This window comes from Tachysurus vachellii, chromosome 5 (genome assembly GCF_030014155.1).
Source record: "Tachysurus vachellii isolate PV-2020 chromosome 5, HZAU_Pvac_v1, whole genome shotgun sequence".
Lineage (NCBI taxonomy): Eukaryota > Metazoa > Chordata > Actinopteri > Siluriformes > Bagridae > Tachysurus > Tachysurus vachellii.
This window is the reverse complement of record NC_083464.1, coordinates 4,946,621-5,005,000: the sequence shown is the minus strand read 5'-3', so window position 1 is coordinate 5,005,000 and position 58,380 is coordinate 4,946,621. Positions and strand designations below refer to the sequence as shown.

The 58,380-nt window shown below is 40.3% G+C and overlaps 1 protein-coding gene across 1 annotated transcript; it reads left to right on the top strand.

Moving 5' to 3' along the window:
• The first annotated feature begins 25,481 nt into the window (after positions 1–25,481).
• si:ch73-206p6.1 (phospholipid scramblase 2) lies at positions 25,482–46,609 on the top strand. The gene is made up of 7 exons (XM_060869160.1): positions 25,482–25,718; positions 30,845–30,925; positions 31,080–31,122; positions 35,858–36,078; positions 38,051–38,212; positions 42,093–42,251; positions 44,278–46,609. Exons 2-7 carry the CDS (start codon positions 30,854–30,856, stop codon positions 44,305–44,307), a joined length of 687 nt encoding a protein of 228 aa, XP_060725143.1. The 5' UTR covers positions 25,482–25,718; positions 30,845–30,853; the 3' UTR covers positions 44,308–46,609.
• The last annotated feature ends 11,771 nt before the right edge of the window (positions 46,610–58,380 follow it).

Here is a 58,380-nt window from a genome sequence, read left to right as displayed (position 1 = left end):
CAAACATTTATTTATGTTTGACTACGTTATTAATTTCAAAGCATCTAAGCTTTTTTGGGGTGGGAGGGGGAATTATAAATTATTTATAATTCTAAAATATTTATTTCTTTATTTCTTTATTTATTTGTTTGTTTGTTTGTTTACTTTTTCATTGCAAATGCCAAAGGACTCATCTGGAATCCACTGTTTATTATTTTTTCACATACATTTTTACACCACAAATTGTTGACTGTTGTGATTTAAGAGAATAAATTTAATCATTCTATAGACTTTTAAATAGAAAAGGTTGGGTACATATTAACTAGAAAAAAAATATATTATATTTTATTAAATTCTATTAATATATATATATATATATATATATATATATATATATATATATATATATATATATATATATATATATATATATATATATAAAATAAAAAATATAATTAAATTTGGAAAATATCCAAAGATGCATATATGGTATATAAATAAAAGGGAATTTAAAAAGGTAGTTATTAATAAATAATTTTTTAAAGAACATCAGTGAAAATGTATTATTATTATTATTATTATTATTATTATTATTATTATTATTATTATTATTATTATTATTATAGCTTTTTTAATTAATTTTTATTGATTTATTTTTATTCAACTTATGTTATGATTCAATATTTGTCCAAAACTAATAAAAAAAACTTTTTGTAATGATATTAGTGGAAATAAATAATAATAATAATAATAATAATAATAATAATAATAATAATAATAATAATAATAATAACAATAATAATTATAATTATTATTGTTATTATTATTATTGGTATTATTATTATAGTTGTTGTTATTATTATTATTATTGTTATTGTTATTATTATTATTACTATATTATTGTTGTTATTATTATTATTATTATTATTATTATTATTATTATTATTATTATTATTATTATTATACACTCCTTTTTCTGTATCAAGGCAAAATTTCTAATTTAAAAAAGTAATAAAAACTAAACTAAGGTAATCTAAAGCTAACTTTTTTTCTTGTTAATTAGGAGCACATAAAGAGTTAGTGCATCAGTCTCACAGTGAAAGCTAACGTTTTTGTTTATTTTTCCATTTCCTTATTAAACTCAGCATGCTCCTGTTTTCCACAATCTATTTTTATGGTCGGACGGCGGGATCCCGAGTCAGGACTGAGCCTGCGGGTCCCAGAAAGATCATCCTAACACTGTGCAGTTACGTTTGGTTCAAACGTCTGAACAACTGACGGCGTGTACGATGCTCTCGGGAAACCTGCTAACTGGATGGTATCTTAGTACTTTCATGACCGGTGTCCTTTTCAATTCCATGAGACTTCTGATAGAGTGGTACGTCTGCGCAGACGCTCTCTGCAGACGATAAGCGCTCATTTTGTGAAAGGGGAAAAGAAGAAGAAGGGAAAAAAAGAAAAGAGGGTTCTCTTTTCCAGAGAGGCGCTAGCTAAAATGGAGAGGGCTTATTTTCAGATTTAGGAAGGAACGACTTCATGGTCCCCGAAACACAGGCGTAGAGTGCCCTCTAGCCGTGGGCGTTAATACGGCACATGTGAGCGGTGGCGCCTGCAGCCGTCTGGGCGCAAGGCCTCGACCTGCCTCGGCAGAATTTTAATAGAAACCAAGCATGAAAGGCAGCCTTTGCTTGAAAGGCTTCATCAAGTGTGACCAAGTAGCATCAGCAGTAACCCATGTTATACAGGCCACAGTTATGACCCTCTCAAAAGGCTGCCCAAAAGGAGGCGCCCTCAGAAGTTCACCACCTTCCCCTTGAAGCGCGGCCGGCCCTGCCCGGCAGGAGGCGGATAGGGCCTGCTTTGAAAAATAACACCTTTGTGATCCCTCCTGTGTTGGAGGATGCAGCATGGTCTACAGATGGTACGCAGAGAGACAGAGAAAGAGAGCGCAACATGCCGAAAAACAGACACAAGCCTTTGAAACGATGCTTTTCTCCCAGACACATGCTCTCATCAGAGCTCGAGATGGCACCTCCTGCTATTTTATGGGACAGTGACGACAGCTCAGGCTTATAACGTTTGATTTTAGGGCTGAAAGTTTTAACACTGGTTGAAAAATTTCACAAGGATGGTGTCGCTCACGACGGCGATGCTTCAAATAACTATCAGATGTTTAGTGGGAGAGGGAGTTATATATATGCGTAATAAAATAAATGTCCCTTGAATAGGAAAAGTTCATCTGCGTAGCCCAAAAAAATCTGGATACAGCGTGCGATGTGTCGACTTTTTTCATGCCGTAAAAAAAAGTGGCCACGTGCCTTGGGAAAAAATATAAGAAGAAATTTGGTAGCCGAGGATAAATCACTACATGGCAACCACAGTGACAAGCCGACAGGGCATCTCCGTCTGTCCTCCGTGTGTGTGTGTGTGTGTGTGTGTGTGTGTGTGTGTGTGTGGAGTACAGTGCTGAACTTGTAACCCCGAGGCTCTAAAATGATTTTTTTCCGCTGCTCTCCGAGCTCCCTGTCAGCCTCGGTGTCTCAGCCCCGGTGCTCAGCAGGTTCCTCTCTTTCTCGATCCAGCTCTGCAAAGGTGATCTGCTATTGACTTGTTTTTCTTTCCGTGCTCCAGGCCCAGCACGTGTATTTTGATATTCTCGGCTTCGTTTGCACCCGACGTCACCGTATCTCCGTCTACTAACTGCTCTGTTTTTTTTTTTTCTCTCTAAGAATTTGCATTTAATATTATCAGAAAGATGCTAGATCTTCGCACGTGACACGAAGTGCGAGTAAGAGTTTCAGCATCTACCCTCGACGACGTGTGTGTGTATGTGTGTGTGAGAGAGAAAAAGAGTGCGAGTGTGCCTTCCTTTGTGCCCGTGTTTGTGTTTTTTCCGAGCCAGTTGGCCCCGCTCTATTCAAGGAACTTCACACCACTCCCATCCACTTCTCACCCAGGAGAGACGCCGCTACACACAGACCATAAATTAAGGCAGCAGGGGCAGGAAGGGGAAAAGGAGGGAAAAAAAAAAAAAAAGACCAGCCAGCGACTCATTTCCATCTTCCATTTTCATCTGCTATTAGCACACATTCGATCATAACGTGAGGAAGAAAACAGTCAGCGAGCTGAGTCTGCTTTCAGGGAAGGGAGGGGTGAGAGAGAGAGAGAGCGAGAGAGAAAGAGAGAGAGAGAGAGAGAGAGAGAGAGAGAGAGAGAGAGGCTTTTCTCGTAACACAAAGACAGCACAAGCAACTTGGTGCAACCATAAAGCATTTGGCTGCTAATTCACCAGGGCTGTGATATGTTATTTTAATGAGCTTCACCAGAGCGCTGCTTAATCTATCCACCGCTCTGGAAGTGTGATGAAGGCAGGAAAAAGAGAAGAAAATAAAATCCACAAGACGTTCGGTCAAATCCTGTGAATGGCCTCGTTCTCAGAGAAACAACCTTGAAAAAGTAAAAAAGATATTATTTCAATGTAAAGCCACTTTCTGTTACATAAATGAGCTAGTGAAAGTGTACAAATTACACAATCCCTTTTTTTTTTCGTCCTATTCTACATTTCCAGGTTCTTTCCGCTTCCACGTCTCTCTTTACAAGACCGAGCGCTGAGACTCGTGCGATATGATATCGGGGTGGGATTTTTTTTTTTCTCTCCTCAACGCAATCCTGTCGCAATTTAATTGTCTTCACACGTTCTGTGTAATCTCGTTACAAATAATGTCTGCCTAAAGATAATTCTGTTAACAAACATCACAAAGGCAACGGTATAATTCCATTGTAGGCGGATGTACGAGGGACCATATGGCCGTGCACTTATTTTCTCATTTCATACATGCTTCTTTTTGACATCAATAATTCCTCGGTATCCAGTAGCGTCTGGATGCTTTCCAAAACAATTATAAAGTTGCCGTGGAAACTGAGGCCTCCTGCCAAAATGAACCATACTGTCTCCGCTTGGAGAGAGAAGACACAAGGACAAAAGGAGGGCGGGGGGAGAGAGAGAGAGAGAGAGAGAGAGAGAGAGAGAGAGAGAGAGAGAGAGGAAACACAAAAACAGTGATACAATACAAGCTTTGAGAACACAATGTATGACACTGCATGTGTGTGTGTGTGTGTCGTCTCAGGGTGGGATCGCTCCCTCTGAGCTGGCATGGGCTCCAGGCTCCGGGACTCACACCAGTGTGTACGGTGCACAGAGGTGTTGCTACGAGTGGGAGTAATGTATTGTAACCTTATGCTAAGCTAATGAACAGGAAGATGAAGGCGCCGTAATAGACACACGTTTGCATTCATCTTTCGCTTGCTCATTATGGCAGAGTGTGACAACCTCGTTAGGAAGGATGGCAGATTAGCCACGTGAATAAAGAGCACACGTTTCAAATTGTATGTCTGTTTCATTCAAATCACACTGAAGCACACACACACACAAACACACACACACACACACACACCGTTCCATGAGATCCATGTGAGTCAAACCTTTACAGAGGATTACATTTCATTCAGAACTACACAAATGCTTACACACACACTTTTTGTTCTCAAATATACACTTAAAGCAAATACACACATCCTCTCTCTCTCTCTCTCTCTCTCTCTCTCTCTCTCTATCTCTCTCACACACACTCACACACACACACACACACACACACACACACACACACACACACATGGTCATACTACCATTGAGGGGACCTTGCATTAACATCCATCCATCCATCCATCCATTTTCTACCGCTTATCCGGGGCCGGGTCGCGGGGGCAGAAGTCTAAGCAGGGACGCCCAGACTTCCCTCTCCCCAGACACTTCCTCCAGCTCTTCCGGGGGAATACCAAGGCGTTCCAAGGCCAGCCGAGAGACATAGTCCCTCCAGCGTGTCCTAGGTCTTCCCCGGGGCCTCCTCCCTGTTGGGCATGCCCGGAACACCTCCCCAGGGAGGCATCCAGGAGGCATCCGGAACAGATGCCCGAGCCACTTTAGCTGACTCCTCTCGATGTGGAGGAGCAGCGGCTCTACTCTGAGCTCCTCCCGGGTGACCGAGCTCCTCACCCTGTCTCTAAGGGAGCGCCCAGCCACCCTGCGGAGGAAACTCATTTCGGCTGCCTGTATCCGGGATCTTGTCCTTTCGGTCATGACCCAAAGCTCATGACCATAGGTGAGGGTAGGAACGTAGATCGACTGGTAAATAGAGAGCTTCGTCTTGCGGCTCAGCTCTTTCTTCACCACAACAGACCGGTATATCGACCGCATCACTGCAGAAGATGCACCGATCCGCCTGTCGATCTCCCACTCCATCCTTCCCTCACTCGTGAACAAGACCCCAAGATACTTAAACTCCTCCACTTGAGGCAGGAGCTCTCCACCAACCTGAAGGGGGCAAGCCACCTATTTTCCGGTTGAGAACCATGGCCTCGGACTTGGAGGTGCTGATTCTCATCCCCGCCGCTTCACACTCGGCTGCAAACCGTCCCAGTGCACGCTGAAGGTCCTGATTTGAGGAAGCCAACAGGACAACATCATCTGCAAGAAGCATAGACGAAATCCTGTGGTCCCCAAACCGGACTCCCTCCGGCCCCCGACTGCGCCTAGAAATCCTGTCCATATAGATAATGAACAGGACCGGTGACAAAGGGCAGCCCTGCCGGAGTCCAACATGCACCGGGAACAAGTCTGACTTACTGCCGGCAATGCGAACCAAACTCCTGCTCCGGTCATATAGGGACCGGACAGCCCTTAGCAGAGGGCCCCGGACCCCATACTCCCAGAGCACCCCCCACAGGTCACCACGAGGGACACAGTCGAATGCCTTCTCCAGATCCACAAAGCACATGTGGACAGGTTGGGCAAACTCCCATGAACCCTCCAGCAACCTGGCGAGGGTATAGAGACGGTCCAGTGTTCCACGACCGGGACGAAACCCGCATTGTTCCTCCTGAATCCGAGGTTCGACTATCGGCCGAATTCTCCTCTCCAGTACCCTGGCATAGACTTTTCCGGGGAGGCTGAGGAGTGTGATCCCCCTGTAGTTGGAACACACCCTCCGGTCCCCCTTCTTAAACAGAGGGACCACCACCCCAGTCTGCCAGTCCAGAGGCACTGTCCCCAGCCTCCATGCGACGTTGCAGAGGCGTGTCAACCAAGACAGCCCCACAACATCCAGAGACTTGAGGTACTCAGGGCGGATCTCATCCACCCCCGGTGCCTTGCCACCGAGGAGCTTCTCAACTACCTCAGTGACCTCAGCTTGAGGGATCGACGAGTCCACAACTAAGCCCTCGGCCTCTGCTTCCTCAATGGAAGACATGTCGGTGGGGTTGAGGAGAACCTCGAAGTACTCCTTCCACCGTCCGAGGATGTCCCCAGTTGAAGTCAGCAGATTCCCACTCCCACTGTAAACAGCGTGAGCAGGGCACTGCTTCCCCCTCCTGAGGCGCCGGACGGTTTGCCAGAATTTCTTCGAGGCCAACCGATAGTCCTCCTCCATGGCCTCACCGAACTCCTACCAGACCCGAGTTTTTGCCTCCACAACCACCCGGGCTGAAGCTCGCTTGGCCCTCCGGTACCTATCAGCTGCCTCCGGAGTCCCCCGAGCCAACCAGGCTCGATAGGACTCCTTCTTCAGCTTGACGGCATCCCTTACTTCCGGGGTCCACCACCGGGTTCGGGGATTGCCGCCACGACAGGCACCGGAGACCTTACGACCACAGCTCCGAGCGGCTGCGTCGACAATGGAGGTGGAGAACATGGTCCACTCGGACTCAATGTCTCCAACCTCCCTCGGGATCTGGTTGAAGCTCTGCCGGAGGTGGGAGTTGAAGTTCTCTCTGACTGGAGACTCTGTCAAACGTTCCCTCACAGTACGTTTGGGTCTGCCAAGTCTGTCCAACTTCCTCCCCCACCATCGGATCCAACTCACCACCAGGTTGTGATCAGTTGACAGCTCCGCCCCTCTCTTCACCCGAGTGTCCAAGACATACGGCCGGAGGTCAGATGAAACAACCACAAAGTCGATCATCGACCTCCGACCTAGGGTGTCCTGGTACCATGTGTACTGATGGACACCCTTATGCTCGAACATGGTGTTCGTTATGGACAAACTGTGACTAGCACAGAAGTCCAATAACAGAACACCACTCGGGTTCAGGTCGGGGGGGCCGTTCCCCCCAATCACGCCCCTCCAGGTGTCACTGTCGCTGCCCACATGAGCGTTGAAGTCCCCCAGTAGAACGATGGAGTCCCCGGTCGGAGCACTTTCCAGCACCCCTTCCAGAGACGCCAAAAAGGTCAGGTACTCTACACTGCCATTTGGCCCGTAAGCACAAATAACAGTGAGAGACCTATCCCCGACCCGCAGGCGCAGGGAAACGACCCTCTCGTTCACCGGGGTGAACTCCAACACATGGTTGCTGAGCTGGGGGGCTATGAGCAAGCCCACACCAGCCCGCCGCCTCTCACTGCGGGCAACTCCAGAGTAGTAGAGAGTCCAGCCTCTCTCAAGGAGTTGGGTTCCAGAGCCCAAGCTGTGCGTGGAGGCAAGCCCAACTATCTCTAGTCGGTATCTCTCAACCTCCCGCACCAGCTCAGGCTCCTTTCCCCCCAGCGAGGTGACATTCCATGTCCCTAGAGCCAGATTCCGTGTCCGGGGATTGGGTCGCCGAGGTCCCTGCCTTCGACTGCCACCCAATCCACATTGCACCAGCCCCTTACGGTCCCTCCTGCAGGTGGTGGGCCCACAGGAGATCGGCCCCACGTCGCTCCTTCGGGCTGAGCCCGGCCGGGCCCCGTGGGGTAAGACCCGGCCACCAGGCGCTCGCATGCGAGCCCCAACCCCGGGCCTGGCTCCAGAGTGGGGCCCCGGTTGCGCCATACCGGGCGACGTCACGGACCTTGTTATTAACTCACTCATAAGGGGTATTTGAACCTTGCATTAACAGTTATTTCAATTTAACATTAATGTTTTGCAAACTCACTGAAATTTAACCAAAATTAAACATTTGGAATTTACTGTTTTATTGATTTCATTTTATTTTTTAATAAAATGTACAGTTTTTGTTAAAAAATCCAAAAAGCAGATACAGCAAATACATCTTCTTTGTGATATGTTGCCATAACGTAAATACACTCTTTCGCTTCCTTGTGGAAAACATTTTAGTTCCTACCAAGACACACACACACACACACACACAAATACACACACACAAAAATAAACACACACACACTTTTACATGCTAAGTGACTAAAAGCTACATAGAGTGTAAGTTTCATTCAAAAATACATACACACAAAAAGTATACACACTTTATTCTTTTAAATACACATAACACATCATCTGTCTCTCTCTCTCTCTCTCTCTCTCTCTCTCACACACACACACACTCTCTTTGTTACATAAATAAAAGCCACACACAGCGTAAATGTTTTATTCAAAAACTACAGACAAGCGTCAGCTAAAGCTAGCCAACAACCTCTTCAGAATTCTGAAGTAATATCTTTAATGATAACAACGCTAGCTCTGATTTTACCAACTGGCTTTGATGCTAATCCACAGCAGTGCAACATTTGTTAGCAACTCTACACTAACATCATAGCTGCTGTTAGTACATTAATAATTAACAAAACTCTCCGACCAATCAGAATCGAGGATTCTTGAGTTGTCGTTATGTTACTGTAATATGTTTGTGTAGTAACTTACCAAGAGAATTGTCTGCTGTTCTATAGTCACATTGTCTAAACGCAGCTTTACAGAAGTACAGAAACAGATTAAAAAGTTAATTTAATATTAAGTTAGTATTTATCTCTAACATTTATCCATAATGATCAAGCCTGAGGTGACGGTGATGTGGAAAAAACTCCCTGAGATGATATGAGGAAGAAACCTTGAGAGGAACCAGACACAGAAATGAACCTCATCCTCATTCGTGTGACACTGAACAGGAAATGATGTCAATGTAAATAATGTCCTTTATACAACAGTTTATAATTGAGTGGAATTAAGCAACCGAGAGCTCCTGAGGAACTAACAGGTCAGAGTCATTTCTGAGTTCATTACAGACTTAACACTAATTCCTTCCTGCTGAAGTCTGCAAATGTTCACTGATGAAGACCTGAGCACGAAGCTGACTGATGCAATGTTCAGTTCAAAGATGGTATGATCGTCTCCAAGTGCTTCTATCCACAGCAATCCCATGAGTCATGGGCTGTTCATGCAGATCTATTCCCAGCAGAGTGCACCATAATAACGAGTCTCCAACCAGGGGTTGGACGTCGGGGTTGATGAAGTAGGTCCGCAAGAAGAACCAATTAGAGTCAAAACTCTGAACACTGGGAAACAGAACAGAAACTACCTTGTTTCGTGGACTTTACCTGAAATGCTTAAACGTAACTATAACAGGATAAAAAGTAGAATGATTGTGTTAAGAATAAATAAACACTTCAGGACAAGTTGTTACATCATTCGTCATTAATTATTCTGCTATAGTGTGCTTTACATCCTATATAGTGACAGATATACATAGTGATATATAGTCATATACAATCATATAGTGGGTCCCCTGGTTCTCCTGGTTCCTCTAAATCCCCTGGTTCCCCTGGATCCTCATGGATCCCCTGGTTCTTTAAAACCCCCTGTTTCTCCTGTACCCCTGGTTCTCCTGGTTCCCCAGGTTCTCATGGATCCCCTGGTTCCTTTAAATCCCATGTTTCTCCTGGTTCTCCTGGTTCCCCTGGATCCTCTGGATCCCCTGGTTCCTTTAAATCCCATGTTTCTCCTTGATTCCCTGGTTTTCCTGGATCCCCTGGTTCTCCTGGTTTCCCAGGTTCCTCTGGATCCCCTCGTTCTCCTGGTTCCCCAGGTTCCTCTGGATCCCCTGCTTCTCCTGGTTTCCCAGGTTCCTCTGGATCTCCTCATTCTCCTGGTTCCCCAGGTTCCTCTGGATCCCCTGGTTCTCCTGGTTCCCCCATAAACCCATTCCTTTCAATATCAAACCTCAGTCCAAAACACTTTATCATTCAGCGTGTCATTGTATCACTGTGTAATGTCTTCAGTAACTGTGTACTAATGATCTGAACAATTCTCTCTTTCTTTAGATTTACTAAGTGATATCAAGGTTTTTACACAATTTGAAATTTTAAATAATTTACTTTTTTTTAATATTGAGACATTTTCATTCAGCTTGTTTTACATAAATATTCACAAAAAATAAATCTCTCATCTTTAACTGAGGATGAATCCCAAACATCTTCATATTCACTAAAGAGTATAACAATGATGTCCGTTTTGACCAAAACAAAAGTATTGGCACCATTGACCTTATCTGGGTCAGTGACATTTATGTATTTTTTTTTATTTATGTATTTGTTTTGTATATTGGTTGCTTCATTTTTATTCCACAGGTAAGAAGCTAGTAAGTGAGTAAGCTTAGGTTACAGTTATGTGTACGAGTTATACGCATGTTATTTCCTTGTATTAATGTTTTTTTTCCAGGTTCTGAGGTTTCTTCTGAGCTCCTTGAGAAAACCTGCGGGTACAGTAGGTAGATTGCCTAAGATCGATTGCTTGTTTGGTGTTGCAAAGTACACACTCTTTCACCTGGAGAGATCCCTGCTGATGTCTGCCTAATCCCTAAATCGTGCTTTCTGGAAAAAAGAATAAAAAATAGAAAAAGAGAGCTGTCTATCAAGAAATAAGAGACAAAGTAGAGGAAATATCTTTGCAGAGAGACACAGAAAGTGTGTAGTATATTGTTCATTTTTATATTTCATCTGTTTTTTTTTACTGTTCCTAACAATATTTGAGTAGGAAATACCAGGTATCTTCCTATAGACGCTGTATTTATTACCCCTCAGCCTCCCACATGAGTAGATGGATAATAAACCGGATTCAGGGATCTAATGTGCATGACAACTGAATTCAGTTTCCTCTCAGACCCTCATTGGCTGTTTCTCATTACCGTATCAAGACATTTCAACAAAAATATCACCTCCGTTGTGGCCGCTAAAGAGTTCACACAAGACAAGCAGTTGCTAAGATGAAGTTTAATCACCGAGCCCAAACATGATCATGTGTCTGGATAATCAGGGCTAAAACTTTTACCTTTCTGCCGTTTAGCCGACACCCTTATCCAGAGTGACTTACATTTTTTTTTAAATTTCAGTTTATACAATTGAGGGTTAAGAGCCTTGCTGAGGGGCCCAGCAGTGTCAGCTTGGTGGACCTGGGATTCAAACTCTAAACACTCCGATCAGCGGTCCAACGGCTTAAAATATTTAAAATGGTTTTCATATACTGTATAAAATGATTTGAGCTTGTGCCATCATGCCTGAATCAAATGAAGAATCAAAGCCTTAACCCCCGATGTTTAGTAACAGACACATTACCACAGCACCAGTCTGCCGTTCATGTTTTAATCACCTGAACATAACACTATAGTTTATCTATGTATTTCTCATCAAAGCTAACGTTAGATTCTACACTGTAACTGGTTTACACTTAATGTGTACAGTAATCCCTCGCCACTTCGCGGTTCAAGTTTCGTGGCCTCAGTGCATCGCGGATTTTTCAAAAATATTCATCGAAAAATAAAAATTCAAAAATACCGCCATATCGGCAGCCATATTGCGGAAAGCAGCGTCGTTTCATCGTGATGCGCGAGAGAAACGGTTTCCCAGGATGCCAGACAAAGAGAGAAACTCTCTCAGAGGCTTAGTACATACCCACGGGCACTCAGACAAGGCACGTGATTGGTTCCCGGCGCGAGATCGACGAATGAGAGCACGAGTGGATGTATCCCGTAAGCTGATTGGCTGCGCATCATCGCATCCTCTCCCAGCTTCTTCCCTTGTCGTATCTCGCCACTCTCGTTCACGCTGTCAACTGTGTCTCGCGTATCTTAGTGTTGTGTTCGAAATTAACTTTTTGTTAAGCCCTTACAATGCCTCCTAAGCACCGCGCCCCTGCGAAAGATTCCTCTAGTGAGCCCAAGAGGAAGAGGAAGATGATGACCCTCAGTGAAAAGGTCAAACTTTTAGATATGTTAAAACAGGGCAGAAGTTATGCCGCGGTGGCACGCCATTATGGAGTGAATGAATCGACAGTATAAATATACATATTTTAAACTTTCTGGTAACCCACACACATATACGGAAATTCCTAGGGGGGCCAATCCTACTTTGCAGATTTTTTCGCAGAGTCTTGATGTGTATAATGCCTTGTGATGGCGCTACATCAAACAGAAGCCTTTATTTTTGTCACATGCACATAACAGCACAGTGAAATACTTTCTTCACACATCTCAAATTTGGAGGTTTGGGGTCAGAGCATATGATGCTGTGCCCCTGGAGCAATGACGGATAAAGGCTTTGCTCAAGGTACCATCAATGGCATCTTGTCAGTGCTGGGGCTTAAACCCTGATCCTCTGATCAACAACACAGAACCTCAAGCACTTTAGCCTCCACCGCACCAATCTGCCATCTGCATACAGCCTTGACCACAATGACACACTTCCTGGAGATGAATGATTGAGTTAGATGGTTAGGACTAATGAATTAATCCACCATTACAAACTTCACAGACGTCCTACTTTTACAGGATGTAAACACACAGCGACTCAACCAGAGTATGGAAAGTTCTGGATTAGTAACTGTACTGTACTGAACTGTGCTGTTTGATGGAAAAGCACTTACCACTTTTTGTACACAATAAACACAATCATACTTTTACATCTCCATTCTTTGTATTTTGCTGAACATTAATCTCTTTCTCTCTCTCTCTCTCTCTCTCTCTCTCTCTCTCTCTCTCTCTCTCTCTCTCTCTCTCTCTCACTCACACACACACACACACACTCTCACACACACACATACACACCCATGTTGCTGCAAAATGCACACAGGCTTTAGTGTAGATGCAGAAATCCTGCCTGTGGTGCTTTTCAAAGCCCTCAGTGTGTTTGTTCAGTTGGTGTTTTCAGTTCACCCCTCAACACACACACACACACACACACACACACACACACCCCTCTGCCCTTTTTTGCATGGACGTGCTTTTGATCCTAGCAAGACAACCCCGAGAAGGAATTCCTGTGGGTTTATACAGTTGTGTGTTCATATATTTCTATAACAATGTGTAATGTTTAAGCTGTAAACTCCACACACGAAGTAAAGCTGGAATAAAGCTCTTGCTTTTTCCACTCAAGATGTTTGCATCGTTAGAGGATTTTTATTTTTTATTTTACTGACTTCCCAACCTCCCAAATTGTCTACAAAGGCAGAGTGTAATGTATAAATGTTTGCGCTAGTTGGGATGAAAATGTGCGTTTATTAATTAAATGTTTTGCATTGGCAGACTGGAGGACTCAGCTCTTCTGGACTCGCATCTTCATTTGTTATCATTAGCCGTGTGCAGAGAGATCAATAATTGTGTCCCAGGGAGCCATTCATTATTGAAAATAACTTTAATAAGCCAGAAACTGTCATTTACCGCTATTCACATGAGAGACGACAGTTTTATTTTGCATGCCGTGTATGTCTGTTCATCTGCAGCCTCAAATTAGCAGCTACGGTCATTTTTCATTGATAGTGTACACTTATGGTCAACATTTACATTTTATGCAGGTTTGTTTGATTATTAGCGTTTCCTCATAAGCCTCATACACACACACACATTACTTTTCTCTTTATAAGGGCCTTTCATTGGCATAATTACTCTTGTTGCAAATGAATGCCAACCCTAAAGCTAACCTCAATATTAACATCAGTCACTAAAGGATTTGGGCTCTTTTTTTTTTTTTTTTTTTTTTTTTTTTTAGATCAAAAGGAGAACTGTATTTTCATTAAACATGAACTGTATTTGGGTAAAGATCATTTTTGGTGAGGACCAAGTAATTTTACTGGTCCTCAAAATAAAGTAATTTTATTTTTGGTTCTCACAAAGTGGACACCAGATGCTTTATTTTATTTTCCTTGTGCGGAATTTTCATAGACTGGAATTTTAATCCTAGCTAATTAATGGTATGTTAACTAGATCCATACCTTAACTAGCTCTATCTATCTATCTATCTATCTATCTATCTATCTATCTATCTATCTATCTATCTATCTATCTATCTATCTATCTATCTATCTATTTTAGATTAATTGTATTTATTGTTCCTCCCTTGTGATAAGATGCCAAATAGCCCCACAAGGTCACATCTCTGATGTTCCCATCAGGTCCCCGTAAAGATATAAAAACGTGTCCAAACAAAACCCCACACACCAACCCACTCATACACAACCTGCTCTGTCCTAGTTCAATACTGCCCTCTTGTGGCGGATTTGAGGCGTTCGTGTCTGAAAAGTGGCTTCTAAATTGTATTATTTATTTATTTATTTATTTATTTATTTATTTATTTATTTATTTATTTTTTTGGGGGGGGGGGGGGGGGGCAGAAGGAAATAATCGACTCTACAGTAATCAGACAAGTCCAGCATTCATCTCTAATTCAAAATCATGCCCTGTTACTCAGGATCCGATCAGATACGCTCACACGTTCACACAGAGAGGAAAAAAATCTTTCACCAGAGATTGTATGACTGAGATTGTATGAGGAAGCTACTAGATCCAAGTATATATATATATAAACAAACATATATGGCAGACAAATCACAGATTTGAGAGACTTCCATTTATCTTATTTATACAACTGAGCAGTTGAGGTTTACGGGCCTTTCTTGAGGATTCAGTAAGTTAAGTCAATTCAAGAAGTCAAGAAGCTTTTATTGTCATTTCAACCATATATAGCTGAGGCAGTACATTGTGAAATGAGACAACATTTCTCCAGGAACAGGGTGCTACATAAAACAAACACAAAGCTACATAGAACATCACAGAGCTATAAGGACTTGTGTAAGTTGTCTTAGCCACATAAAGTGCATCTGGCAACCTGGTGCAAACAGTGTGAGACAAATGATGATACAAAACACGATCTAAAACACTACAAGACATTACACAAAAGCAACAGTGACCAGTTTACATACTGTATATTCTACAGAACATGTACAAAAATACTGGAATGAACACTTAATATACTAGCAGCAGTTTTATGAGTTACTGTAATGAATTGTGCAAAGCAGCAATCGACTGAAATGTGAAAGACAGCATGTGCAAAGAGCAAAAACAGTGTGCAGAACAGCATGGAAACAGTTTGATATGGTGGTGCTGTAGACATGGATGTATATTGAAAGAGTGTGTATTTGGTGCAGATCAGTGCAGCAGTGGTATGTTGGCAATGCTGGGATTTGAACTTGTAAACATCCAATCTATAATTTTAGATTTACTTTTATACCATTTGGCTGACATTTTTTATTCTGAGCGCTAAACAAGAATAGAACACCATCAGTAAAAAAAAAAATTACAGAATACGGAAACCATGAGTCTAAAATTCTGTTGGGGGAAATATAGCACAATTTTTAGTTATTAATTAAATTTATTTATTTATTTGTTTGTTTGTTTGTTTGTTTGTTTAATAAATAAAACATGATAAAAGTTGCATGTTGCACGAACTTTAACCCATACACAGGATTAAAACCATGTCCTTGTTTTTATGTAAATAACAATACCATGGGGGGGCACGGTGGTTTAGTGGTTAGCACGTTCGCCTCACACCTCCAGGGTTGGGGGTTCGATTCCCACCTCAGCCTTGTGTGTGTGGAGTTTGCATGTTCTCCCCGTGCCTCAGGGGGTTTCCTCCGGGTACTCCAGTTTTCTCCCCAGGTCCAAAGACATGCATGGTAGGTTGATTGTCATCTCTGGAAAATTGTCCATAGTGTGTGATTGCGTGAGTGAATGAGAGTGTGTGTGCCCAGCGATGGGTTGGCACTCCGTCCAGGGTGTATCCTGCATTGATGCCCGATGACGCCTGAGATAGGCACAGGCTCCCCGTGACCCGAGGTAGTTCGGATAAGCGGTAGAAGATGAATGAATGAATGAATGAATGAATGAATGAATGAAAAATACCATGACATTGCACAGCAAACAGAAAATAAACGATAAGCAACCTCTTGGAAACTTGACAGAAAACAAAAGAACTCAACATAACAAAAATAAAGAAAGAAACAATAACTCCATGAGGACAAGGTATAAATAAGGCAACACATTAGGGAGGATTAACAACTGGTGCCATTACAAATGACCTAAAGACACTATACTCATAAGCAATTGCAATTTACTCTGCCAGCACTCCCTCTAGTGGTCTGTTAATGAATTGTCACAGTAGTTTTTTACAGATACTTTCTGGGAAGCACAATAGTCTAAGTTTAAAAAAATAGAATTTAAATTAATACGTAATAAAGTATTTGGAAATTTATTAAGGCCTTAAATTAGCTGAAAGAACCAAGTTTACATATCAGGATTGAATTCAAATTCAGTGCTAGCTGGTGTTTCTTATTCAATTCAATTCAAGTTTATTTGTATAGCGCGTATTACAATTGACATTGTAAGCTCAAAGCAGCTTTACATAACATAAACATAGAACAAAAGGTTAATATAAAGAACAATATAAAGATTAATACAATACAAAATTCAAGATTAATATTAGATATATTTAAATGTGTTTGTATTTATCCCCAATGAGCAAGTCTGAGGTGACTCAGGCAGCAGTGGTGAGGAAAAACTCCCTTAGATGGTAAAGGAAGAAACCTTGAGAGGAACCAGACTCAAAGGGGAACCTCATCCTCATATGGGTGTCACTGGAGGGTGTGATTATAAATATACAGTCTGATAAATGTTGTATTGATGCAAAAGATCACATGGAGTTCACATCTCCTCTTTAGTATCACAGAGTCTAACTGGAGCTGGTAGATCTCTAGATGCCTCAGGATGGATAGAAACAGAGAAGCAGTGGAGAGGGATTTACATAGCTGCTGTTCATAATATTTGCAAGTCTGATGTAATAGTGCACAATGTTATGCACATGGGATGTATTATGTGTACGCCTGACTAAAGAGGTGAGTCTTTAATCTACATTTAAACTGGGAAAGTGTGTCTGAGTCCCGAACACTATCAGGAAGACTATTCCAGAGTTTGTGAGCTAAATATGAAAACACTCTACCGCCTTTAGTAGACTTAGATATTCTGGGAACTACCAGAAGTCCTGAGTTTTGTGATCTCAGAGAGCGTGAAGGATTGTAACATGAATTTAGCTTCTCAGCATCAGATACAGACAGGATGTTTCTCAGCTTGGCAATATTAAAGTGACAAAGTGGAATTTGATCTTTTTTTATCTTATATAATCTTATATGTATGTTTATATTCCTAAGAGTAGCTTTTGTTAACTTCCTAATAACAGTTTGATATTTCAGGGACCCGCGATGATCCCATGAACTTTCAGGGACCCGCAGGCTCAGTCCTGACTCTGTGATTCCGACGTGGAAAACAGGAGCATGCTGCGTTTAATAAGGAAATGGAAAAAGAAACAAAAACTTTAGCGTTCACTGTGAGACTTACTGTACTGATCTTGTACATTAAGGGGATATTAAAGTCTACACACCACAGTAAAACTTGCAAGTTTTTGTGAAACCATGATAAATCATGTTAGATCTTTGTTCCGCCTTCAACTTGTAATAGCGGCAAGCAAAATACAGGGAAAAAAAAACAACTAAGCTAATATTTTAGGGGAAAATTACAATAACATGGTGTGCACATGGTGTGCACATGGGGGGCACGGTGGCTTAGTGGTTAGCACGTTCGCCTCACAGCTCCAGGGTTGGGGGTTCGATTCCTGCCTCCGCCTTGTGTGTGTGGAGTTTGCATGTTCTCCCCGTGCCATGGACAGACAGTTGGAATGTTCTGGAAACAGAGCTCAAGCCTTGCTGATGAGCCAGGCATCAGTAGTCACCTTTTATGCTAAAAACAGCATTCTTCTAAAAGTATGAAATCTGTGTGTAACATAGACAAACAAATGTGTAGGAAGTTTTGGACATTAAAATGTACACCAAGACACTTAGGCCACGTTCACACTGCAGGTAAAAGTGGCCCAAATCTGATTTTTTTGGGGTGAAGTGACCAGGTCAGGTCACTTGACACTCCGGTTTCCTCCCCGGTCCAAAGACATGCATGGTAGGTTGATTGGCATCTCTGGAAAATTGTCCGTAGTGCGTGAGTGAATGAGAGTGTGTGTGTGTGTGCCCTGCGATCAGTTGGCACTCCGTCCAGGGTGTATCCTGCCTTGATGCCCGATGACGCCTGAGATAGGCACAGGCTCCCCGTGACCCGAGGTAGTTCGGATAAGCGGTAGAAAATGAATGAATGAATGGTGTGCACATCCTTTAATATATACTCTGTTTAAATGCACTTTGCTTGTTTTAGCCAAACTTTTAGAAATAAACATTTCATTAAAATTTCATTAATTCTAGTTCATACAGTACAGTATAATTTTTTTGTCTTCATGGCCTAAGATCCTCATCACTACTCACTAATCATCACTATTAATCTCCTAATTGTACACCAGGAGTGTCCAAACAGTGTGACTGAAGGTTTTCCTTCATATCAACCAATTACACACCTTTAATCAGTTAAGTTGTGGCTTCTGCATGGATGGAATAAAAAACGTTCTGGATAAGATTGCACACTTCTCCTGTACACCGTTGTCAAAAATGCTTAATTAAGTTATGTTCAGTCGAAAAGAAAATAACGTTATCCTGTCACTCCGATTAAGCAGCAAATATTTATATTTAAGAGTGAAGACGATGTTTAAGAGTCTTAACTATAAGATTAAACAGCTTTCCCTTCCAAGTGTGTCTGCCTTTAATAAAACACCCATTAGGATCTGAGCATGAGCAGTTAATAAGTTCTTCAGAGAGAATTAGCTTTCCGCTGTTAATTGCTATTCCGTATTTTGTTTGGTCTTTGCTGATAACGTTGATTAAACTGTGTAATAACACATAATAAACTGCAGGGGTTCAAAAGCTTTTGATCAAACAGGATCCTGCCTCAACATTGAGGTCCATAGTCTTTTCATCCGGCTCTAAAGTCTTAATGCTCAATTCGGATATTTTGCTCAGATCTGATTTTTTTGTTTGTCTGTTCACATTACCTTTTAAAATGTGGCCTATATCAGATACCAGTGTGAACTGTTTGCTGTTTCGAACTGACCCGCATGCGCAAACGAACAATAACAATGACTTCACACGCAGCACGTTGTTGCGCTAAAGTTGGCGAGGTTATGGAGGAAGTAAGCATTTTCGGTTTTCTTTCTAAATGTTTGTGTAATGGCAGCACAGAGACACAGTGTTTTGAAAATTTTCGAATGTCGAGGGCAACTTTTGTTTATTTGATCCATTCTGTAGGCGTAGTCACGTTTGTGTGCGTACTCGCCAGCGCATAATTGTGACGAATGTCGATGTAGATTGACGTAAAAGTCGCATCAAATCCGCCTTGGTTGTTCACACTGCGGCTACGTTGGAAAAAAATCAGATTTGGGTCTGATTCAGGACCACATATGGAAGTGGTCTGAATCTGATTTGAAAAAATCAGATCTGGGCTAGATTTGAGTGTTCACACTACTCCTGAAGAAGTCTGACCTGGTCACTTGACCCCAAAAAAATCAGATTTGGGCCACTTTTACCTGCAGTGTGAACGTGGCCTAAGTGTCTTGGTGTACATTTTAATGTCCAAAACTTCCTACACATTTGTGTGTCTATGTTACACACAGATTTCATACTGTTAGAAGAATGCTGTTTTTAGCATAAAAAGTGACTACCGATGCCTGGCTCATCAGCAAGGCTTGAGCTCTGTTTCCAGAACATTCCAACTGTCTGTCCATCATAGATGAAATAAACTTTCAACCTCAGTCATGGACAGCAGAATCCACCAAGTCTTGACTCTTGACTCTTGACTGTCTACAAAAACAACTAAAGTCCCACTTAACCGCTTCACAAACAAACAAACAAACAAACAAACAAACAAACAAACAAACAAATAAATAAATAAATAGATAAATAAATAAATAAATCTGTACTTAGACTAGCTCTTACACCTTTATTCTGTGCATGTTGTTTCTTTAGAACTATTAAATATCTTGTATTGTAGCATGACTTATTCTCAGAAGCCTTTATTTTTTCACATATACATTACAGTACAGGGAAATTCTTTCTTCACACATCCCAATTTCTGAGGTCAGGGTCAGAGCACAAGGTCAACCATGATACAGCGCCCCTGGAGAAGAGACGGCTAAGGGCCTTGCTCAGAAGAGACGGCTAAGGGCCTTGCTCAGAAGAGACGGCTAAGGGCCTTGCTCAGGGGCCCAACAGTGGCAGTTTGGCAATGCTGAGGCTTGAATCCTGATCTTCCGATCAACAACCCAGAGTCTTAACTGCTTGAGCCACCAATGCCCCAGAGATATACTGCTTTGCTGGTATTTTCTTATTTGTGGATCAAATTGTTTACTAAATTTGTAAACACAAATGACTAGTACCAGTTATCCGTAGACTTAAAATCAAAGTTACTTGACGAAGAGAAATTTTTTTTAGATATCACAGACATACTGTAAAAACAGACCAAAAGGCCACTGATGAACTCAAACTATGCCATCGGGTGAATTTTTTCAGAACCGCATTTAGTATTCTTCCAGCATCATTGTTGGAGGGTGAAACTGTACACTCTGTCTGTCACAGTATAACATTATACTATATATTATACTAATTACAGTAATATTAATTACAAGCTCATTAATATTCAAATCTGTATGAATATATATTTTCCAAAGATTTTTTCTTCTATTATGGGCTGTTGTCCTGTCTAAGATGTCGCCATACTTCTTGCCCTGAGTCCGTGAGATGGAGTTCAGGTTTCCCAAGACCTAGTGTAGAATGTAGGAGCGGTAAAGAAGATGGATGGATGGATGGACGGATTCTTTCAAAAAGTTCCAATCAAAGTGAAACTGATTCTGATGATTTATTTGTTATATAATTAATAATTAAAATTTTATTTTTTACATAATTGTAATCATGTCAAAACAAAGCAAAACACAAAAAATATGGTGTCTCGTAAAACTTTCATTATTCAGAAATATGAATATAGAGAACGTAATGGTGTAATAAGCACTTCACTTCTTCACAGTCCCAGATGGACAAGCAATGAACTTTTACCTCACTACAGAACGCATTACAGTCACAATTTTTATCTGTAATTCCTGCATACCTCATTTTACACACTCAAATCTAATACACGACTTAAACATTAACCGCAATGCAATTCACTAAGTCCGACTATAAGGTCGAACAACAGTAAAATCAAACTAACTTAAATCTTAATGTTTATAAAGCCACCTGCTGATTCCCAACATGTAAAGAGGCCAATCACAGCCAATCTTTTTTTTTTTTTTTACTCCTCATTACTTCTACACTAGAGCCATTTCTGTAATTCTGTAATTCTTAATGATGTCCACACATCTCTGCACTGTTATAGCCTTTATATTTATTCACTGTATGCTTTCATATATACCACTTGCTGTAAATATGCTAGATATTTATCTGCACTTTTGCACGACTGCTACATTCTGCACTTCTGGTAGATGCCAAACTGCATTTCGTTGCTGTGTACCTGTACAATGCAATGCAATGACAATAAAGTTGGATCTATCTATCTATCTACAGTATCTATCTATCTATCTATCTATCTATCTATCTATCTATCTATCTATCTATCTATCTATCTATCTATCTACAGTATCTATCTATCTATCTATCTATCTATCTATCTATCTATCTATCTATCTATCTATCTATCTATCTCTCTCCAGCTCAGCCAACGACGTATCAGTGTGTTGGCAATCTATAAAAAGACACCAGCTCTGGAGTTATTTTGTTCAAAGTGGACCGAGTAAACAGAAGAGTGCAGGAAAGAGTAGCAGTAATGGCTAGGAGACGAGTAAAGGAAAGCAATTTAGCAGGAGACAGTTATCTAACATACCATGGAGGTCAGACAGAAGTGCTAGAGTTGTGTAAAATTGTTCTTTACAGAAACCGCAAAAAAAAAAAAAAAATGGAATAAAATCACAGTTTTGTTTAGGATAAAAAAAAAATCCGGCTAAATTCATAAATCAGATCCTGAAATTTCCTAAACAAAAACTGAAAAAAGTCAATCAAGCATAAATAACATTACAACTTTTGATGATATAAGACAAAATAAAGTGATATACAATAATATACAAGTGTGTTTGAACAACCTAGGCATGTGGTTCATGTCTAAGTCATGCTACTGTATACTGTACAGCCAAATACCTGGGGTGTACAAACTTTTAGGCTTATAGTGTGCACATGTACCTATATTTTAGTATTTAACTCCTACAAACAAATAGGATTTCTATTAAAAAAGTAGGTTTTTTAGTGTTTCTGAAATGTTCTAATTTACCCAAATTCCGACTAAACGTGATTGTGATGGTACAGATATGACAGAGAGAAAGAGACAAATGAGGGAGTTTCTGTATATGTGCTTAAAATCTGATCGTACAGAAATTTGAATAAGGGCTAACAAAGGTTATTTTTATAGGAATCAGGATGGAGATTTTATTTTAGATCCCTAAAAGCATGCCAGAGGCTATTTGTATAAAATGACTCTATAGAGTGTTTCACACTGTGCTTAACCCCAGATTACAGCCTGCTTTTAATCCTGGGTAGAGGAACGTTTCACACTCGTCATTTAGAAGTAAAAACTTTTTACCCGGTTATGCCCTTTATCCATTTATCCAATCATGGTTATTAATCCAGGGTTTAGGAATGTAATGCAGTGCGAAATGTCAGATTATGAATAGCCAGGATTCAATGTTAATCCCGGGTAAAGTATGAGCAGTGTGAAACCTCAAACTACAATTACCCAGGATTCTGTTTACTCTGAATTTAAAATCACCCAGTGGAACTTTGTGAAAAGTGTGAAAATGTCTATACATCTCAAAAATGATACTAGTATATTAAAAAAAATAATTAAGCATTCATCTTTGATTTGATTTTACACCTTTCCAATAATGACAAGTCCATGAATTATCAGGGCAGAAATGACAGAAAATCATATTTATTTAATACATTTTTATTGTAAAGCTTTCTTTACAGATTCCTTCAAGTTCAGGAGTTTCCTCACAACTCCCAAAAACATGCCGGTAGATGAACTGACTTAGTGTGTGTCTTTGTGTGTGTGTGTGTGTGTCTGGCTTCTGGTAGCTGCACGCATCACATTCAAAACACTGATGCTTGTCTACAAAGCCAAAAATGGACCAGCACCATCTTACCTCAAAGCTCTTATCTCATATCGCTAGCACTTGACTGGTTCCACCATCTCTCAGGGTAAGACTATCTTCAAACAACAGGTGAAGACCTAGCTCTTCCTGAAACACTTAAACTAGTGCTTATTTTCTCTGTTTGTTTCATGTGTATAGGCTGTTAGTATCCTAAGTCTGTAACCTAATGAACCAGTGTTAATGTACTCATTGATAGAGACTTCAAAGCACTTTTGTACTTCGCTCAGGATAAGGGCTTCTGCTAAATGTCATGTAGTGTCCTAATAAGGCTGTATCCCATCTAAGTTTTCCAAGCACAAGATCCACTTCACCTTGAACCAGCTGAAACATTTCCAAAAGATGAATGAATGAGTTTGAATTTTGAAGACTGCTCGGGTCTTTATAAAAAATGTTTGCTTTTAGTACATAGTACATACATAACTAATAAAAACATTACAATAAAATAAAAGACAATTTAAATGTACATAAGCAATTTTCAAAATAATTATTCCATGTTCTAGGGGGCACGGTGGCTTAGTGGTTAGCACGTTCGCCTCACATTCGCCTCACACCTCCAGGGTCGGGGTTCGATTCCCGCCTCCACCTGGTGTGTGGAGTTTGCATGTTCTCCCCGTGCCTCAGGGGTTTCCTCCGGGTACTCCGGTTTCCTCCCCCGGTCCAAAGACATGCATGGTAGGTTGATTGGCATCTCTGGAAAATTGTCCCTAGTGTGTGATTGCGTGAGTGAATGAGTGTGTGTGTGTGCCCTGCGATGGGTTGGCACTCCGTCCAGGGTGTATCCTGCCTTGATGCCCAATGACGCCTGAGATAGGCACAGGCTCCCCGTGACCCGAGGTAGTTCGGATAAGTGGTAGAAAATGAGAGAGAGTGAGTGAGTGACTAAGAGAAGATGGAAATGGGCATCAAGGCAGGATACACCCTGGACGGAGTGCCAACCCATCGCAGGGCACACACACGCACACTCTCATTCACTCACACACTATGGACAATTTTCCAGAGATGCCAATCAACCTATCATGCATGTCTTTGGACCGGGGGAGGAAACCGGAGTACCCGGAGGAAACCCCCGAGGCACGGGGAGAACATGCAAACTCCACACACACAAGGTGGAGGCGGGAATCGAACCCCCAACCCTGGAGGTGTGAGGCGAACGTGCTAACCACTAAGCCACCGGTTTTAATGATATATTTTTTCTATTTTTAAGCTTCTCATTTATTCATGTATGAAAGTTTTACAAGTAAGAAACAGACAATTACTGAATATATATATAAAAAACATTCAGTAATTGTCTGTTTCTTACTTGTAAAACTTTGAAAATATATAACGGTATATATATATATAATTAATGTAATGTGGCCTATATGTGACAGATGTGATAAAGACCAGTCTTAGTCTTGAGTTATCAAACCTCTGTGATATTCACATCAGAATCAGAATCAGAATCAGGTTTATTGGTCAAGTGTGTTGACACACACAAGGGATTTGGTTCCAGCTCAAAAGTACTGACATAAATAACACTATATATGTGATTAGCATTAAAATGCCAAATGTAGGGCTACATGAGTGGGGAGATGCTTAAAATATATCAGTCTTGAAATAGCTCCAAACGCCTGTCGTGCAATTCCTTTTCGGCTTCCGTAGGCGTTCTGAGCATCTGAATGCTGATTGGATCGCATGGATCGAAAGGGCGAGAGAACAACAAACAGTGACGGGAATCCCGGCTCTTTTTGGTGAGTCAGCTCATCTGACTCGGCTCACCACTAAGAGTCGACTCCTTGGGCTCCCAAACGACTTATTTCTATTTTTGTCCCAAATGATTCCTTTTTTTTTGTTTTTTTTTTTGACCCGTGACTATAATTCTTTGCATATTACAAACTATCCTGCTTGTTTTCAATAAACAACGCGACGTTCATTTTCTTTGTATTATTTAAAAAAGAATATATATTTTAAGTGTAAAGAATCGTAATTATTGATCCAACAAACTGCTATATAAAAGTCTGTTTCTTATTAATTACTGTACGTAACATTCTCATTAAAATGGAATAAAGTATTAAAGCTCTATTGTTCATGTTTACATTGTTATTGCCATGGCAACCAACAGTAGATACGCTTGCTGGTGAATTTATAGTACAGCGATTTGGCGAGATAAGAACCGACTCAATTTAATCCATCAACTAAAGAGTCGACTCCTCCTTGAACGATACATCACTAAGAGCCAATCGAATGCGTGAGTTTATACATGGGAAGTCCAGCGCACTTGATCCGTCTCGTTTCTTTTACAAATGACAGTAATAGTAGGTTTGTAAAGGCGATTTATTTATGAGGTTTATTTTATAAACGTAGAAAAAGCGTTTTTAGACTAGTTGTGTGCTCGTTTGTTTTTAGACAGGTTGTTATTTTTAGACTAAACATGTCGCTCAGGGGTTGAATCTGTCCATCACACTGGGTTTGGTGACGCCTACAATAAACGGTAAGCACATAGGATCTGGTCCAGGATCTGGTCCTGCTGGGATCTAGTCCTGCTGGGATCTAGTCATCCTCAAATAAAACACATGCATATGCAGATCCTTTCTGTCCTGATCTAAACAGAAATCTAGAGTAAACGGTTTTTATTGCTGTTTTTAATGTACAATAGAGTTTATTGTATCACTGAATCTTCTGGATTCTGGATCTGGATCTGGTGGATTAAAAAAAAAAGGGGCTGAAAATAATGAACTGTATGCAAAAGTAAGGTAGAGAGCTGGGTTTGTTGTTACATTTCAGTCTTTCTTATATTTCTTGTGTGTAATGCATTCAGATATCATACAGATGAAAATCTTTGTGACGTCACACCCATATGTGCATCGTCCCTTAAACTGTGACCACCAAGTTGGAAGCAAACAACAATTATATAAAATGTTTTCTTATGCTGTAACATTATAATTTCCCTTTACTGGAGGAAAGAGGCCCATGTCTGCTCCAGCTTGACAATGCACCTGTGCACAAAGCACAAGGTTTATGTGTATGTTTACAGCATTTAGCAGACACCCTTATCCAGAGTGACTTAAGTTTTTATTTCAGTTTATACAACTGAGCAATTGAGTGTTAAGGGCATTGCTCAGGGGCCCAGCAGTGGCAACTTGATGGAAGTGGGATTCAAACTCATGACCTTCCGATCAGTAGTCCTACACCTTAACCACTAGGCTACAACATTCCATGTGTAAGGACGCGAGTGTCCTGCACAGAGCCCTAACTCCGACTCAACCCCATTCAGCAGCTTTGGGATGAACCAGGCCTGGAGCCTCATCACCCAACATCACCGCCTGATCTCACTAATGCAGCGGTGTCCAATCTTATCCGGAAAGGGCCGGTGTGGGTGCAGGTTTTCATTCCAACCAAGCAGAAGCCACACACGAGTCTACTAAAAGCCAAGAACAACAGGTGTGGCTTCTGCATGGTTGGAAAGAAAACCTGCACCCGAAAGAAAACCGACCCTTTTCGGATAAATTGGACACCGCTGCACTAACGCTATTATAGCTGAATGAAGACAAATCCCCACAGCCACAATCAAACACCTAGTGGAAGCAATTCTTTTATCTGTCACAGTGCATCGGAGTTACAATTAAATAATGACTATCAATCATGCATTTCATCCAATGTCATATGAATCACGTGACCCTACCCTTAATAATGTACCAAAAAGTAATTGGAATTTTATAATATTATAACACTTGGGAACAAATGAATTGCAGTCAATTACCAGTGTACGTTGTTCTGGCCTGCAGTGTGTAAATATGCACGATTTCTGTGTTGAAATTTGACTTTCAAATCAAGTTAGTCAAGCTGGTGGTTATATCTCAGAGTTACAGCTAGAGTATTGAAACAAAACAGAACACAGTCTCCTCAAGTTGACTCTTTAAAAACAGAATTGTGAACATAAGTTCTAACATTTTAAATAAATATTAATTTATGTCCTTAACTTGTATATCTCTGCGAAGGTGATTCGTAACAACGTTCATTGTTAAGCGCTAGAAATAAAATTGAATTAATTAAAAAGTGTTAATGCTAACAAGAAAAAAACTTAAACATCTTAAATTGTATATATGTAATTGTATATATGTATATATGATATATATGTAATTGCACTGCATTTAACTCTGTATACTGTGAGTTTCTTGATAAATTCTTGAATAAACTCGGCTAAAGCTCAGAGAAAAGGATTTTCCGAGAATTACAACACCCAGTTAAATGATCCCATTAAAGTAAAAGCATTCTCTTCTATATAATGCAAGCTATTTTTTTTTAAACCCATGATTCATGAAGGGTAAGTAGCATGTAATGCCTAATGTCCTTCTCCTGACCATTTAGCTAAGTGCTATTCTGATGGAATGTGATTTCAGTACATTATAGTTACATAATGCTGCCGGAGGATATCTGTAGTAACCATGATCGATTTGTGAGGGATTAGCAATATCTGTAAGTGTGTCAATGAAAGTGTGTTCCTGAAGGTCAGCATAACAAATATTTCATACGTAACGCTGCTTGATTTTTTTCTGATCTTGCTCTGAGCCAATCCTTGTATTCATGTGGGCTTTATTTGGTGAAAGAATATAGAAATTAATGAATGAACGAATAAAAAAAAAAACTGATCCTAACATCAAATTATTATTTAATTTAATGGAACTATCTACTGTATGCACTGAATACTCATGCAATTTTCCAATCCGCCAGTCATGTAGAAGCAATGCAAAGAAGTGCAATGCATCAGAATAAATTCAAAATAATTTTTTTTTTTTTTTTTTTCTGATGCATCAAATCTCTGATGATCAAAACTCTGATACATGTCAAGTGCTTTTTATATCAAACTTTGGGAAAGTGAAGGTGGTTGTTTCAGAAGCTGAAGATCTCCTAAGTTTTTGTAAAAATTTGCTTGAAAAACACCCAGTGAGAGGTTCTGCATGTGGAAAAGCTTTGTTGATGAGAGAGATAAGAGGAGAAAAGCCAACAGGTTTGAGCTGAAGGGAAGAATATCGTAGCTCAAATAACCACGCTTTACAACCATGGAGTAGATGGTCTATAAAGGCAGAAATCTACATTGGGTTTTACATTCAAGAACCAGGAACAGTAATTTGAGGTTACCTACTGTATGAGCCTCTTTGGCTCCCTTCACTGACTTCACTGACATCTTGGATGGCTTCACTGACATCTTCATTTCAATGAGCAGAATTGTTGTTATAACGTGCCTCAAGCCAAAGAGGCTCGTCGTGAGGCACATCAAGACCCAGCTATCACACTCACTGGACCCCCTGCAGTTTGCATATCGTCTAAATTGCTCCACGGACGATGGCATTGTCACGACCCTTCATTTAGCCCTCACCCAGCTGGACAATAAAGACACTTCTGTTCGAATGCTGTTCATAGACTTCAGTTCAGCATTCAGCATTGAGAAGCTGAGCCTGCTGGGACTGATCACCTCCTTCTGCAGTTTGATCCTGGATCTCCTGACTGGGAGACCTCAGTCAGTCCGGATTGGGAGCAGCATTTCAGCACCACCACACTGAGCACTGGAGCCCCACAGGGCTGTGTGCTAAGCCCACTGCTGTTCACTCATGACTTACGACTGTGTAGCAATGCACAGCTCGAACCACATCATCAAGTTCGCAGATGACACGACCGTGGTGGGTCTCATCAGCAAGAACGACGAGTCAGCATACAGAGAGGAGGTGCAACAGCTAACTCTCTGGTGTAGCCAACAACCTGTCTCTGAATGTTGATAAAACTAAAGAGATGGTTGTTGACTGCGGAAAAGCAAAGAGCACCACTCCCCGCTGGTTTCAGTCTGCCAGCAGAATGAAAATTAATTCAATTCAATTTAATTAAAATTAAATGAATCAAATTCAAGCGCTTTTAACAATGGACATTGTCTCAAAGCAGCTTTACAGAACATAAGAAATATTGCAAAAAGAACAGAAAGTATTATACAAAGATTTATGCAAAGATTCAATATTAATATTAGACTTGTATTTAAATGTGTTTGTATTTATCCCTAATGAACAAGTCTGAGGTGACTGAGCCGACTGTGGTGAGGAAAAACTCCTGTTTGCCCCTTTTCCACCAAAAAGAACCGGGTGCTGGTTCAGAGCTAGCGCTGGTGCTGGTTCAAAGTTGGTTCCACTGGCGAACCTTCTAAGAACTGGTTTGTCTTTCCACTGGCGTTGATGTGTTTGTGTTAGCGCAGCAGCGGCAAACACAAACACATCAACAATGGCAGATGTTGCTTTACTGTTAATGCTCATGGCTTTGTGAACATACATTAGCATCCAAACGCGGCGAATCCAACGTGTACGTGCAGCTCCATGTAATCTGTATAAACGGAGGTTGTCATAGAGAAAGTACATAACATTATTTTATCATTAACACAGAAAAAAGTTAGCATTAGCATGTAGCTACTTACTATCATGTGTGCTGATAATGTATTATATGACGGTAAAGTAAAAGTGTATTAAACATTAGTATACTTAAGGTACATTATTAAATGCGCTAACAGTAGCCCCGCCCACAGCCCCTGACACAAGCGGTTCTTAAGTCTAGACCAACAACGTTTTGGTGCTACTTAAGAACCACTTTTCCTGGTTCAGACCCGATGCTTTGGCTGTCGAAAAAGAAAGAACTGGTTCTAAATTAGGCTCCGAACCAGCACTCAAACTGCCTCGGTGGAAAAGTGGCATAAGATGGAAGAGGAAGAAACCTTGAGAGGAACCAGACTCAAAAGTGAACCTCATCCTCATTTGGGTGACACTGGAGGGTTTGATTATAAACTGTTATAAACACCAGAGAGTGTTATTATGAATAATGTCCTTTTTAGAGTCAGATACAGTCTGATAATTGTGTGTTGATTAGGGGGCTAATGGAACATTTTCAATCTGTATAAACAAACAAATTTCATGGTTGTAACTGATATAAAATGAGCCAGGATGAGTTGGCGTTCGATGTGAGACGTGTTAACCTTACACAGAATTTTAGTGGTTGTCACAGAAGCAAAAATAGGTTTTATATCACCATTTACTCTGAAGATAAACATTTGTGTGAACCGTTTTTTTTTTTGTTTTCTTGAAACCTTTTATATGAATATATTTCTGTATGTATATTTTGTAAATCTGTATATTTCTGAATACATATATATATAGGCACAGTTGGTGATGGTTCAGTGGTTAAGGCTTCGGGTTACTGATCAGAAGGTCGGGGTTCAAGCCCACAAGCTGCTGAGACATCAACGTCGGGTCCTTGAGCAAGGCCCTTAACCTCAACTGCTCCAGGGGTGCCGTACTATAGCTGACCCTGCGCTCTGACCCCAGGGCTCATGGAATATGTGAAAACTTAAAGCATTTCACTGCATGTCTGTGTATGTGACAAATAAAATTTGAATTAGCTAGATAAAGAAAACATGGGACATGACAAAAGAAAAAAAACATTAACGCTGGTTATTAACAAAGCAAAACTCTTCTGGGAAAGAGAGTTGAGTAAATAAATAAGTTTAGAGCCACACAAAATCATTGTAGGGTAAATTTGGTGCTGGCATCATTAATTATTCATTTTGACCTGTTTTGCTTTTCTCAGAAGACAAACATGGCAGAAATGTACATGATGCCCAACCCTGGGATGCCCAGTTACCCACCTGGGCTTGAGTACCTGACACAGGTGACAGCTTCGTGTGCTAACAGGATGTTTCTACAGCATGTTTTCCTTCACTTGATAAGAAATACCCTGAAGTCTGTCATCATTTTCAATTTCATTGCATGCTGTACACTATATTGTTGCACATACCATTAAAACATGATCTTATCTCCTGCAGATCGATCAGCTGCTGATTAAACAGAAGGTGGAGCTCATCGAGGGTAAGATCAATAGCAGTCACAGGGTTTGTTCATGATATCTAGGTTATGTGGCTACTTCCCTTGTGTCTATGCAAAATCTCAAGAGCCTGTTATCTTGTTAAACTAGCACGCGTCCTCCTGTCCCACCTCGAGCGGAGTGAGCTCTAGAGACACGCTTAGTATGATCCATAAAATAGAGTGAGCTAATGGCCTCATCACAGGGTTTACACTCACTGCCATGTTTGTAGTTCAAGTACTAAGTGATTTCTACTGTGTGTATGATGAGTATTGTATGGTTATGAAGTAAAAGTGTTGTCTTGGCCTGTCTGAGAAGATAATTTAATTACAACTAATGGGCTTTTTACACCTGGTCACTTCATGCGTTTTCTGTGATCAGATAACTATCTGATGGTAAAAAGACCAGGTCTAAATGCCCTCCGAAACGTTTTGGAGACGGATATAAATCCGATGGTACAAACCACTTCAGGAGGTGGTCTGGGACGCATTTCAGATGAAACTGGACAGGTGTAAATGAATGTGGTTGTTCAAGCCACATACGTCAGCGCTATACTCCTCCCAAACGGAAGTACGTCTTCTTTCACCCAGGCGTCTCGTTGGGACTTAAAATGCGCCGCTGCCGCCAGCGAAAACGCAGCAAACTGTAAATGCTGTTTTTTGTAGCATAACCGTCGTAACGAGTTTTTTCGTCTTCTTTTTGATTGCACTCTGAAAACCGCATACACCAAAGCGTGTTCCATTTCAGTCACCCCGGAAATGAGGTAAAATATATTTGCATTTTGGGCGGGAGTAGAAAGATCGGATCGATATCCGATTCGCCGAGACGCGTTTATGTGGCCTAATGTAAATGGAACAGTTTTAACAAATCAGATAGCTATCAGATCAGAGAAAACACATGAAGTGACCAGGTGTAAAAAGGCCCTAAATGATCATCTAGGAGTTAATGCATTCATCTCTATCTAATATTTGCACAACAGAATACTTAACTAAAACCAAAGATCTAGTCCTTTTGTTATAAATCAAATATTTATTTATTTAATTATTGTTTCTACCATAAATGTTTTGGAAAAGGAATGAGCAATATAAATGTACCAGGTAAATTTTCACGCATGTAGTTCATCAAAAATCAAAAATCGACTCTTTTCCCCTATCTTGAGAACCAAAAAAGCTAATTTTGAAAATGATTTTAAAACTGTTGAAAAATGTTGGTTTAGAAAATGTTTTCAATTTTTTACACATGTGGAAACTTTACATGTACTTTGGTGGGTAGAAAAAAGAGACCTAAGTGTTGTACTGGGTGAAATAGCGGGCTGGAGGTTGGATGGTGTAGCCGGTGACCTTGGCAGGCAGGATGAGTGCCAAGGTCATCGGCTAGGTCAGCGGCGGTGGCGAACACAGAGTGATGAGGGTGGAACCACTATAGAGGTTACTTTGTCAGTATGTCCTTACATTTGTTGGACATATTTGATAACTGACCTGAACGGTGACTGCTGCTCTTCCCACGTTTCCTTGGCCACGTTTCCCAGGACCTGTGGTTACACCCCGAACAGGAGCTTAAAGGGTGTGAACCCTGTGGATGCTTGTGGCATGTGGTTCCACCAGCAGACACTGAAGGGGATGCAGCGCCAGGTGGTAGACAAGGAGGGAAGGGATTGGGACCTCATCCTGGCCTACATCCTCTTGGTTGGCTGGGGAGGTGCCAATCCCTTCCCTCCTTGTCTACCACCCGGCACTACATCCCCTTCAGTGTCTGGTGGAACCTGCGGACACCCTCAGGTGTTTTATCTGCACCAAAGGACCCTGATCTATTATAAGTCAGGATGTAAACAGCATAATTGGGCCTGTGAGCATGTCCTATTGTATCTCAACCCAGACATACAGTAGAGGAGCATCAGTTCTTTAGTCATGTTGCAGGGAGTGGCCTTATGAAGAGGGACCGCCTCAGGGTACCTGGTGGTGTAATCTATAACCACAGTGATGACCCTGGGATGACTTTGGCAGCGGCCCAACAGCATCCATGCTCGAATAGTACCTCTATCATTGGCATTGGGATAAGGGGCACCGGTGCTGGCGTCTTGGGGGCTGTCCATTGAGATTGGGGGCACTGTCGAAAACTCCGAATTTCTCCACCCATGCCTTGTGAAAAAAGGAATCAGTTTATCCCTACCAGGAGTGGCCACTCTCCTACCCAGCTTTGTGTACACGCCTGTGCAGCATGGACGCTTGACCAGGCCTATAGCTTCTGGCCGAGCAAAGGTGACTGTACTCCTGTTACCCAGGAGTGCCTTTACGCTTTTGACACCTTTGTAAAGAGGATGGAGCTTACATTTTAAATATGCTGTTACAGATTGCACTGTAGTCAGAAATGGAAAACAAAAATGGAGAATAAACATATTTCTCTTTAGTTCAGATCATTTTATTAAGTACAAATTCCATTTGATCTATTTTAATTGTCACTTCTACCAGTAGTAGATATCTATGCAGTCTAAATTTGTACATGGTATGTTTAACTATGAAATTGTTCTGGCTTTTAAAATATAATACTTATGTACGTAGTTCTGGATTTGGAGGGAAAAAAGACAAGGAAATGGTTACCGTAGGTCTGGAGGTTAGACTGAGGCTTCAGAACTTCATTTATCAGACACACACAGCATCATGGATCATGTCTATGGATAATTAATCAGAGTAATCAGATTTTAAGTGGGTGCAGCTAAAAAGCAAAGCTGAATAAGGATGATAAGAAACCGTCACATTACCTTAACAGACCTTATTACTCACACTCAGCTGATGTCTAGGAGATTTAAGAGCTAGGTTTTTTTTTCCTTTAACATGTTGGGCATCCACATACAGTGGGAATATGTTCATAAAGAGTAAAAAAGTAAAGCTGAACTTTCTGCATAGCATTTCATCATTGCGTTATATCAAGATGTATAGTTTTATTTGATTCGGTATCTCATTATTTGAACATAAAATATCATTATTTTAACTGAATATCTTTTTTTAAACTTGTGTTTAACATCCTGCCATTCAGACTATAACAAACAATAGATTTATATTATTTAGCTTAATTTAATAAGCGATCACTTATAGTAGAAGCTCATGCACAGGATCCTGTACAAGTAAGGCTAATAATAAACATATTTTATATATAGTCGCATGCAAAAGTTTAGGAACCCCTGACAATTTCCATGATTTTCATTTATAAATATTTGGGTGTTTGGATCAGCAATTTTATTTTGTTCTATCAAATAACTGAAGGACACTTCAGTAATATTTCAGTAGTGAAATGTGGTTTATTGGATTAACAGAATATGTGCAATATGCATCAAAACGAAATTAGACAGGTGCATACATTTGGGCACCCTTGCCATGTTGTTGATTTGAATACCTGTAACTACTTAGCACTGATTAATTGGAACACACAATTGGTTTGGTGGCTCATTAAGCCTTGAACGTCATAGACAGGTGCATCCAATCATGAGAAAAGGTATTTAAGGTGGCCAAGTGCAAGGAAGTACAAGGAAAGAAGGCTTTCCCAAATATTTATAAATGAAAATCATGGAAATTTTCAGGGGTTCCTTAACTTTGCATTCCTCTTTTCACACACACACACACACACAAACACACACACACACGCATATATATATATATGCGTGTGTGTGTGTGCGCATGTGTGTCTGTGTGCATGTTAATATACATACATTTTTAAGTGTTTAACAAAGAACATGAAATGTGAAATGAAAAAAGTAAACAAAAAAATAATAACTGTCGCGACAAACTTTGATGTTGGCTTTGACGATGCAAGTATTTGTAAAGGCCGGTGCTTTTTGGAGGCGAGTGGACATAAGGGTCAGTGTTACTTTTGGAAGCAAGTAGACAGAAAGTTAGGGTGCCAAAACATTTGGATGTAAGTGGAGACGAGCATGTGAGGTCATCAGAATACTCTTAAGGACGTTCCCCACATTGGGCTGAGTGTTTTGAAATGTCACATGTCCATGTTGTGCTAATTATTTTTTTTCATGTGACATTAAATAACGTCACGTGACGTCATCAGAATACACGTGAGGAAGTTCCCCTCATTGTTCTGAGTGTTTTGATATGTCACATGTCCATGTTGTAGAAAGTTTTTTGATTTTGCATATTTTGGGGGCGGGGCTGTGGGACAACCGAAAGTTCAGTCGGTACACCAATGTAAAACTTTGTTCAGAGTATCACCCTAAAGGAGCTGGGCGAGTTTGGTGTAGATAGTTCCAAAGCTTGATAAGTTATAAACCTCTATAAATTTATAATGGGAGTCTATGGGAAAAAAGGCCACTTTGAGACCCGGTACCGGAAGTACCGGTACTCGGATCGCTTAGAAATGTAATAGCAACAAACATCAGACCAGGTTCTGTAACATATCCGAATTTGGTGCATGTGGCTCGAAAGCCCTAGGAGGAGTTACTCTTGATAAATTTTTGTCTAAGCTTAAATAGGAAAACAGAATGTTGGCTTCTACAAAGCTACATAATAAAATATGACTGCACTTTAATACAGGACTAAACCCGACTGTGTACAATGTGAAACGATGCGGTTTTAGAATGTTACAGCTACATGCTTAGCAACTGAACACCAATCAATCATTCATAACAGTGTTAAGACAGTCAGTAGCGACATTTCCTGACAACTGTTTCGCACTAATGTGTAAGCGTACTTGAATTTATACCCAACGCACCCTTGTGTGAAAATGTGTCTACAGCTCTGGTCGGCTTCGAGAGCAATAACAAGTATGAAATCAAGAACTCGTTGGGCCAGAACGTGTTCTACGCAGTGGAGGAGAACGACTGTCTAACGCGGCAGTGCTGCGGCCCTCTGCGCTCCTTCACCATTCGCATCCTGGATAACTTCGGCCAGGAAGTGATCACAGTCAGCCGACCCCTAAAGTGCATGTCCTGCTTCTTCCCGTGCTGTCTTCAAGAGGTGAGTGCTCCGAGCAACGAGTGTGTTGTGTAGCACAAGACTAGACAATTAGTATACCTTCATCTCCTGAGTGTCTCATTTGCCTCTTTTTCTACAGAAAGAACATCTGTTTATTTGTTAAAAAGACTTTTTTATACAATTTCTTTGGAGTTTCTTCAATTCTGTGCTAATCACAGTCGTAAGAGCAATGGGAATATCTACCAATAAAGATCTCCAGTCAGTTTCCAGTGCAAAGTAGTGAAAAGATTATTCTTTGCTTTAAACATCATGGATCTTGAATATAACCAATATATTAGAAACTAAATGAAAGTTTTTTTAAACCAATTTGACTATTTTTAAGCTTAAGCTTGTGTTCTATTGGCAGTATCGATATCTATAAAAAAAAAAAAAAAGAAAAGAAAATATTTAAAGGGGTCACGGTGGCTTAGTGGTTAGCACATTCGCCTCACACCTCCAGGGTTGGGGGTTCGATTCCCACCTCCACCTTGTGTGTGTGGAGTTTGCATGTTCTCCCCGTGCCTCGGGGGTTTCCTCCGGGTACTCCGGTTTCCTCCCCCGGTCCAAAGACATGCATGGTAGGTTGATTGGCATCTCTGGAAAATTGTCCGTAGTGTGTGATTGCGTGAGTGAATGAGTGTGTGTGTGTGTGCCCTGCGATGGGTTGGCACTCCGTCCAGGGTGTATCCTGCCTTAATGCCCGCCTGAGATAGGCACAGGCTCCCCGTGACCCGAGGTAGTTCGGATAAGCGGTAGAAAATGAGTGAGAGAGAGAGTGAGAAATATTTAAATAAATAGAAAGCTAAATATTTAAGTAGCTTCTAGATGACGTTCTAAGATGTAATTTTCCCCATCACAAATTTTTAATTTTAACAACAAATTTGTCCATTTATGGTTATATTTAAAGTTGTGAAATTTCTTTCTCTTTCTTAAAGTTAATAATACATTTACATTTACAGCATTTGGCAGACGCTCTTATCCAGAGCGACGTACATAAGTGCTTAAATCTCTAACATTGAATCATTAATGCAGGCTCACTAAGTTACATACTTAAAATACCATGAGTAATTTTGTTCAAAATTACAATGAAAAAGGGTCAAAGGTTGTTTTGTTTTTTTTTTTTTTAAATGCAAAAGATAAGGAAAGAAGTGCTAGTTGAAGTGTTTCCTGAATAAGTAGGTCTTCAACCACCGCTTGAAAATAGCCAGTGACTCAGCTGTCCGGACCTCTAGGGGAAGTTCGTTCCACCACCTTGGTGCCAGTACAGAGAAGAGTCTTGTAGTATACATGCCTCTTACCCTGAGAGACGGTGGAACCATAATACGGCAGAAAAAAAAAAGAACCCAAACACAGAGAAAGCAGAAAGTGTAAACTTCAGTCCTGAAGATCTTCCTGTGGCAGTAAAAACACTGCTGTAGCGTCATGTAATACTCTTCAGTCCATCTTTAAAAGTCATTACGAGCTCGGTCTACATTACCCTGACTTTCAGCTGTTTTGGGGTTTGACAGTGACCTTTGTTCTATAACTTCACTGCAGAATCGAGTGGAATCTAATTCACAATGAAGAGAATACAAGAGACTTTACACTGAAGGAAAACTTCGTCTCTGTGATGCTGAAACGATACGACAGATTCAAGTAATTTGAACATTTTTAGCCAGGATCTTGTTTTATCACCCATGATGTTTCTGTCCTGGCAGAGATCTCGTGTCAGGGTCGATACTGATGTTCCCGGCTTGGCAAGGCCAGCAGATGAACAATCCCAGCTCTCGCTGATGTTTTGGCAGGCAACTTTCTTTTTTTTTCTTTTTTTTTTATGAATGGAAATTCAGACCAAGTGGAACAGTTTCCAAGTTTCCAGGAAGTCTTCCAGTTGGGTTTTGAGTAAATAGCTCTCTCTCTCTCTCTCTCTCTCTCTCTCTCTCTCTCTCTCTCTCTCTCTCTCTCTCTCTCTCTCTATGTCTATTTCTCATCTCAGCTGGAGGTTCAGTCTCCACCAGGGAACATTGTTGGTTATGTGCTCCAAGAGTGGCATCCTTTCCTTCCCAAGTTCACCATCCAGAATGAGAACAAGGAGCCTGTACTGAAGCTGCAGGGACCCTTCTGTGGCTGGAGCTGCCTTCCAGACGTCGACTTTGAGGTACCGTGTCTCTGCCCAGATCATTCATCATCACTCTGGCACCGCATGAAATGCTCCAAGCCTTAAGAGATTAATGAGTGCTGCAGATTGGGTGAAATGCACTTCAAATAAGAGAGCCCTGGGGTTCAGAACTGAAAGAGGTTAATGGAGGTTAAAACAAACTAACAAAAAAAAAAAAGTCACTGTTAAGGTTTATATCGTCGCTGTCAGGCGGAATCCTCGTATCTCCAAAACCGTTATTTTTCAGGAAATTAAAAAAACGCCGTACCTTATCTACAGTGCACAGGGTTTAGTCCGCGTTGCAGTGGATTGTCTTGCGCTAAATTCATGTCCTCAGACGAGCACCAGAACTAGCGGGGGTCAAGATTTTTTTTTCTTTGAGCCCAGTGTTTTGAAGACATTTACCTCAGAAGACGTGTTGATTCGTTGCGACTCTTCTTGAGGAGAAATATGCCGTGAAGCTCTCCCACGGAGTGAGGAAGAGGTGGACAGTTGAAGTGTCCAATCGAGTTATGAGATTTGCGCTCAAGCTATTTTCAAGACTTTAGATTGGTTAATAACTTGTAAAAAATAACAGACCCACGTGGGGACTGACCAATAGCAGCGATATGTGAAAAAATATGAAATTGACCAAATTTGGACATACGAGGTTTCCGCCCGACAGCGACGATATATGATGTGCTTTACTCACACGTTGGTCAGATAAACCATTCTCCACTAGGGGGAGCCAGTAGCACTCGTGCAGCTTTTATTTGTTTACTAAGTTGATTTTTCATTTGCATTTACAGCTTTTAGCAGATGCCCAAGGATTTACTTAATGGGGTTTTGTCTTTTGGAGGAGAATAAAACATCCTGAAGCTAGCATAAAATTTAAAGCTGCATCCTAAATGCCATACTACACACTAGGCTTCAGGTAGTCTAGCGTCTAGAGTACGAATGTTAAAAGTGTAGAATTGCCTCAGACGGAACACTAACGTCTTCACAATAGCAGGATATGCCGGATTTTTTAAAATGTTGAAAAATGAATCACACAACGTGGGCTAATTTCAAAAACGCTTGTAAGACGTCTTTTCCAACCGGAGTGTTCTCGGCCATCTTGAAAACGTTCTCACCCGGCGTCCAAGCCTGGTAGCCGTTCCCTTCTTCCTTGACTTTACACAGTGGAGTAGAATAGTGCACAGGTATGCAATTTCAGACACACCTTAAGATTAGCATTAAGCTAAAACCTCACAAGCCATGGGATTTCTTTTTTTTAATGATGACCAGCAGAAGGTACAACTCTGTGTCACTATGCTGGAGGATTGTCCAAGATTTAAGTCCCTTAAACCTAGAGGAAAAGAAAGCTCATATGGGAAATAATTCTGCTCAGGTGTTCATCATCAGCTGCTGAACGGCGTTCTTAAATAAAAGATAATAAAGAGAAATAAAAGACACTTCATACACTCTTGTCTAAAATTTGTAAAGTTTTCTTTTTTTTACCCAAAGAGCAGAAATGGACTTAACAGCACATGTGAAAGACCCAAGGTTTTAACCCAAGACCAAATATGAGAGACTAAATATAATTTATTCCATAAAAGACATTAATCTTTTCCAAATGGCAGGTGAGTCCCTGTTCTTCCCATCTGTCTTCACTTCACGGATGAAAGGTTCGAATTCCCTCTCAGCACTATTGATTGGAATTCCAGCTCTTTTCAGTGAGTCGAATCATTCGGCTCACTCTTTTGGCCCACGAACGACTCATTGGCCTTGTTTTGGTTGTTCTGTTTCTGTGATTCATTTCTGCTTATCCTGGGGTTGGTGTGGGACACAAACAAAGCGAAGTGTCTTACTGCACATAATAGAACAAAAAAAATAAATGCTGAGTCGATATGTTTGTGTTCTCCATGTGCGTTTGTGATGTCGTAAGACGAACATCTATTCCCTGTTGTTCAATAGAATCATCTGAGTCTGAAACCAGAGCAACTCAAAGTCGGGCTACGGCAAACATACCCTGTGGGAAACCCACTTAACACTACATATAATATATCTACAGAGGAAAACATAGTGTACCCGCTCACTTCGGTTGGAACTCAATCCTCACTTTTTGTTTTTATTGCAGACGACTCATACTTACATGCTACTTTGCACTATAGCAGGTGGGGAAAAAAACCCACCACAGTGCTAGATCTGATACTGTTGTTGATGTCATACAGTTCAAATCCTGATCACTCCATCTGTTACTGGGAGCCTGGGGGCTAAACAGGCTATAATCTCTGGATGGGAGGGGCATACTCTCTCTCCCATGTCAATCACAACAATAGCCAATCATGGTCAGATGTGGCTTTCCTCTGAGTATGTTATGCATCTCTGTTCATCTTCATCTGGTAGCCATTGTGTGATTAGAAAAAGCTGACTGCTGTGTCGAAGGTGAAAAATATATCTATATAAGAACGGTTACACATAATATCTATGTGCACATCATGTACACTTTGGTAACAGATACATTTTTTAGCCTGTCTTGGCTAATTTTAATAAATATTAATTTAAATGCATTGGCCCAATGGTTAGGGTTCTGGGTTACTGATCAGAAGGTCAGTGGTTCAAGCTCCAGCTTTGCTAAGCTACTGAATGCTGGGCCCTTGTTGTATAAGGCCCTTAACCCTCTCTGATTTCTGGACTGTATTTGTGACTAATAAAAGATCTTCTTCAGTATTTGTCATGTTTAGGGATTAGATAGTATTCTCAGCATCCTTATGCTTATTGGTTCCTGTTTACCTCAAATACACTGGAAGCTTCTCAGTGCTAAAGCATCTCCTTATGACTTACATGGTTTTAGAGAAACACTGATGTAAAAGAAAACAAACATAAAATCTCGATTTATTTTTTTCCAAAAGACTAAAAGTATTGGGTAAGAAGTTTAGCCAACGAGAGATGACCATGATCCTTAATGGTTAGTTAGTCAGTCATTGGGCAAGATCTCACTGATCATCAGTCTTGTTTGTTTTCTGCTAAATCCATCTAAGCATCAGGCTGGAATACGCTTCATATCATTAATCCACAGGAGGAGAATAATAATAATAATAATAATAATAATAATAATAATAATAATAACTAGATTTGTAAAGTTCGTCGCAACAAATTTTGATGTTGGCTTTGACGAGACAACTATTTGCAAAGGCCGGTGCTTTTTGGAGGCATGTGGACATAATGGTCAGTGTTACTTTTGGAGGCAAGTGGACAGAAAGATAGGGTGCCAAAACATTTGGAGGCAAGTGGAGACGAGCATGTGATGTCATCCGAATTCTCCTGAGGAAGTTCCCCTCATTGTTCTGAGTGTTTTGATATATGTCATGTCCATGTTGTAAAAAGTTTTTTGATTTTGCATATTTTGGGGGCGGGGCTGCGGCACAACCGGAAGGCCAGTCGGTACATCAATTTAAAACTTTGTTCAGAGTATCACCCTAAAGGAGCTGGCCGAGTTTGGTGTAGATAGTTCAAAAGCTTGCCAAGCTATAAACCTCCAAAGTTTATAATGGGAGTCTATGGGGGAAAAAAGGCCATTTTGAGACCCGGTACCGGAAGTACCGGTACTCGGATCGCTTAGAAAATAAGAACAACAAACTTCAGACCAGAGTCTACAACATATCCGAATTTGGTGCATGTGGCTCAAAAGCCCTAGGCTTTTGTGTTTTTAAAAATTTTAAAAATTAAATTTTATACATTTTTGTCTAAGCTTGAATAGGAAAACAGAATGTTGGCTTCTACAAAGCGACATAATAATACATTATATTTTTAAAGAATTAAATCTAACCCTATATATGTATTGACTGCATACAGACTAGTGAAGCAAGTTAAACATTTTTCATGAATAAATAATGTTTGTGTTTCGGTCCTCTGACAGATTTTGACCATGGATGAAGTGAGCATCGGGAGAATCAGTAAACAGTGGTCCGGCCTTCTCCGAGAAGTCTTTACAGACACGGATAACTTCGGGATCCAGTTCCCCATGGACCTCGACGTCCGAATGAAAGCGGTGATGATCGGACTCTGCTTCCTCATTGTGAGTACTCTCAGATCATCGGGCTCTCAGATCTCGCTACTGGGAATCTCGTACCATGAACAATTTCTGACTTTTTCTCCAGCACACTTTATTTACACTGTCCAAACTTAGTTAATGTTTCAGGAAATTGATCCATTTCTTTAAGCCTTTGTCCCAGTACACTGGTGCTCTGTTATGCCAGTGGAATGGAAATGGACTTATAGTATGTTTTTAATCAGTATAAACTGATTTCTGGCTGTGAGTCTGATCTAAAGTGAGTCAGGACTTCAGTGTGAGACGTGTTTTTTTTTCCCCTTTGTTGATAACCTTACACTGAATTTTAGCTGTTTTTGAATAAGCACTTGGGGCATCTATTCAATTCAATTCAAATATATTTGTATTTATTTACAGAGCATAAATATAGTACATAAATTTTAATATTATACAAAAGTCCAAAATTATTATTAGACTTTTATTTAAATGTGTTTGTATTTATACCTAATGAACAAGTCTGAGGTGACTGTGGTGAGGAAAAACTCCCTTAGATGGAAGAGGAAGAAACCTTGAGAGGAACCAGACACAAAAGTGAACCTCATCCTCATTTAGGTGACACTGGAGGGTGTGATTATAAACTGTTATAAACACCAGAGAGTGTTATTATGAATAATGTCCTTTCTACAGTCAGATACAGTCTGATAATTGTGTGTTGTTGAGGAGGTTGTTGTCCTCAAACACCACATGGAGTTGGTAACTTCTCTTAGAATGTTTGCGGTCTTCATTAAGCGGAATCCAACTGGAGCTGCTACAAGTTCTAGATGTTCCAGCTCTTCATCTCAAGTGAAAATCACTTCCATTTGCTGATTTGCTTTATTGCCAAAATTTGAGTGAGTAAAATTTACTCAGAAAGTAGAATAAATTAAGTAACGAAAGTGGCGACTTGAATGATAAAACCATTTTCTATAAATAACAGAGATGTTGTCAGTCTGTCCAGGACGTGTCGTGCGACGTCATCACAACAAGCATTCAGCCAAATCCGTCTTTTATTCACGTGTGTGGAACATGAATACAGTTCTCATAGGAGCACATTGCGTATGTGTGTCTGTAGCAGCAGGAGAAGAATCCTGTGGTTGTGTTCAAAAACAAATTAAAAAATCGCCAAGTTTCCAAGTGAAAAATCCAAGTTTATTACGGTGGCCAAGAAGTGCAAAACACATGAACAAATCCGAATACACAACAACAAGTCAGACATCCCGGAAAAGGGAGGTATTGTTTGTGAATGGAAACTTATCTAATGTTATCTTATCACAATCTTATGTGTAATGTGTAAAGTTCTCCGTTTAAATATAAGAAAATAACAGAATTAATCCACAGTAATCCACAGTATGTAATACACACACATTCCAACTTTTCCCTGCGGCAGACTGTTGTACTGCCTGTATACCTTGAGTGACAGGTGTCTTGTCCAATGATCGTTCCAATCACAAACTATACCAACCTCTTCCGGGTTGTCTGAATTGTCGTTGTGTTTTCGGATTTGTTAATTTGTTACGTGCAACAATTCAGACAACCAACAGAAAAGGTAGGTATAGTTTGTGATTGGAAACTTACCGATCATTGGACAAGACACCTGTCATTCAAGATATACAGGTGAATGACACGTGTCTCGTCCGACGATCGGTAAGTTTCCATTCACAAACGATCCCTACCTTTTCCGGGTTGTCTGACTTGTCGTTGTGTTTTCGGATTTGTTAATGTGTTTCGCACTTCTTGGCCACCGTAGTTTCCCCATGAAATACTGAATGAATAAGGAATAAATAATTAGTATTATTAATAACTATTAAGAATTTCTAATGATTCGGTTATTTTAATGCATTTAATTTTTATAAAAAAGTTTGTTTTTACTGTTTGAATATATCATTTTTTTTTCCTTTTTGTTCTCTTGCTCATTAATCAGCTCTGTTTGAATTGCTGTGGATTTTTGCTGGACACACAATCTTTATATTTCAGTTTTTGATTTATTTTCCTATTTCTCTTCTTCCTTTTACAGGACTTCATGTTTTTCGAGACGAACAACTAACCGCTGAGCGAGTGTGAGCAACCCGAACAAAGCAGAAAGAGGAGTAAAAGGGGGTCTGTTCCAAAAAGAGGACTGGGATGAATTAATCCTGTGTCAGCACGATTACCGAATCCAAATAAACCAAATTTTAAACCAAATAATCCTTCATACGTTCAGCCAGGATTACGAAAAACAAAAGGACAATTTCTCATCAGTAAAACAAAAGTTATTTTTTTTTTTTGCACCATATAAAAAGAAGGCTTAAAAAAAACAACCAAAAAACTAAATTAATTTTAAAAACAAAACTAAAATAAATACATAAATAAATAATTGAAACTCTATTTACTCACTCACTCACTCATCTTCTACCGCTAATCCGAACGCTTATACCTCGGGTCACGGGGAGCCTGTGCCTATCTCAGGCATCATCGGGCATCAAGGTAGGATACACCCTGGACGGAGTGCCAACCCATCGCAGGGCACACACACACACTCTCATTCTCTCATGCAATCACACACTACGGACAATTTTTCCGGAGATGCCAATCAACCTACCATGCATGTCTTTGGACCGGGGGAGGAAACCGGAGTACCCGGAGGAAACCCTCGAGGCACGGGGAGAATATGCAAACTCCACACACACAAGGCGGAGGCGGGAATCGAACCCCCAACCCGCCACCGTGCCCCCCCCGCCCTTTGAATTAGATTTTCAAAATGTAAAAGAAAAAAAAATAATTTATATTTTGAAAACTACTTGATTTGGTGAAATCATTAATATGATTTTCAACGTGAATATTCGCTGTGATGACGCCTGAGGCACAGGCTCCCCGTGACCCGAGGTAGTTCGGATAAGTGGTAGAAAATGAATGAATGAATGAATGAATGAAAGAATGAATAATTCAAAGGGCTTTAGTGAAAAGTCCCAACATTTTACAAGTGTTTAAATATGAAGGATTAAACACTGAAGTCACTTAAGCTAAGAGCCTAAAGATTCTATCAAATCCTTGTATCTGGAAGAAAAGAAAAAAAAAATCTGGATTTTCCTCATTCCCCCTTTCTGGAACAGACCCAGATCAATTCCTTATTAAATAAATAAAGCCTTTATATAACAAATTCATAGAAATGAGGTAGAATGAATTGTTTATTTAGCCATTATGTACTGAACTTTTCTTTTCCTCCCTCTTTTGCCCTGATCTCCTGCCCCACTTCTCAAGCAGAGCCGTATAAGCAGTTAATACCCATCCTAGCTGCTGTGCCATGAGGCTTTAAAGCTCATTTGATTCTCGCTCCTCCTCCTCCTCCTCCTCCTCCTCCTCCTCATCCTTCCTGCCTTCCTCAGACTGAAGTACATATAGATATTTAAATCCTGTAAGTGTTTATTGTAGTGTAGTGACTTTGATTTGTGTTCTTACTTTAACAGAAAAGTAAAATATTTCTCACCGATGATTTCTAGGGTTTCGCTCTAATAGCTGATACGACTGACCAAAACTATGTGACTCATTTTTTTTATTCTGTAATTATACCACGGCACTGATAAAGCCATTAATCCATCCAGGATAGGCACTAAGACTCTATTGTAAAGCTACTGTATTGATGTTTCTTTTATTTATTTGTGGGTTAATATTTAGCCATTTACATTTGTTTTAAAGTGTCACATCAAGCTCTTTTTATTTATTTATTTATTTTTGTTTTGTTTTGTTTTTTAACCTACTTCATAGTACTACCAAATGCGTGCAGTAGAGGGCAACAGCAGCCTGGCAAAACCTCTGCACCTCCTAACTTTACTCGTCAGTCTTTTCCTTTTTTTTTTTTTTTTTTTTTTTTTTTTTACTCAGGTAAATATGCATGAAACGTATGCTTGCACTTTACAAATGTGTGTGTGTGAGTCTGTGAAGCTGTAGTCCAGTCGACGCGCGTCGTGCTCGTTAATACAGAATGTAGTCTACGCACTGCCTTGTTCCACAGGTTTTTATTAAATAAATGATTTATTTTCAACTTTCAGAGGTCTCATGGGTTTTGTGTGGCGACGTTGCGGTATAAAGTGTTACCCCGATTGTCAGACATGTTCTACAAACATGGGTAAATATTTAATAAAACATGTTTTTAAATGATGGGAAGGAGGAAATAGAATCTTAAGCGCTAAAAAACAACTAGTTGATCCGAATGGAGTGATTCTGGGAAAATATGAACAGACATGGAAGCAGATTATCTGTGATTTAGTGATACGTACTGTATACATATTCACCCCAATGACATCATTGCTGCGTCTCTCATGTCGCTCGTTTACTGACTTTTGGTGGATTTCTTTCTCTAGGCAAAGTATCAGTAGTTATACTGCTATGATATTGGATTTAATCATTTGTACCGCTATGCTCAAGGTTTGGGATTTTTTAAATAAAAAAAAACTAATGCTTTAACAGAACTTTTGTCCTGGCTCTGTTTTGATATCTCCTTGGCCTTCATGATCATGTTTCTTTGGGTTCTCAAAGGAAATATGCATTCTTCCAAGAACATGTAAACCACTTGGCTTTCTGTCCAAGTCTATAGCGTCTCAGATCAGCCTGTGGGAATATTATTCCTAATGTTTCAATGACCTAAATAACAAGTTCTAATGACACTGAACACTTACGTTAATCGTGTTATGTGATTACTGTGATGGGTTCGGACCTTGTCCATGGTCACTCCCACCTTGTCATCCAAGGGGGCTCTGTGTAAGAGAGCCCGATATACTTCAGTTCGTATATATACACATTTGTATGTATAGAGCAGTCTATCTAAATGTGTGTGTGTTTGTGTGTGTGTGAGAGAGAGAGGGAGAGAGAGAGAGAGAGAGAGAGAGAGAGAGAGACTTTCTCTGAGTAGGTGTGGGAAATTTCCACTAGTAACATAAAGAAAAAATGTGGTATGTAAGAAAATATTCTCATGGAAAAACATTAATGCTAAAGTTTCAAATGATCTCAGATATTTCCTTTTATTATCAACCCCTAAATTAGAAACCAAAAAAAAAAAAGTTTAAACTTCATATATGAATTGTGAATATTTCCAAAGAAGAACATTAACATAACAATAACAGTTAGATAAAAAAGCTAGAGAAAAAAGTAAAGGGAATGCAAAAGGTAAGGAAGTCAGCCTTTCCTTTCGATTCCTTCCCTTCCCTTCTTTTCCCTTCTCTTCCCTTCCTTTCCCTTCCTTTCCCTTTCCTTTCCTTTCCTTTCCTTTCCTTTCCTTTCCTTTCCTTCCTTTCCTTCCTTTCCTTTCCCTTTCCATCCTTTCCTTTCCTTTCCTTTCCTTTCCTTTCCTTCCCTTCCCTTCCCTTCCCTTCCCTTCCCTTCCCTTCCCTTCCTTCCTTTCCTTCCTTTCCTTCCTTTCCTTCCTTTCCTTTCCTTTCCTTTCCTTTCCTTTCCTTTCCGTTCCTTTCCTTCCCTTCCCTTCCCTTCCCTTCCCTTCCCTTCCCTTCCCTTCCCTTCCCTTCCCTTCCTTTCCTTCCTTTCCTTCCTTTCCTTACTTTCCCTTCCCTTCCCTTCCTTTCCTTCCTTTCCCTTCCCTTCTCTTTCCTTCCTTTCCTTCCTTTCCCTTCCCTTCTCTTTCCTTCCTTTCCTTCCTTTCCCTTCCCTTCCTTTCCCTTCCCTTCCCTTCCCTTTTCTAATCTGCTATGTTTTGAGTCAGTAAAGAGCGAAGCTTGTTACCGAATTGCATCATCTCAATCAATCATCGCTTTTCTATCAATACAAAATTGGGTTTTGAAACAGAACCAAAAGAAAACCCCACCAAAACACCTCACCGATGGTGGTACAGATTTGTCAGCATTGCTGAAACCTCAGATCAGCTGTTCAGAAACCCAGATGTAGATTTAGATCATTAAAGTATGTGCTATTGGCGATAGTGCAGAAGAAAACCTCAAAGACATCATGAAACTCTGGAGAGTCCAAACTGATCCAGTCCTCTACTGGGTGATAGAAAAAATTGGAATTTAACCAATTTTAAGGGGTTAAGTTTAATCCCACTTATTTTTTTTATAATGTCTTACTGTAATTAATGTTTGGACTTAACAGCTACCATGTGACAAAGCTGACATCAATGAATCTCCTCATTTATAGTCCGGATGGTTGGAAAATAATATTTAATTGATGATTGATTAGACTAGTAAGACTGATCTGTGAATGTTGTTCCAGCTTCATAACATCGGCCTAATGCATTCCACAGAGGACGGAAAAATGGAAAACAGCAGATCAGTGATGTAATATAGGCTGATCCTAGTGAAGCTGGCAGAAATGTTTTAAACCCTACTGCATTGCTTTAGCAAGACTTACTGTCCACTGGCTAATGTCACCCATCACAGCTAGATTCGATTTGTGTGAAAAATATAGGCTTTTTTAAATGAATTATGAATCATGAACAAAGACGGTGTCACTTTCCCAAAACTGCAGCATCAGGTTTAGTGTTTAAACATATATTTATAATGAAGGTAAATTATTAAGGGGTGGCACGGTGGCTTAGTGGTTAGCACGTTCGCCTCACACCTCCAGGGTTGGGGGGTCGATTCCCGCCTCCGCCTTGTGTGTGTGGAGTTTGCATGTTCTCCCCGTGCCTCGGGGGTTTCCTCCGGGTACTCCGGTTTCCTCCCCCGGTCCAAAGACATGCATGGTAGGTTGATTGGCATCTCTGGAAAATTGCGTGAGTGAATGAGTGTGTGTGTGCCCTGCGATGGGTTGGCACTCCGTCCAGGGTGTATCCTGCCTTGATGCCCAATGACGCCTGAGATAGGCACAGGCTCCCCGTGACCCGAGGTAGTTCGGATAAGCGGTAGAAAATGAGTGAGAGTGAGAGAGTGAGAAATTAAATGAAGATATATTGTTTGCGATTTGAATATAATTCCAGTGCTTAGATCCACTTCAAATTTACACACATATCTTTACACACGTCTTTTTACTTTGCATTATTATGCAGTTCTAAAAAAAAAAAAAAAAAACAAAAGTACTCAGTTCCCCAGAGGTCCCAATACAAGTCTTGCCATTTTAAAATAAATTCAAGAGATTCATTATCTTCTGTGCAGATGAATTAATAACAAGCAATAATTAATAGTAATCCCTCTATCATGTACTATCAGAGAAGCAGCTCCATATCATGATGCTCCCACCACCATGCTTCACTGGGGATTCGGTGTGTTTTTGGAATCATACACACAACCCTTCTTTATCCAAATCTTAAAAAGTTGCATTATTTCCGAAGAGTTTTTCTGTTTGTTTGTTTGTTTTGTTTTCTTTTTTTTAATTTGAATTTCTATTTTTGATTTGTTTACATTTTGTGTTCAAGACTTCTGAGTGTCTTTAGAATATAGTAGTAGTAGTATTAGTAGTTTATTGTTCTCTGTGTAAGAGTTGTTCTTGCTGTTTTCCGGTTGTCCTGCACCTCTTTTCATGTCATTGCTGGCTTCTCTTTTCCTTAACATTAGTCTGAGATTATGTTGTGATCTCTTTAATGGTGCACCATTCCGGTGATGAGTTCCCATGAACGTCCCTCAACCTGCTTATTACAGAACTAGTTGTACTGAAAGTGATGTTTAAGATCTTTGCGATGACTGTGGCTTTTTCTGTTTAATAAGTCATTTAATAATGCTGTCTGTGAGACCTTTAGGGAAGCTCTTTCACCTTCACCTTGACTGATATTTTCTGTGTGAAATCTCTCCGACCAATAAAACTGTCTTTTCTTATTTCATTATTTCTTATGTAACCTACACTCACTATCCACTTTATTAGCTACACCTGTCCAACTGCTCTTTAACGCAAATTTCTAATCAGCCAATCACATGGCAGCAACTCAATGCATTTAGGCATATAGACATGGTCAAGACGACCTGCTGCAGTTCAAACTGAGCGTCAGAATGGGGAAGAAAGGTGATTTAAGTGACTTTGAACGTGGCATGGTTGTTGGTGCCAGACGGGCTGGTCTGAGTATTTCAGAAACTGCTGATCTACTGGGATTTTCACACACAACCATCTCTAGGGTTTACAGAGAATGGTCCGAAAAAGAGAAAATATCCAGTGAGGGCAGTTCTGTGGGCGCAAATGCCTTGTTGATGCCAGAGGTCAGAGGAGAATGGCCAGACTGGTTCGAGCTGATAGAAAGGCAACAGTAACTCAAATAACCACTCGTTACAACCGAGGTATGGAGAAGAGCATCTCTGAATGCACAACACGTCAAACCTTGAGGCAGATGGGCTACAGCAGCAGAAGACCACACCGGTACTAGTAAGGTGTACCTAATAAAGTGGCCGGTGAGTGTATATTGGGTTGTGAATGTTGGCATAATTGTTAGCATGTTTGCCTGGTCAGGTTTGGCGGTTTGATTCCTGCCTCTGCTCTGTGTGTGGTGTTTGCATCATCTCTGCTCATGGGGGTTACTACAGGTTCTCCAGTCTCCTCAACCAGTCCAAAGACATGCATTGTAGGCTCATTGGCATCTCTAAAGCGTCCAGAGAGTGTGTGTGAATTTTTTCCTGTGATAATTTGGCTCTTCATTCAGCATGTCTGCCTACTTTGTGTCCCTGTCTTGTGCCTGACTATACTATGTACTGTATATAATGCCTCAGACAGGAGAATCTTCTCTCATGTAATATAATGAATGGTGTTGAGAGGTTTTATGATGCCTGGGTTCTTTGTGATTATATGTTCGCTCAGTGTGTGCTTATTAAGCCAATTACAATTTCAAGATGGTAGACAGTATAATTGAACACAATGTCTCGTGAAGCCGATTCGTAACAACGATGAGGATTGTTAGATCTTCTTAGAATTGTCTCTTGGTCTGTTTTAGGACTCGTTTAGACTTGGAAGAATCTTAGCACTATTTCTGCAGGGAAAGCTTCTAATAAAGGCTGGATACTGAGTTCAGGAGCAAAGCTGTGGTTCTCGGGTAAAGATGGCAAGTGAGTTTGTAGCCACATGGGACAGGAACCGGAGAAATTAAATCTAACAAAATCCAGGCTTCGTGTGTCCAGACTGTAAGATGCGGGAGAAAGAATGAAGCAGTAAATTACAGAGATTCTCAGTTATAAATGTTGACAAAAGTGGAAGTGGTGCAGTAATGTTTGTTTAGGAGAGAATTAAAGTTTATGCATTCAGTGAACCTTGGTAGTCTTGGTACACACAACTCGGCTATAAAGCTTCCCACTTTTATTATAGGGTGAAAAGTGCTATTAAATGCTTGCTTAAACGCTCGGTTGCGTTAGAAAAACAAATCATCAAAAAATCAAACGCAATTTGGTATGATGCTATCACAATGAAGTAGAATTACACTGAAGTAGAATTTGTTTAAACAGATCGTTCGTTTGGTATATTTTTAAGTAGTACTTTCTATTTTGTTCTTCACTCTTTTATACCTGTGATGTAATGATTTATAATCATACTGTCTGGGTTTCCTTTTGAGTCTAGTTCCTCTCTTCATCATTCTTCATCTAATTCAGTGGTCTTCACTATTTTTTTTATGTGAGCCACACTGATAGGACAAAGTCAATAGGAGAGCCACTTTCACCACAAAGTATGCCAAGTTATTCAGTCTTAAATAGCTTATCTGCTTAAATACAATGTACAATATTGCAATACAATAATTCCTTAAAAATCATTCTTTATTATGCATTATTTATTACCTCTTTTGTCACTGTCACATTGCTTTGTTGCTGTTCATATTGTGCGTGGGATTGTTTGATAAGAAATCGATCCATTTTTTAGTCCGTGTGTACAGTGAACACAAGTTGTTAACTAGCATGAAACACAAACTAGCTTCTGGCAGGCCGCCAAAAACTGGCTATTGCGCAGAACGCAGTGAGTCAGTGACGAGTCAAATAATATATATAAATAGATATTATTATTTGTAATAGTGCACATTCGTTTTTCTATGCTTCCCTGATTGTTTTTAATGTTATTTAAATGAAAAATAAATTTTAACCACACGATCATATCATCGTATTATTTACTGCCATGCGAGCCGCATATTAAAGCTTGGCGAGCCGCAGGAGGCTCGCGAGCCGCGCAATGAGTAACACTGATCTATTTCTACATCTGGCTTTCTTTGTTACTTTGCGATACCTTTGCAACATGGAGGAAGTGGTACCATAGTGGTTAAGGCGTTGGACTACTGCTCATTGGGTTGTTGGTTTGAATCCCAGGTCCAGCAAGCTGCCAACACTGGGCCCCTGAGCAAGGCCCTTAATGCTCATTTGCTTAGTTATATAAAATTAGATACAAAATTTAAGTCGCTCCGGTAAAGCGTGACAGCCAAATGCTGTAAATGTAAATTATACCTATTAACACAAGCACTATACAAAATAAATTAAATACTTCTTGAATGACAATCACACCAACCAAATTCATCTCAGCATGCGTCTCAATCAGCTCCGAAGTTCAGAAGTCAGGGTGCTGATCAGGGGATGTGCACTTTTAAGGGCTCTTTCTCTATCTCTTACTGCCTAAAAAATCTTACAATGCACCACTAAGAATCAGGGAGCATCAATGCTCACTATGTTCCCTTACTGGAAACACTATACTCTTTGCCAACTTCATCTACGAACATGAATAGAATCTTAATGCTCTGACATGACTACTTACATTATAGAGTTTTAACTTTATTTAAAAAACTCTATAAGGATTTAAACTGTTTAATGCTTTTCCAAAAGGTCCAATAGATAGACTAAGATCCTGGTTGAACATGAAAGAAATGAGAGCTTCTTTCTTTTCTACAAAATTTTGAACACTTTCTATACTCTCAAAAAAGAATTTTGAACACTGCTTCAATTGTTAAACATCAGTTTTGATGAATTCCAAGAATTCCCATTATCCATGACATGGAGGATTCCAGCATGTGTCTGTACTGGTTTTCTTAGAACACCCACTCACATGGTGATAAATTTGTTCCATTTGCAAACCATCTCCCTGACTGTGAAGCAGTGAAGGCAAGAGTGGTTAAAGAACCTGTGCTAATAGTTTCCTCTTCTGGACTTTGACAAATTTCTTCAGAGATCTTTTGAACTGGCCATTTTTTTTGTTACTTCATATCTCCTTTCATTGTAGCAGGCAATCATATCAGTTTAAAGCCTACAGATGAGTTTATAGATGAGTTTGTTGACAAATACACTACTACAGTAGGAATCATGCCAGTATGTCATCTACTTTGACTTTGAGACATGCTAATTGAAGCTGTTATCACAGTACCATTTTGCATGCAAACCTTAAGATTCTGCCTTGGTGAAGCAGAACTTCCTACTCACTAATTGACACACAGACTGATCTTATAGTCAGAAGATTTGCCTTTAAATAGCATGATAGTTTGGCAAACAGGAAGAAAAACCATCTCTGATTTGACTGAGATGTGACCATAACCCTAATCGGATCATTCATTCATTCATTCATTCATTCATTCATTCATTCATCTTCTACCGCTTATCCGAACTACCTCAGGTCACGGGGGAGATCTCAGGCGTCATCGGGCATCAAGGCAGGATACACCCTGGACGGAGTGCCAACCCATCGCAGGGCACACACACACACTATCATTCACTCACACAATCACACACTACGGACAATGTTCCAGAGATGCCAGTCAAGCTACCATGCATGTCTTTGGACCGGGGGAGGAAACCGGAGTACCCGGAGGAAACCCGCGAGGCACAGGGAGAACATGCAAACTCCACACACACAAGGCGGAGGCGGGACTCGAACCCCGACCCTGGAGGTGTGAGGCGAACGTGCTAACCTCGAAGCCACCGTGCCCCCCCTAATCGGATCAATTCCCCGAATTTCATTTGCTGGTAACAGTTATAATTCCATGTCAATACCGCAAACATCCAACCACTCTTTCTTGAGATATTGCACTTCCTTTAATCTCGGACAGACACACACACAACCCAAAAACATAAATCCTGACTACTAAGAATACTTACTGAGGTATGTTTCACTAATGTCTTAACATTAACTGGCTATATTTAACCAAGTTAGCCTGAGTCCTTTCTAATCTCTGGTTAGACTAGCATTGATTCCAATAGATAATATAATTATCAAGACAGCAAGTAATAACTAAACTTGAGTAAGTAATAACTTAACTTGATTTCATCGATTACTTTTTACTTTTTTTGGCTCAGTACTTCCTCTATTATTATATTATTCTACAATTTTGATTCATTATCTGTTTACTTTAAATACTATATAGTTTCGTATCATTTATTTTTACAAAACTATATAGTATTTAAATATATCGTCGCTGTTGGGCGGAAACCTCGTATGTCCAAATTTGGTCAATTTCATATTTTTCCACATATCGATGCTATTGGTCAGTCCCCACGTGGGTCTGTTATTTTTACAAGTTATTAACCAATCTAAAGTCTTGAAAATAGCTTGAGTGCAAATCTCATAACTCCATTGGACACTTCAACTGTCCACCTCTTCCTCACTCTGCGGGAGAGCTTCACGGCATATTTCTCCTCAAGAAGAGTCGCAACGAATCAACACGTCTTCTGAGGTAAATGTCTTCAAAACACTGAACTCAAAGAATTAAAAATCTTGACCTCCGCTAGTTCTGGTGCTCGTCTGAGGACAGGAATTTAGCGCAAGACAATCCACTGCAACGCGGACTAAACCCTGTGCACTGCAGATAAGGCTTTTGGATGAAGGTTAATGCTTTTCCAAAAGGTCCAATAGATAGACTAAGATCCTGGTTGAACATGAAAGAAATGAGAGCTTCTTTCTTTTCTACAAAATTTTGAACACTTTCTATACTCTCAAAAAAGAATTTTGAACACTGCTTCAATTGTTAAACATCAGTTTTGATGAATTCCAAGAATTCCCATTATCCATGACATGGAGGATTCCAGCATGTGTCTGTACTGGTTTTCTTAGAACACCCACTCACATGGTGATAAATTTGTTCCATTTGCAAACCATCTCCCTGACTGTGAAGCAGTGAAGGCAAGAGTGGTTAAAGAACCTGTGCTAATAGTTTCCTCTTCTGGACTTTGACAAATTTCTTCAGAGATCTTTTGAACTGGCCATTTTTTTTGTTACTTCATATCTCCTTTCATTTTAGCAGGCAATCATATCAGTTTAAAGCCTACAGATGAGTTTATAGATGAGTTTGTTGACAAATACACTACTACAGTAGGAATCATGCCAGTATGTCATCTACTTTGACTTTGAGACATGCTAATTGAAGCTGTTATCACGGTACCATTTTGCATGCAAACCTTAAGATTCTGCCTTGGTGAAGCAGAACTTCCTACTCACTAATTGACACACAGACTGATCTTATAGTCAGAAGATTTGCCTTTAAATAGCATGATAGTTTGGCAAACAGGAAGAAAAACCATCTCTGATTTGACTGAGATGTGACCATAACCCTAATCGGATCATTCATTCATTCATTCATTCATTCATTCATTCATTCATCTTCTACCGCTTATCCGAACTACCTCAGGTCACGGGGGAGATCTCAGGCGTCATCGGGCATCAAGGCAGGATACACCCTGGACGGAGTGCCAACCCATCGCAGGGCACACACATACACTATCATTCACTCACACAATCACACACTACGGACAATGTTCCAGAGATGCCAGTCAACCTACCATGCATGTCTTTGGACCGGGGGAGGAAACCGGAGTACCCGGAGGAAACCCGCGAGGCACAGGGAGAACATGCAAACTCCACACACACAAGGCGGAGGCGGGAATCGAACCCCGACCCTGGAGGTGTGAGGCGAACGTGCTAACCTCGAAGCCACCGTGCCCCCCCTAATCGGATCAATTCCCCAAATTTCATTTGCTGGTAACAGTTATAATTCCATGTCAATACCGCAAACATCCAACCACTCTTTCTTGAGATATTGCACTTCCTTTAATCTCGGACAGACACACACACAACCCAAAAACATAAATCCTGACTACTAAGAATACTTACTGAGGTATGTTTCACTAATGTCTTAACATTAACTGGCTATATTTAACCAAGTTAGCCTGAGTCCTTTCTAATCTCTGGTTAGACTAGCATTGATTCCAATAGATAATATAATTATCAAGACAGCAAGTAATAACTAAACTTGAGTAAGTAATAACTTAACTTGATTTCATCGATTACTTTTAACTTTTTTTGGCTCAGTACTTCCTCTATTATTATATTATTCTACAATTTTGATTCATTATCTTTTAACTTTAAATACTATATAGTTTCGTATCATTTATTTTTACAAAACTATATAGTATTTAAATATATCGTCGCTGTTGGGCGGAAACCTCGTATGTCCAAATTTGGTCAATTTCATATTTTTCCACATATCGATGCTATTGGTCAGTCCCCACGTGGGTCTGTTATTTTTACAAGTTATTAACCAATCTAAAGTCTTGATAATAGCTTGAGTGCAAATCTCATAACTCCATTGGACACTTCAACTGTCCACCTCTTCCTCACTCTGCGGGAGAGCTTCATGGCATATTTCTCCTCAAGAAGAGTCGCAACGAATCAACACGTCTTCTGAGGTAAATGTCTTCAAAACACTGAACTCAAAGAATTAAAAATCTTGACCTCCGCTAGTTCTGGTGCTCGTCTGAGGACAGGAATTTAGCGCAAGACAATCCACTGCAACGCGGACTAAACCCTGTGCACTGCAGATAAGGTACGCCGTTTTTTTAATTTCCTGAAAAATAACGGTTTTGGAGATACGAGGATTCCGCCCGACAGTGACGATATAGTACTTTTTCCACTCGTGCCTCATGTTCAAATCAGGTTTCTTTCTTTTTTTCTTTCTTTCTGTACAAAATATACAAGGCATGTGCCGCAAGCAGCAGAATTTTTGTCACAGCCAGTAAAGACAAATGGTGTAGACTAAATCTTGTCACAGTTTTATTATTTTGTAGGAACAGTTTAATGCTAGTGTGTAGTTAATTGCAAATTTTATAGACCAGTTTAAAAGTCTTCCAGATGGTGGATCAGGCTTCTTAATGCTTGTCAGCAACTCAGCTAAACGCAGTCAACACTCAGCCTACATGAAGGCTTTTATTATCTTATTAACGTCTCTCCATCCCTTTCCCACTGTGCCACTTGCATGCCTTGACTGGGCCCAAAATCTTTGTCCTGGCAGCCACATGGTCAAATGAACTTCCCCTGACTATCTGAACATCAATAGTTGAAGTCCTAGAGCTTTTCCGATCATTAAAATATGCACTAATTCCAAGTTGCCTTCTACTATTTTTGCTTCGAGCTCATCATACTAACTCCTCTCTAACAGAGTTTCAGCTCTGGATCCTTTTTAAGTCAATGGGAATAGTTTCTGCCAAGCATTTTTTGGACTAGCTTAATCTTCATTTTTAAGAAATTATCCCAGACTATGTCAGTCTTCCCTGTTTCAGCTCCTGGGCAGTTCAAAATAACAACCCACACATGTTGCTGTCAAGTGGATCTTAATGACAAGAAAACAGCAGCATGTGTTTTCAATTATTCTAATGAGGAAGATTAAATTACAATAATTTGATTAACATAATGATATAATCAGTTATACAAGCACTCTAGGACGCGTGGAAGCATGCACGTCACTCTATTTGTTTATTTTATTTCTTTTTTTGGATAAGATGAACAGAATTATGAGGTCTGAGAAATTTTGGTCATTTTTGTATAATAGGCATTGACTTACCATATAATACAGTCTTTGCAATACTGGCCAAAATAACCAGAATGCTTTAGATTTAATTCATAATAATAAATAAAAAAAACATGCTATTGCCTTCTGTAGAAAAGCAGCCTGTGTCTGAATCCCAGTCCAGTACAAGATTCATTCAGTAGTCTAATGTTGAAATTAATACAACTTGATAGCAGTTCTGAGCAAGCAGACCCTCCATCGTTGTGGCTTTCCATTTACTCAACATCATTATCCGTCATTTTAATGTTAGTTATGGTTCTACACTGTAGCTCCAGTATGAACAGGAGTTTCATGACTAAAACAGTAATGTTTAAACAGTAATTATGAGGACGTGATGGTCCAGCGGTCAAGGCGCTGGGTTCCTAATGAGAAGGTCAGAGTTCAAGCCCACAAGCTGCTGAGACATCTACGTTGGGTCGTTGA

Bases quoted from the DNA above. Each gene is read 5' to 3' on its own strand.
- si:ch73-206p6.1 (XM_060869160.1), top strand. From the start codon at position 30,854: ATGGCAGAAATGTACATGATGCCCAACCCTGGGATGCCCAGTTACCCA. The intron at 36,079-38,050 runs GTGAGTGCTCCG...TTCTCATCTCAG, and splicing joins TCCCGTGCTGTCTTCAAGAG to CTGGAGGTTCAGTCTCCACC. The intron at 38,213-42,092 runs GTACCGTGTCTC...GTCCTCTGACAG, and splicing joins TTCCAGACGTCGACTTTGAG to ATTTTGACCATGGATGAAGT.